General features: G+C 49.6%; 1 protein-coding gene across 1 annotated transcript; it reads right to left on the bottom strand.

Annotated features, from left to right (window-relative positions):
* Positions 1 to 21943: 21943 nt before the first annotated feature.
* Positions 21944 to 71417, bottom strand: LOC149336569 (neprilysin-1-like). Its single transcript, XM_089554176.1, has 11 exons — positions 71337 to 71417; positions 65057 to 65482; positions 61447 to 61584; positions 55158 to 55337; positions 52557 to 52728; positions 48387 to 48485; positions 43250 to 43534; positions 40541 to 40738; positions 37325 to 37560; positions 24687 to 24809; positions 21944 to 22561 (listed from the first exon to the last, which is right to left on the bottom strand). The coding sequence occupies exons 1-11, from the start codon at positions 71415 to 71417 to the stop codon at positions 22223 to 22225; spliced, it is 2277 nt and encodes a 758-aa protein (XP_089410302.1). The 3' UTR covers positions 21944 to 22222.
* Between the last annotated feature and the right edge of the window lie 672 nt (positions 71418 to 72089).

The raw sequence follows: 72089 nt of genomic DNA, 5'->3' as shown, positions 1-72089 counted from the left end.
TGCCACATTTCAAGGCGGAAGCCTTTAATTCCTCATCGTTATAAGCAGGAGTTGTCGACAGAAATGTCGCGCTTTTCAATTGGTCGAAACGGTCGTGACGTCACAGTGCGCGAATTTCAAGCGGGGCCAATTGTACTTGGGCTAGTAACCATGCAACCAATTTAAGGGATCATATAGTGATGCTCCAAGTAAGTGGGACTGAGTTTAGGTAATTGCTTAATTACCCAATTAGACTAATTAACCCTTCTAGTCTGGCCAGATAAATAAATAAAAGCGAGTAGGAAATTGGTCGAGTTCGGGAATCGAACCCCGGTCTCCGGAGTGCGAGACGAGCATGCCAGCCACTCCGCCATACCAGCTCTTTTTTTGTATTTATTGCCTGTTTCCGCCATGCCAGCACGATGGTTTAAAATGAACAAAGGCGCGTCTCGTAAATACCGCGCCTTCGTTCACTCCCATCTTCCTCCCTTCCCGTTACGGCGAGGTTTAGGTGTCCACTGAGATATGCGAGACAGATACATTTCCTTTCCTCAAAAACCAATTTACCGACGAGCAAGGGGTAGAACCGAACGGGCGATGGCGTTCTGTGGACTCCCTGGCAGCGTTGCAAGCGTTTCACTCAGAGGCGAAGCCTAACATCTTAACAACGCATCAGTGACACAAGCAGCAACACCGCGCTTAAGTCTTTCGCCTCACCGCACTTTAGGTCAACAAAGTGCCTCCCTGAATTTTTTCTTAGCCTAAATTCGCACTGATAAACAGTATGCCAACAACATTGAGTTCAGCAGTTGGTCCTGTCGGTTGAGACCTACCCCTGAAAGATGCGCTCATAAATAGTCCAGGTGAGCCCTTGTTCATCACCAGACCCTTGGACGACCTGGTTGATCCCTGGTCGGAACCTCGGGTATGGGAGGCAGCTGAACCTGAGGGAAGGGGAGGAGAACACCCGCGGTTCTCATGTGGCCCAGGTTGGCTGCCGTTGGGATGGGGGGCCATGCCCGGACTTAGCGCAATCTTCGCTGCAGAACGCGAGATGCGATCTCCTCAGGCATGGTACCTTCTCCTAATCCTTCATTTTAGCGGTGGTGCGGCTGCACGGTTCCTTTGCATAAGCCGTACGGAAGCTTTTCTATGGTACAAAGTGTGCCGCCACCTATCTCCCTGCGCCCTTGTACGTGTCTAAAAGCAGTACTTTCTTTATTTGTGATTCAGAAAGCAGAGCTAGACAAAACTCTATTTGTGGCTGGCTCCAGAGCCGGTAAAATAGGCGCGATGAGAAGACCACAGATATTTAAAACTTTATGTATTTTTCTATCGTCTGCAGCATATTTTTGAGCAGTTAACTTTTCATGCCCGCAGAAAATTTTAAATGAGGAATTTTTCGAACGTTTTGAGCTATGTAAAGTTAAATAGCCGCCGCTAAATGCACATTGTTACTTACTAATACACTTGCACACTTGCAACGTTGAATGCGAAGTTCAAGTTCCGGCCGTTCTCATCATGCCTCAGTGTTACCAGCAATTGGATACCACTCTACGCAATGCTTTTAACATGACATTCTGTAAGGCTTGCGGCTAGGCCCACTTACTGCTTCCTTCGTCATCTTCGTCAGTTTTCTTTGGAAGTGTTGTTTCTCTTTTAACTTAAATATTATGCAGGTAGAAATGACAAAATTAGTCATTAGATTACTACGTGAAACTGAACAATAAAGTGACATACTGGAAGCGTATGCTCCCACTCACACTGACGAATTTTTTTATATTTTGTTTTTGATGTTGTTGCGACTGAGGAAAAGAAAACATAATCTACAGCTGGTATGACGTCACAGCGGAGAACGCCGGAGACCGGCTGCTTGGCTTTAGGCCTAGCTAGGGCTCTCACTGGATGAAGACATAAATGGGCGTAAAAGGCCCAAAAATTGGCCCACCCGGTCGAGAGCGATGTCTTCGGGTGCCGGGTAATGTTAACCGTCGAGTACAAGCAAAATTTTCGTGGTCGTACGGAATTTTTCGGTAATCCGGACGAAAATTGCCGGAGCCGAAATGAGGCGCGTCCGCTCGAGACGCGGCCGGCGATCGCTCTTCAGGACTGAAGGGGCCTCTTGCGCAGGGTTGAGGGCCTGATCATCCGGGGTCCGGGAGGAGAGTTCTCGGGCCAGCGCATGAATGCGCTCATTAGCGGGGATCGAGGCATGCCCAGGGACCCACAACAGAGTAACCGTTCGGTCGAGAGAGGTGGCCGTGGCAAGAATACGATGGGTTGCAGGCGTCGCCACGCCCTTTAGGTAGTGGCGGTACGCGGCCTGGGAATCTGTGCAAATTTCGGTTACATTTTTGTCAATGGTCGAGTGGGCCAGAGCAAGTGCGATGGCGGCTCCTTCTGCCTCTGCAGGCGAATTACTTCGAATAGTGGCGGCGGCCCCCACTGTGCCGTCTTCATAGGCTGCGACTGCCGTGAAATATCATGGTTTGGAATTTTATGCCGCGTCGACATAAAGGATATCGGAGCGGTTGCTGTATGTTTTAGTGCCATAGCTCGCTCGTGCCTGCCGCCTACGCTGATGGAAACTAGCGCTCACATTCCGCGGTAGGGGCTTCTGATATATGTGATCCTGCGTGCGCAGAGAAATCATGTAAGGTGTAGGACTTGTTGGGGTGGGAATGAGTGGATTGAGACGTAGTTGTCGCAGTAGGCGTGTTCATGTTTCCGTGCAACTCAGGCGGACTAATTGGTTGGTGCGTTGAGCCTCTATTAATTCGATCGCTGTATTGTCGGTACCAGTGGCCAGGAGACGTTTCGTGCTAACCGTCTGTGGAAGACGTAGGGCGGAGGTGACAGCCGTGCGTCTGCCTGTTGTGTTTGCCGCTGAGTGAGTATGTGGTATGGGAGGTGGTATGTAATGCGGCTAATGATTATTGCATTTGTCATATTGAGGGTGTCGCGTTCAGACAGCCCATGATTGCGTGCTGCCACCCGTCTGATAAGTGCAGCGACCTGTTTGGTCTGTCTTTGCAAGAGCTGAAGGGTGGCGGTTGCATCGAGTGTGTTGTTCATACTCAAGGCTCTCATAGATCCAACAAAAACCAAGGCAGAAAACAACAAAGCCATCTACCGGTTAATCCACCAGTTCAAGGGACCAGATTCAGCACTCCTGGAAAAAGTACGCGTTAAGTGCTTCGGGGACACACACCCAGCAGCTTACGCAGAGCGCTATCGAGGAAGTGAAAACGACACCTTGGACAGACCCATCACGCGAGAAGAGGTCTACGCAGCGATTCGAAACACAACCAGAAATACGGCCTCGGGTGCAGATAAGATCAATAACGCACTCATCCGCAACCTCAGTGATGAGCTAGTCGCAGAATTAACGGACTTTCTCAACAAACACTGGGAAGCGGAGACCGTCCCCGAGGAGTGGAAACATGCGGAGGTTGTCATGATTCCTAAACCAGGCAAGAAACTACAAATTGAGAACCTCAGACCGATCTCGCTCACATCGTGCCTAGGAAAACTGTACGAACGAGTGGTGACGCTGAGATTACAACAGTACATGGAGGACAACGAACTGTATCCCCACAGCATGTTCGGTTTCAGAGCAAAACTATCGACCCAAGATGTACTACTTCAAATCAAAGAAGAAGTACTTGGGAACGTCCCCAAGAGCGGAGAAAACATAATACTGGCATTGGACATCAAGGGGGCTTTTGACAATGTCAGTCACGAGGCTATCCTTACGGGCATGAACGACCTGAACTGCGGAAGGAGAATCTACGGCTACGTCAAAGCCTTCCTCTCAAATAGAACGGCAACGATTGGCCTGGGGGAGCTCAGATCAGACAAATTTCTTACTCCAAATAAAGGAACACCTCAAGGATCGGTCATCTCCCCTACGCTCTTCAACATAGCCATGATTGGCTTGGCAAAACAGTTAAAAGCAATCGACGGCATACACCATGCCATGTATGCCGACGACATCACCATCTGGGTCAACACAGGCTCGCTCGGAGAGAAAGAAGAGAAATTACAAAAGGCAGCCACCTGCGTAGAGAACTACGTCAGAGAAAGAGGGCTAGCATGCTCCACCGAGAAATCAGAGCTCCTAAGAGTTTGGAGAGGAAAACAAAATCGCACAGTCCCCACTAGCGACGACTTAAAGTTGAACGTCTACCTCGACGGGAAGTCGATACCGGAAAAAACACTCATCAGAATCTTGGGGATGTGGATACAGTCAAACCAACGCTGCACTCACACTCTCGCCCTACTCAAAGCATCCACTCTACAAGTGGCCCGCATGATCACGCGCATCTCACACAGACGTCATGGCATGCGAGAGGAGGACACACTTAAGTTGGTCAGAAGCCTGGTAGTCAGCCGAGTGACATACAGCCTCCCCTACTATAATCCCATCAAGAGTGAGGTACAACAGGCGGACGTGATTCTACGCAAAGCCTACAAAACCGCACTCCACCTTCCTCACAGCACTTCAACTGAAAAGCTCCTAGCCCTAGGACTACACAACACTTTCGATGAATTGAGAGAGGCACAACTAGTCTCCCAACTGCGCAGACTACAACAGACCCCATCTGGCAGGGAGCTCCTAAAGAAACTGGGCCGCGCCGATCAAATTCAAGAAATACAGAGGACAGAAACAATTCCGGACGAATATCGCAACACACTAAAAGTAACGCCAATACCCCGGAACATGGATCCCAACCTACACAAAGCACGCAGAGAGGCAAGGGCTGAATACCTACAAAAGACATTAGCACCCCAAGAAACGACGGTATACGTGGACGCAGCCACATACACCAGAACAGCGGGGCAGCACAACAGCAATGCGGTAACAACGGTGATTGACTCAACCCTACGCGAGATCACCAGCGCATCACTACAAGACTGTACGATAGTCGAGGCTGAGGAAGCGGCCGTCGCTCTAGCGGCAGCGGAGGGCTATCGGTCTAAACGGTCTCTAAAAATCCTTACAGACTCACAAACAGCATGCCGCAACTACCTACGCGGCAGAATAGGGCACAGAGCGCTCCGCATACTCCGCTCTGGGGGCCACATAACACAACGACAAACAAACGAAGAACCAATCAGGCATACGATAGTATGGACGCCGGGACATACGGGAGTAACAGGGAACCAAGAGGCGGACAGGATAGCTCGAGGGTACACTTATTACCGAGCATCCAACGTAGGCGACCTCGAGGGGAACGAACCTGTACCCCAAGATTATTCGGCGATTCTAAATTATTACAAGGGCTGCAGAAAGCGGTATCCACCACCGGACAACTCCCTTAGCAGAGAGGACTCTGTCGCGTGGAGACAGCTACAGACGGGCTCCTACCCGAACCTACACGTACTCAACAAAATATATCCAACACAATACAATGACAAATGCCCTTGGTGCCAAGAACCCCCCACGCTGTACCACATAACGTGGGCATGCCAGAGGATAAGCGTGGTGCCAGTGATAACAAACCCGAGTGCGGAGCAATGGGAGGGAGTGCTCTCCAGCGATCGTCGGGTCGACCAAGAAGGTCTGATTCGGCGAGCAAAACTGGCAGCAGCATCCAGCGGAGCCCTGGACTAAGGGCAACCGACCTTTGAGCAAGATGGACGAAGCCATCTCAAAACCGCCGAACACAATCCGAATCTAGAGCTAATAAAGTTTTCACTCACTCACTCACTAATGAGAAGGCCGAGAATCTTCACCTGAGGCACAATGGGCACTGGATTGCCGTACATGTGCAGTTCAGTCTGGGGGTCACTGGGGAGGGTCTTCAGCTGCAGGAGTTCCAATTTATTTGGAGAGCAACGGAGGTCTGCGTTTGCTAAATGGGTGGTGGTGATGTCTATGGCAGATTGCAGGATATCCTGGGCTGTTCCAAGGGATCCTCCCGTTGTCCAGAAGGTTATATCATCTGTGTATATGGCTGTGTGGAGCCCTGGGATAGCAGAAAGGGCCTTTGCCAGTGGCGCCAGGCAATGTTAAAAATTAAAGGTGAGAAAACCGCCCTTTGTGGGGTACCCAGGTTAGGCAGGGGGAAAGGCTGGGAGGAAATATCCCATCCCCAAGGTGGAGTTCTGCCGTGCGTCCCTGAAGGAAGGCCCGAATATATTGCCATATGCGGGTGCCGCATCCCGTGGTGGCTAATTTCGTGAGGATATGGTCATGGCTTATTGTGTCGAAAGCCTTATGAATATTGAGGGCTAATATGGCTAGCGTAGCGGCTGTACGGCGCTTAGTGCAAAAGATGGACTCTTTAAGCGCGAGAAGTACGTCTTGCGCCGAGATGTTTGGGCGGAAGCTGAATTGAACGTTGGAGAGAAAGCCTGTTGTTTCTAGGAACGGTTGCAGGTGATTGAGTATGATATGCTCGAAGAGCTTGCCGACACAGCTCGTTAAAGAGATGGGGGGCAAATTTCGAAGGGGGAGAGGTTTGCCCGCTTTAGGTATAAATCGCATGCTGGCATGGGTCCAGGCTGATGGCAGCGTCCCAGCTTGCCAGTGGTTATTAAAGAGCTCCGTATGTTTTTGGAGGGAGACTTCGTCCAGATTGAGTAGTGCCTTGTACATTATGCCGTCCGGCCCTGGCGCCGTAGAGCGGCGAATACTGAAGAGTGATCGGTGGACTTCGTTTAAGGTGATGTCGGCATCAAGTTCTGGGTTAGGTGGAGGTGGATTAGGTGGATCTGCTGACTGAAGGGATGTGGGTATATAAGTTTCCCGTAGTTGGCCAATTACGTCGGTGCCCTTTTGGAGCTCTAGTTGTATTAGACGTTGTGTGTTTACTTGTGTCTGAGATTTAGTTGTTGGATCCAAGAGAGCGCGTAGGAGGTACCACGTGCGTTTAGTGCTTAATGTACCCTTGAGGTCGTTACAAAAGGTTGCCCAGTTTGCGCGGGCTAGCGTGTTCGCGTATTCTTCTGCCTCGCGAGTGAGAGAGTGAGTGAGTGAAGAAACTTTATTTCCGCCAGAAGAAGACCCGTGCCCCTCCGGGTCCGCACGCAGGCGTCCGGGGAGGGGCAGTGTCGCAGCTGGAAGACTAGCAACGGTATAGTCGCGCAGCTTCTGCTGCCAGGCGGGTAGCGTATCGTTGTATGCTAAGGTCGGCACTTCTGAGTATGGTCTCCCATTCCTCTGCATTATTGATTCTGCCATATCCTGGGGCACTGGGGCATCTCCATAGTATGAGTTCGAGTGTAGCGATATGCGGAGTCTCAATTTACGATTGTGTCGCTGGTGACGCCAGCGCTTGAGAAGTCCCTGTCGGGCCTCCCATAGATGAGCCAGATGGTGATCAACCTGCGGTGTCGTAGGGGTTTTTAATGCGTTTGCTGTTCGCCTGGATGGCCTTCACCAGACGGTCTGTCCAGTCTGTGACAGTACGGGGTTCGGTAGAATTAGCTGCCAAGTATGAGCGCAATTTATCCCAGTCAGTGAGAAGCTGCGAACGAGGGTTGAAAATCTTGGAATCGTAAGCAATAATAGTGGAGACTGGAACGTGGTCACTCCCAAGGCTGTCTTGGAGCACCGTGTGAGATTTAATGATTATGCTCGGTGTGGCCCATGTGAGATCGGGTGTGGTGTCGCGGGTGACACTTGTGCCAGTGCGAATGGGTACGGTGGGGTTTGTGATCAGGCAAAGGTTGTAATCAGCCATTGCGGTAGAAATGTTGTTTTCATGGGCGTTGGCGCCGACAACGTTTTACACTCCGATCATTTTAAGGAAAGGAAGTGCGCATAATGGCTCCCTGGGCCAGTGGACGCCTGAATCGTGCTTATAGGTACGTGGGGTGATGAGAGAGAGATGTGGGCAGCAGGCATTGACAAGGTTGTGCCAGAAACGCGGCGCTGAAGCCATAGGCCATCGGCGTTCATTCTGTTCATTGGCGTTGGCGTTGTCAACGTTTTGCACTCCGATCATTTCAAGGAAAGGAAGGCGAGCAAGCGCGGCGAGGCACGCCAGCTGTGTGCCGTGTGACGTCACTGCTCCTCGCGCATGCGGAGCATGATGATGATGAAAACTTTATTTGTAACAAGGGAGTTTTGGACACGTCGGTCCTTGGGCCCCCGCACGGCCCCACTGCACTCAAACGTTCATGTCCCGGAGGCTCATGACGCTGGCAGCCCGGCCGGTGGCGATGGCTTGCTTGGCCGGGTCCTCGGAGCGCAGTAGGGTCTCCCAAGCCTCCCATGAGGTAAGGTGCTCCAGGCCCCGCGGGGGAGGATCCGCCGGGCAGAGGAAAAGAATATGGTCGAGGGTGGCTTTGGGGTGGTGGCAGAGGGCACAGGAAGGGTTCGTGTGGACTGGGTGATATCGCGAGCGTATATAAGGGGAGAGCACGGCTCTCCAGGAGCCACGCGAAACTGCTCAACCTCGGCCAAGGTAGCTCACACTATAAAAAAAAATTCAGGGGGCACTTTGGCTCTCTAAAGTGCTGCAAGGCGAAAGCGTTTCCTGGCGCAGTTTTCTTTTTACTTTTTTTCATGTTTTGTTTTGATTTTTATTCTTGGCTCCTTTTCTTATTATTTTTGTTTTTTATTTTTATTTTCATATCTTATTTTTATTTTGTTTTTATTTTTGTTTATTTTCCCTTTTCTTGACTTTACTCCTTTTATTTTATTTATTAAACCCATGCATTCACTAGATGCGCCTTTATTCATGCTCGAACCTTGAGCCTTCGTGGCAGAGTGGTAGCGTCTCCGCTTCAAATGCCAAAGGCCCTGGTTCGATTCCCACCCTCGGCGCAGCTTCTTTTTAGGCAGTGACGCCGAAAGGCGGACAAATCTGCCGACACGGCTGTCGACGCGTCTGTTGACACCGCTGCAGACGCGTGTGCTTACGACAGTATGAGGCATTAAAGGCTTTCGCCTTAATAAATTAGCTGCGGTTCAACTACTGCTGAGCCTGGTTAGAGAGCGAAAGCTATGGCGTATCAGGTAAATATAAGCGGCTTAGCGTCTGTAATGCTGAGTGCGTTCCGGACACTTAATAGGCAGCGCACTCACCCTACCACCCTGGCAGGTGGCAGTTATGGTTGGTCGAGAGAGCTGGCTCACGTAATGAACGCAGCGACCTATTGCAGCAGTGCCACGTGTCTGCTACAACGTTGTCAGCGCTAACGCATGCAGCCCAAATCTCTCTCTCATCACCCCACGTACCTATAAGCGCGATTCAGCCATCCACTGACCCAGGCGTCCGCCGTTGGCGACGCCAGAAACACAATAGAAAGCTTAAAGCTCGAATTGCCGAGCTTACCCAGAAAGTGGCAGAGTACGCGGCCCAACTCGCCGACTCCAACTGGGTAGATAGATGCAACACGGCCGCGCGACAAATGTCCAGCCGAAACACGTGGCGTCTCTTTCGAGCCCTAATCGACCCAACACAAACACGAACCGAAACACAAAAACATTTGCACCGAGCCCTGCACGCTTTTTCTGGCAACACGACTCAACTGGCACAGAAACTTCGGGACCAGTATCTGTGTACAGCCCAAGACCCCCGTGGATCTGCGTACTCTTATGCAGGCAGAGAGAACACGGAGCTGGATCAACCTTTCCAGCTCCATGATCTGCAGGCGGCTCTCGCCAAAATGAAACGGGGCACTGCGCCAGGACGGGATAAGGTCACCGTCAAGCTTTTGACGAACCTGCCCGACTTCGCATACCAGTCCCTCCTGGAATACGTCAATGCGATTTGGCGCGGGGACACCCCCCTGCCAATCGAATGGAAAACGGCTTTGGTCACTTTTATTCCTAAAGCTGGCAAACCAATTGACACAGATAACCTCCGCCCCATCTCTCTCACCTCATGTGTGGGCAAACTAATGGAGACGATGGTGCGGGATCGGTTATCTACATATCTTGAAAACAAACAAGTCTTTGCGAGCACCATGTTCGGATTCCGCCCACACAGATCCGCACAGCATGTCCTCCTGCAACTCAATCGGGAAGTCCTTGACCCCCTCGAATGCCCCCATAATGACCGGGTAGTACTCGCCTTGGATCTTAAAGGGGCATTTGACAATGTAACACATGAGATCATACTCACTAACCTAAGTCACACCGACTGTGGCCTCAATACATTCCAATACATAAGCCAATTTTTAATAGATCGTCAATCCTACAATCGAATTCAAGATAGAGACCATGGTCCTTAACTACTCGGCACGCGGGGAACTCCTCAAGGCGCGGTACTTTCCCCGCTGCTCTTCAATCTGGCCATGATGCACCTGCCGGCCCAGCTGAGTGGTGTCGCCGGCGTGCAGCACGCCCTGTACGCCGATGACATCACTCTGTGGGCCACGCAGGGCAGCACAGGAGACATTGAAACCAGCCTGCAAACAGCGGTGACGATAGTAGTACCGCTACGCCCGCCGCTGCGGTCTTCAATGTTCCCCTCAAAAATCGGAATTTGTGCACCTCCGCCCCTCACAGAAGTGCACAACTAAAATATCTCTCTCTCTTGAGAGTGGTCCCATACGCGAAAGTGATGAGATACGGGTACTCGGACTCTACATCCACAAACACAGGCGGCCAGACACTACATTGGCCAAACTCCGTAAGGTGGGGGACCAGGTGGGCCGCATGGTCCGCCGGGTTTCCAACAAACGCGGAGGGTTACGAAGTAAGGATGCCTTGCGGCTGGCAAACGCCTTCGTAACTAGTCGAATTCTCTATTCGACTCCTTATCTCCACCTACGGAAACAAGAGGAGGACGCCCTTGAGGTCATCCTTCGCAAAATTGTTAAACGTGCTCTTGACCTCCCCATCACTACTTCAAACAGCCGGCTTATGGCTCTGGGTGTGGTGAATACTATCCGGGAACTCCGGGAGGCGCACCTTACAAACCAGTACACGTGCTTGTCGCTAACGGAGTCGGGTCGCCGCCTTCTTGCTCGACTCCATATCCAACACACCCCTCCAATGGAAGACAGGTTTCGCATCCCGGAACTGTGGAGACGTGCCCTCCACGTGCGGCCTCTTCCAGCAAGCATGTCACATGAAGACCATAATGGTCGGCGCCTGGCACGAGCGGAAGCGCTAGCCCGATATTATGGCAACAAAACAGGTGTATACTACGTGGACGCCTCCGGCCCTCACCACGGGGGATGGTACACGGCCGCGGTAGTTCACAACAGCAACACAGTTAACGGCCTAACTTTCAGAGCCCGCAGTGCAACACAAGCAGAAGAGGTCGCGATTGCTCTCGCGGCCTCACATTCCAATTCAAAATACATAATCACCGACTCGCGAGGGGCCTGTCAGAACGTCGAACAAGGCTGCACTCCCTTCCTAGCCTATCGAATATACCAAAACTGCATACGGGATACGGACCCCGCACACCGTTACCTCATATGGGCCCCTGCTCATCAGGGGTTGGCAGGAAACGAGGCAGCAGACGCAGCCGCCCGCGCGCTCTCTCACCGGGCTGTTTTCTCCTCCCCGTCCGATAAGGAACCCGATTTTAATCCGGTCTATACATTCAAAGATATTACAACATATTATCAAAATTGTCATCGCCTTTACCCTAGCCCATGTAAAGGCCTGAAGAAGGCGGATGAGCGGCTCCTTCTCCGCCTTCTCACCAATACATTGCTGTGCCCGGCAGCGCTAAAACATTTTGACCCCTCCTTTAGCGGCAGCTGCCCACACTGTAGTGCAGTGTCTTCTGACACCTATCACATGGTGTGGGCCTGCCCCTGCAACCCCGCTATTCCCCCCATCCCCAACCCAACCCGGGAGGACTGGGAGGCGTCCCTGCTCGGCTGCCACGACTTACAGGCCCAACAAGCCTTAGGCGGGCGCGCCCGGGCGGCGGCAACCGCCACTAGGGTCCCATACTAGGGACCTCCACCTAGTGTTTGTAAGGATCGGTCCCTTACGGGCTGATCCAAACATACCACCTGCTCATTCGTAATAAATGTTTTCACCACCACCACCACCCACCCAGGGAGAGAGAGAGAGAAAACTATTGTACAAGGAATTCGGGGCACGCCCCAGGGTCCCCGCACGACCCCACTACACTCAAGTGTTTATGTTCCTAAGGTCCATAATACTGGCAGCCCGGCCGGTGGCGGTGGTCTGCACGGCCGTGTCCTCCGAGCGCAGCAGAGTCTCCCAGTCCTCCCAGGTCTTGAGGTTCTCTAGGTCCCGCGGGGGAGGGTCCGTCGGGCAGAGGGAAAGGATGTGGAGGGAAGAGGCGATGGGTTCTGGGCATAGGGCGCATGCCGGAGTGGGGAAGGAGGGATGATAGTGGGCTAGGGTAAGGGGTGAGGGAAGAGAGTGTGTCTATAGTCTGCGCCAGAGCGTTGCTTGTTTGTTATCTAGGGAGGGGTGGGGCCGGGGGTAGAGCTGGCGTGAGGCTCTGTAGGCCTGCGTCAGCTCGCTGAATGAGTGCATGCGCTCCTTCGTGAATCCCCGATCCGAGGGCACCTGAGCCCGGTTTAAAGAACCTCGGCCTAAAAGGTTGGCGGCCTCGTTTCCGGGATTCCCGGAGTGCGCGGGCATCCATATCAGCTCCACTTGGCGGGGCGGGGGTGCATCGGGCGAGTCCAGTATGCCAGGCAGTTATGCTTTATGCGCGCTTCCTTTCCTTAAAATCATCCGAGTATAAAACGTTGTCAACGCCAACGCCAATGGTCTGGAGCGCGGCTTCGGCCGCTTATTTGTTTTTTCAGCCAGCGTCCGCTTCGGCGGACGCGGTTGTTGCTGCGATGAGCGTCTTTTCTTTCCTTTCTTCTCTTTCCTCTGACCTTTGAACTCTCCTCTATATGCACGTGGCAGCGGTGGCTGCTCAGCTCGAGCCAGTAGGCAGACCCGTGCAATTTCCTTTTCATCCGTCTCTCAGTCGCAACAACAACAAAAACGCCAATGAACACAATGAACGTCGACGGCCTAAGGCTTCAGTGCCGCGTTTATGCAACAACGTTAATACAAACGCATGCAGCGCGCACGTCACTACCGCCACGCTGCTTAAGACCCGACTGAGGTGTCCAGTGTTCTAAGAAGGCAGTTATGCGCTTTTTTTTTATTTGCAAGCTCTCGCTCCATTGGTTTCGTAGCCTAAAGCGCGACTAAGGTGCCCACTGCCCACGGGGCCAGCTTTGCGCTTTCGCTTTCGAAGCTCAAGGTCATTTGAAGGTGAAAACTAGGCACCCGGCGATCGGAGGACGAGGTGCCCTATTGAAGCTTTAGCTTCAAAAACGTGAGACTGTTACTGTGTCATTTATTTTCCCCAAAATATCAATTTTTGATTTGTCCAACGGTCAAGGCGTCAGTTCCGTGGACTCCCTGGCAACGCTACAAACGCTGTCAGGTTCGACACTCGAAGGCGGAGCTTAAGCGTCCTTCAAATTTTTTGAAGCAAGAAGCTTCACTACGAGGGTCGGAGCCGAGCTTCGCGTATGCCGTATGCCGCGGCGTGCAGTCACGCGCAGCGCAGGTGGCGACGCAGCCGCGCGCTACTGCGCATGTGCGCCGCCTTACCGCCGCTGCTACTGCACGCGTTCCTCTCCTCCCTGCCGTTTGACCTTTCGTTGCAGCCGCGTGTTGACCGCGTTGCAGCCGGCAACACTCCTCTCCGCATTCCTGCGAGCAGTTTTAACCGCGCCTATATTCCCTCTCCTCCCCCGCCTCCGTCAGCTCTGCGTGCCTTCCATGAAAGAGCCCTCCCTTTCCCTACTCGATCGGCCTTAGATGCCGCCCTCTTAGCATTAAGCCCACGACCGGTGACCCTTCGGTGGATCCCTGGTCACATGGGCATCCCCGGCAATGAGCTGGCTCACCAGCTTGCCTGCGAAACTATACACCGGGCGCCGGGGATCCCATGGACGAGCCCACCGACGGAGCAGGCGGTCAGGGCTTACAAACGTACTGTCGACGAATACTACGCGCAGCAAAAATTGGATTTAGCTGATTTACCACAACCGCACCCATCCTTATCGATCCGTGAAGCTCGCATTCTTCGCCGAATACAGTTTAATTTCCTACATACACCAGCCTAACTTTATCTGTACCGGTACACTTTCACACCTCAGTGCCCAAACCGTCCACACACATATGCAGACATAGAACACTGCCTTACACAGTGTCACGCAGCCTTCCAGTCCCCCGCCTATCCTTTCCCCCCACCCCCACCGTGGCCCATCTGGCTCGCCTCCCTGGAACTGAGACTGCAACGTGCCCTCGTCGCCTTGGCCCAGGATGTACTGAACGCCTAACAGAAAGGATGTTCGAATAAAAATGTCACACCACCACCACCACCCCCGCCTCCGTAGTGTGTGGACGGCCGAACACCTCCACCGTTATCGTGGCGCTCCCAGTGCATTGTGCTCGAACTGCGACAGCCATGGCGTCAAACCAAGCATAACTGAAGCTTTTCGCTTGCATTTCCAGGCTTAACCAGAGCTAAGCCACTGCGTAATTTTTTTTTACTACGGCGTCTCTCATAGCCTCAGTTGCTTTGGGACGTTAAACCCCATAAACCATAAACCATACAAGCGCCGGTAGCTTCGCGCCGAACGGGCGGTGGCGTTCCCCCCTTCCTGTACGGTGTTGTTCGGGTGTCCACCGAGATGACAGAGAATTACTGCGCTATTTACTTTCCTCAAAAAGCGTTGCGTTCAAAGGGCAAGGCATGGCGCCGAAGGGGTGGTGGCGTTGCTCCCTTCCTTTACGGTGCGGTTCGGGTGTCCACCGAGATGACAGAGAATTACTGCGCTATTTCCTTTCCTCAAAAAGCCTTGCGTTCAAAGGGCAAGGCATGGCGCCGAAGAGGTGGTGGCGTTCCTCCCTTCCTTTACAGTGCGGTTCGGGTGTCCACCGAGATGACAGAGAATTACTGCGCTATTTCCTTTCCTCAAAAAGCGTTGCGTTCAAAGGGCAAGGCATGGCGCCGAAGGGGTGGTGGCGTTCCTCCCTTCCTTTACGGTGCGGTTCGGGTGTCCACCGAGATGACAGAGAATTACTGCGCTATTTCCTTTCCTCAAAAAGCCTTGCGTTCAAAGGGCAAGGCATGGCGCCGAAGGGGTGGTGGCGTTCCTCCCTTCCTTTACAGTGCGGTTCGGGTGTCCACCGAGATGACAGAGAATTACTGCGCTATTTCCTTTCCTCAAAAAGCGTTGCGTTCAAAGGGCAAGGCATGGCGCCGAAGGGGTCGTGGCGTTCCTCCCTTCCTTTACGGTGCGGTTCGGGTGTCCACCGAGATGACAGAGAATTACTGCGCTATTTCCTTTCCTCAAAAAGCGTTGCGTTCAAAGGGCAAGGCATGGCGCCGAAGGGGTGGTGGCGTTCCTCCCTTCCTTTACGGTGCGGTTCGGGTGTCCACCGAGATGACAGAATTACTGCGCTATTTCCTTTCCTCAAAAAGCGTTGCGTTCAAAGGGCAAGGCATGGCGCCGAAGAGGTGGTGGCGTTCTCCCTTCCTTTACGGTGCGGTACAGAGAATTACGGTGCGGTTCGGGTGTCGACCGAGATGATAGTAGGATAGGATAGGAAAACTTTTATGCGAAGCATACTAAAACAGCCCAACCCAGCTCCTCGAGCGCGGCGGTGTCGTTACCATTGACCTTTCGTGACCTCCATGTCATACCACGTGATGCGTGACGTCACAGTAGATGAAAAACAGGGGCCCAACTCGCGCCGTCGCGCGAGGCGTCGTGACCAAGGATGACCACGTGGTGCGTGACGTCACAGCAGATGAGAAACGGGGGCCCAGCTCGCGCCGTCGCGCGAGGCATCGCGACCAAGAAGGACCACGTGATGCGTGACGTAACGACATAGGAGAAACGGGGCCCCAGCCAAGTCTTTCTAGGAGGTATTGCCCCAGCTCGCGCCATCGCGCGAGGCGCGAGGCGTCGCGACCAATGTGTTTCCTGCTTCTGCCGCTAGGTGCGCTGTAGTGAACACGTGATTAAAGCCACTCAATGAAACGTGATGCTGGAGCGGCGGTATACAAGGGGGTGCGCCTGCCTCTGCTAGGCGTACACGGGATAGAGATGCCTCCTGGAGACATGGCTGCTCGTTGGAATGAGAAGCAAAAGTTGCGACGTGCTACAGAGACTGATGAAGAGCGTGAAGAACGTCTAGCCAAGCGGCGTGCTCGATATGCAACTCGGCGACAATATGCTTCGCATCTGACTAGGCTTAACCTAAGCTAAGCCTCAGCCATTTTTTAATGTCCAACACACAGAGGGTAGCCAGAGGGCTACCCGCCTAGACGACGGCCGAAAGGTCTTGACTCTAGGCGGCGGCTTCGGCCAGTCGGACGAGTTGTAACTGAGTCGCCGGGTCGGAGCTCAGTAGTAAGGTCTCCCATTGACCTTTTGTGTTTATACCTCGTCCCTCCCGGGGAGCATGAGGTGAAGAGAATTACTGCGCCATTTCCTTTCCTCAAAAAGCCTTGCGTTCAAAGGGTAAGACATCGCGCCGAACGGGTGGTGGCGTTCCGTGGACTGCCTGGCAGCGCTACAACACGCTGTCTGTCGCGTTCCACTCCTAAAGGCGAAGCTTAAGCGTCATTAATTAGCAGATAATTAGTGTTTAGTCACTCATTAGATATTAATCACTAATTAGCAATTTGTCATTACTTCGTCATCAATTATGTGTGACGTAATCCAGTGGTGACGTCACCAGTGTCACAGGCAAAGTGGTACGAATAACCCAGGAATGAAAACAAGGATTACAAAGATGACAGGCAAACAGAAATCGGATACAGCTGACGAGGCAGGGCGGAACAGATTCGACACACACAGGAAACGATTGCGTCCACATGGACCAGTGCACAGTATGTGTGGTGTGGTGTGTTGAACACTAGACCATCTCAAGATTTTGACTAGTACCATCTACAACCAATGTGTTATGCCCGTAAACATTTCATGCTTACTCTACTCTATGTTACGGGATAGGGAGAGATTTTTTTTACTACAACTACTACATATCACCGTGCGCGTCTTTAGTCAGTACGGCACAATAATTTCAGTTTCAAATAGATATTTTCGTACCTCAAACCGACTTTGTACTTCAAGTAAAAACGAGATGCGACCAACGGAGCTGAAGGCATCCACCTGTGTTTATGCCATACATTTGATGCATACTATTAGAACATTCAAGCAGCTCGCCAAAAGATCAATCGTTCCACAGACCACCCCGCTTATTAAAGTAAAAGCCGCTTAGTGAGAGGCGTCTTTTCTTTCCTTTTTCTCTTTCCTCTGATATTTTAACTCTCCTCTATCTGCACGTGGCAGCGGTGGTGGCTTGGCTAGAGCCAGTAGCAGGCCCGTGCAATTTCCTCTTCATCCTTCTCTCAGTCACAACAACAACAACAACAACAGGCGTTTGGATTCCGGAGCGGTATTCGAGTTGTCTGCCGTGCATTTGCTGAGCTGCTATGTGACTATAAGCCGCACTGCGTTTCGTCACGTTCGTACGGATGTCTGGTCCTTTCGTTTCGCTCTTTATTAAGGCGAAAGAATTACCAGCCTGCAGGGTGTGTTAGTGTGTGCACTCGGATGGTGTATTCTGCGCCTGCACTGCCTCAGTGTTCAACTTGAGCTTTAGCTGCGGGAGCTGCGGGAGTTTTGTTCTGAAAGTCTTCTTGACTTGCTTATCACAAACAAAACAATGGAGTGCGCCAAATCAAGTGTCGTTGCTGCACAGCTAAGTGATCATTTGCCAATTGATCTGATCTGCAAACAAAATGGTGTTTTGAAAAACTGTGCCAATCCCCCAATGTCTTTTCTTGCACGAAATATTAACCTGAAAACTCTCAATCTTTTCCGAAGTCGGGTGGAATGCACGAACTGAACCTCTGTATATGAATGCACAGATGGAAATCTAGCATATGATACGTTTATGACTGTCCTTAAGAATGTTTACGATAGTTGTTTTTATGTGAAAAGAGTAAAGAGTTAAAAAAAAATTCTCAAGCCATGGCTCACACATGAGTGCCTCGAAATGATACGCGAAAAAGATTAAATGTGCTTTCATTTTGTGAAAACTAGAATTCCCGCAGACTTTTCTGCTTTAAAAAAATACAGAAATAAAGTAACGAAGTTCTTGCGGAAATCTAAGAAAGATTACTACGAACATGTTTTTAATGAGGCATCTGGTCGCAGTGACCTCATATGGCGTGAAATAAATCATTTATTGAGACCAGGTACAAAACAGAATGATAGTCTGCAAGTCACAATCAACGATCAGCAATTAACTGGTACGCAATTAGCATCTCATTTCAACGAATACTTCACCACACTTGCAAATAGCAACTATAATGAAAATGCAAAACGCTTTCTAGGTGCACCTAATGCAAACTCTGCTTTTTTTGAACCTATTACACCACAGGAAACTCACTCAGTTTTTATGTCCTGCAAAAACAGCAAAGCACGAGATATAAACGGGCTGGAAATCAGGCTTATTAAGTTTGTTGTCGACCTCCTGGAAGACGTTATTGCCCACATTTTCAATGTTTGTCTAGCCACTGGTGTCTTTCCCGTGAACATGCAGAGGGCTAAAGTGACGGTCCTGTACAAATATGGAAACAAATATGAGCTTTCGAACTACCGCCCAGTTTCGTTGCTGCCAGTTATCTCAAAGGGATTTGAAAAAGTCATCTGTAAAAGAATTATGCCATTTTGTAATGAGTATGTTTTGTCGGAGCGCCAGTTTGGTTTCCGCCAAAATATGTCTACGGAACTGGCTCTTCTAACCCAAAGAGATGTCATTATCAAAGGATTCGAAGAAAGAAAAATAACATTAGGTGTTTACGTTGACTTTTCAAAGGCTTTCGACAGAATTAATCATCAAACTCTTTTCGCTAATTTAGAGCACTATGGTTTTCGTGGCATTGTTCTAGCTCTCCTAAGATCTTATTTAGAAAACAGAAAACAATGTGCTTCTATCGGAGAAGAGTAGTCCACGTTACGAAGCATAACATGTGGAGTACCACAGGGCAGTGTCCTCGGACCGGTACTCTTCAATATATACATTAATGATATAACACAGCTATCCCCAGAAGCATCTTTGGCAATTTATGCAGATGACACGAGCTTTTTCATTCAATGTGACGATACGACGGAACTCGAGAAATTAGGAAATATTACCTTGAATAAATTGTCTGAATGGAGACAAAATTAATTCTTTAGCAACAAACAATAAGAAAACAAAGGCTGTCATTTTCTGGCCATCACAAAAATTTGTTGAACGTTATCTTAATCTCTATTTAGGATCTGAGAAGATAGAAATAACAAAAGAAGTGAAAACGCTGGGTGTCACCTTTCACGAGAACTTGATCTGGGATATCCATGTAGACTGCGTGATTAAATGCCTGGCCAGGGCTTGCGGGATACTTTGCCGATTTAGACAAGTTCTTCCACTCAAAATAAAGCTGCTACTTTATAATGGTATTTTAAATCCTCAAGTAAATTTCAGGTTCTTCTACTCTCCTTGCACCAGGGGTGCCCCGTCGGAGACGGTTGGTTCCAACTGGAAGACTGAAGCTATGATCTCTGCACCAGGGGTGCCGCGTCGGAGACGCTCTCGTGATGAGTCGAGATGCAGGGATAAAGGCAAATACTTCAAGTTTATGTACAGATATTTACAGCATATAGAAGTTTAGACACTCGAGACAAATTAAACGGCACAAGGACAAACAACAAAAAGGGCGGAACTGGCTAATACTAGGGGAGGCCCCTGCTCGGCGTTGCCGAAGATGCGTTGCATCTGACCTTAGCGCAGAACCCCGATTGTTGTTGTTGTGTTGTTGTTGTGACTGAGAGAAGGATGAATAGGAAATTGCACGGGCCTGCTACTGGCTCGAGCCAAGCCACCACCGCTGCCACGTGCAGATAGAGAAGAGTTAAAACATCAGAGGAAGGAGAGGAAAGGAAAGACGCGCGTCGCAGCAACAACTGCGTCCGCCGGAGCGGACGCTGCTCAAAAAAAACAGATAAGCGACCGAAGCCGCGCTCGCCGAAGCGAGAACAGATACCCCGATTCCGGCTCCGGGGTCCTGTTTTAAAGACCTAAAGGCCCAGCCCACATTTCGTAGCAACCAATCATATTGTGCTCTCAACATGATTGGTTCTTCAAGAGCCTGGCCAGCCCTCCAGCTGCCGTAAAGTAGAGCACTCTCTCCACCACAAAATAAAAACAAACACAAATAGACATCCGTGCCAGCACGTGTGCGAATCAGTACCGCGGGTGGGGGAACACCCGTATACCTGCCGGCGCGCTCGCGAGCGGCCGCGTTCCAAGAAAGGAGACGCTTCGCTGTGAGCACCCCCAGCCGCGTTCCGATGACCCCCGCGAACGCTACCGAACCCTTACACTCATCTAAACTATTGTAATCTTGTATGGGGAACTACATCACTAACGAACATCAACAAACTCCTTCTTTTACAAAAAAGAGCTCTCCGTCACATAGCAGATGTTCCATACAACGCTCACACAAGTGACCTGTTCCCCTTACTTGGTGTTGTTCCTGTGACACATATGTACGAGCTGAATGCCCTATTAAAATACAAATATTCCCTGAGATTTAATCGGACGCCTTTTCTACGATTATTACATTTAACAAAGCCACCCGAGGTACCGTACAATATAAGAACAAGAGAAGTATGGTTGGTGCCGTTTTCCCGCACGAATCATGGCCAGAACAGACTACAATATATTATGCCTACTTTACTTAACTCTATTATAATTCCAACACGGACATCCACACACTATCGAAACAACACCTAAAGCGTTTTTTCACTTGCAATTTAGGGAGGTAACGTCAATGTTTTGAAATCTTGTTTTATTATTGCAGCCTTTTGTGCACGTATTTTCAATGATGGCTGCATTACAGCCGTGTGTGGTAAAACTGTGGTCTGTGCTTCTATGCCTGCAAATGTAGTAGAAAATGTTTTTAGTCCTGTATAGCCATATGTCAACTTCGCCGTTAGATGTTCTTCAGTGAGCAAAATATTGGTGATTAAGTATTAGTATTCGTCTTATTGAATCCATGTCTATCAGTTACATTGAACCTGTATTATTACTTTTTACTAATATGCGGCATTTTGTGTTTGCAATTACTATGTACACTATATGTATTTTGTGTTTACTATATATTTTGTGTTTACAATTACTATGTATACTGCAGGCTCTTATCTTCGTACAATTTTAATCGCAGCTATGTTTTCTTTCTGCTGTTATCCGTTGTCAAGAGAAAAAAAGGGGTAAGAACCGTTGTCAAGCTGCTCGAGAAGCAGCTTTTTGTTCAGAAAAAAATGCTAAATAAATTGATTTGATTTGATTTGATCCTGTGCTCAAAATACAATGGGCGGAACTTCTGGCAGGTGCACTCGAGATTTTGTTCCCATCACTGCCCAGATTAAGGAGACAGACATAGGTCCCAATAGGGTCCATGCATTTTGACCCTGTCCATTGGCCGGGCAGCGAGTTTCCATATAAACTAGGCTTAAACAAATTGAACACGTTTGGTCCCCAGAAACACTGTACATAATTCGAGTCGATCCTATTAACGGGGGTCGTTTTAACGCGGCACGGCTGTATACATTTAAATTTTGTCGGGTGACAAGAAGGGCCCTAAACGGCAATGTCTATCGTTGCAAACGGCATACTTTTTATATGCGACGCCTGTTTTAAAGCAGAAACCTGGGCTAGTTGGTGTTTGGATTGAGAGGACATAGTGGAGCGCTAAAAAACAGGGACGAAGGTAGACAAAGACAACACAGGCGCTAGTGTTGTCTTTTTTTTTAGCGCTTCCACTATGTCCTTTCAATCCAAACACCAACTAGCCCAGCTTTCTGCTAGCGCCTGTGTTGTCTTAGTCTACCCTCGTCCCTGTATTTTAGCCCTCCAATATGTCCTCTCAAGCCTGTTTTACACCTATGCAGTAAATCGCCACAACGGTGCTTTTTTATTTTAGCTAGCCTTTCCCGAAACGCGGCTCCCGAGGTTTGGCGCACTCAACCCTTGAACGCCGCGTTAAGAAACCCCGAGAGCTGCCGCCGCTGACTTAAGGCGGTCGCTAATAACAATTCTCAGACAGTGCAACGCATTGTGCGGCTTTCAAAACACTGGGTTCTCATCGCCCTGAAAAAAAGGCTTCAGCTGACAACACACGTACACTTCACGGATGTGGAGCCGACATGCAGGCGGCTGACCCTACTGCCATTGCTGGCAAGTAGGTTGCGGCGTCCTCTACGACGGTTAGCTCCAGAAGGAGCACTTGCGGGCGGGATTCATGCGCGCTCCGCGCCTGCACTGGAAGGCCACCGAGAATGCGTGCAAGTTCATGGCAGGCACATTGCAGCGCGCTCGCGCGCTCGCAAAGTTCCCCGTGGGTGTGCGGCTGTCCAGCCTGCAGGTCGTCATGCAGTGACCCACAAAGAAGAGCCGCAATGCGCTTAGGTTGAGGTCCGGCAAGGTCTGGGTCTGCTCGGCGCTGGGCAGCCTCTTGAAAGCTTCCAACGCCGTCGCTGTGCCCACCAGATCTCCCACGTTTTCAGCCAGGTCCTTGGGTTTGCCCTTGAAGTTTGTCAGCCACGTCTGTAGGCAAGGAATCGGGTTAGAAAACGTGGGCTTCAGTAAAACATTCTCCGGGGCATGTTGGTTCATAGAAAAGCGCAACAAGACGACACAAAGGACAGGACAGCGCCTGTCCTGCCGTTTTTCCTTCTTCTTTGTGTCGTCTTGTTGCGCTTTTATTCTTGCCAAAACGTGGGCTATACGGCGTCTACTTCTTCATTTTGTTGGCTGTCCATACAGCATGTGTACACCCTTATGAAATGCTATACAGACTGTCTATAGTTTTCTGGTAGACTCTATTGCCTGCATATAGATATTTCCTTTGGGGTTTTCGTAGTCTCTAGGCTGCCCATAGAGAAAAGTGTCCTAAAATGGTTGGGTTGTGTTTGGTTTAATGGCGCATAAGAGGAGATGGCTATCATGCGCCCAGATCAAGGTATAGAAATTTTTTTTATATAGGATGTTGTACAAAAGTGAAAATCAACGGTAGAGTAATGAGACTAGAAATTTATTTCGTTTTAACTAGTAAAGACAAAAGGCAACAATTTAGAAATGGCTTATGGTAAAAGTTTAAACAAGGTTAGGTAGCCTCAGCAGCCATGCTTGAAAGGGCAAGGATCTCGAGGTTCCTATGCATGGCCATAAATAAATTATCTATAGACTGTCCTATAGGATTTTTCTATAGAAAGTCCACAGATTTAGATCGGACCATTACCCATTTCCATGACAGGATCTTACAATTCTCCAATTTTCACAATTTCTCTCCGAGAATCTTGGACATGATTTTCAGCACTGTTTGCCTGCTTGCATGGGTGGTAATGAATAGTAACTCCAGTATTTCTATCCCGCGGACTTAATTTTTAATGCCCGTAGAGTCTACCGGAACATAGCTGACATGCATGGCTGCTAGAATATACGTATCAGCGCTCATCGTCTGCACTAAATGCGCTTCCAGGTGAAGCAAGCAGCATCATCATCCTCATCATCAGCCTGAATACATCAACACAGGAGATCGGCTTCTCCGATATCCCTCCTATTAATCCTGTCCTACGTCAGCCGCTACCCCTTCTTCTTGCGAACTTTCTAATCTTGTCCACTTGGCCCTTTGCCTCCACCTGTTACGCTTGCATTCTTCTGGAACCCAGAGGTACACCCTTAAGGTGGTCCCGGGTTCGAACCCCGGAGCAGGCAGAATTTTTCTTTAACTACGAAGTTTCTGAGAAAGCCGTATAGCTTTCCTTTGTAGCCGTATGGCTGCGCTCCGGTGGACGTCAATGAGTAATTACTCCCTTACTATACTTAAGGACTAACGGTTATCTTGCGTTCCAACTACACGGCCTGCCAACGTGCCCTTCTTTACTTTAGCTATCACTAAATGTCTCCTTTCTTCGATGTCCCGCTTTGGTCTCTTCCTTTTCCGTATTTTACACCCACTCAATGCCATCTGCATAGCTTGTTGCGCTGTACTCAACCTAATTTCAAACCTTGTCGTGAGCCTACAAGTTTCTGGCCCGCTTAGGCCCACTCAACTGTCAGAGTGGTCTTGTCTTTCCGGAGCTCAACTTCAACCCGCCGCATGCAGGGGGGTTGATGTAAAAGGTAGCGAGCTAAGTTGCGGAGGACTACGGAATTAAGGCATCCGCTATACGGGACGAATGTGGCCCACAAGCTGGTTATCGAAACCGTGGCACCCACCACCTGACCAGACCCCTGCGCCACGTCTTGCCTCATAGCTTCATTTGTCGTGATTCTGTCGTGATTAGGCAAGATAACCGCTGGTCTTTAAGGGTAACGGAGTGGATTCCAAGAGAAGGCAAACGTAGCAGGGGGCGGCAGAAAGTTAGGTGGGCGGATGAGATTAAAAAGTTTGTGGGGATACAGTGGCCGCAACTGGCAAATGACAGGGTCAATTGGAGATACATGGGAGAGGCCTTTGCCCTGCAGTGGGTGTAGTCAGGCTGATGATGATGATGATGTCCTGAATCGCGGGCTTCGAGGTTTTCGCGAAAGCTTAATTTTATACACACAACGCCTTTCTTCAACAAGCGTCGGTGAATACAGTTGTCGTACAGAATGTTTTTCCAGCGTGAAATCCGGACAGATTTCTTGCTAGACTCTGAGCAATAACCTGGCGCGCCAGCTATACCTGTGCGTGCGAGGTGCGTAGACACTGCACCCTCTGGTTGAAGGCGGTCTTTGTAGTCTCGTGGAAACAGTAAATGGTTGGGCCATAGATGTCGTACCCGGTCATAATCTGGTGGGCCAAGGCCTGCAGTAAGACACACGCAGGCATTACGAGGACGGGTCAGTGCGGACTAGGTTTAAGTACAGACTGTTCGTCTTCGCACACCTTCTTTGTGTCTCGCAATGCAAGTCGGGATAAGGTTACTACCAGTCCCCCGTTAACCAGCATAAACGAGCGTATAAACGGCCTACCCTGAAATGGATGCTGCTTGTTCGCTTACTCATTTTTTTTTTCAAAAGCAGTTCGCTGGACACGACTGCAGCCTAGAGTCCGCTGACGCACTTCGAATAATTTTTCACAATACATTTCACACGCTAGCAGATCATTTTAGCACAGAGTTAGAGAAGTGCATTGAGGAAAGCACACGACAACAGTGCCGCAAAGTTTACTCGAAGACAATTTAATTTTCACTTTCTGCACCATAGTTACGGCCCAGTCGTTTCAGCATTTGCCAGGTATGTGGAACATGCGGAGTTCGATCCTCTATGCCGCCGGCGACCTGTCGGCTGTCTAATAGGTACAAGCTTTCCCCTGCCTCGGGCCTCGCCTTTCGTTTGTTTCGTTTACCATTCGTGTATCTTCTTTTTCATTATTTGAACAAGCCGACCACCTCGAATCGCTTCTACTTACAGTGGAAGTGTATCAGACCATCACACTGTCTGTAGAGGGCTAGCATGCGCCATGTGTGTTTATTCCCCCCTCCCCCTCCTTTCTTGACGGCTAAGGAAGCGGGGCTTCGTCGTTGAGCGGGCCCCAAGAATAGATGTGGGTGCGCGCGGTCTCATTAGGAGCGCCCATCTTTCTGTCGCCTTTCGTGTCGCCGCTGCAGAACCCGGAGTGCCCCCGGCGGGGGGGGCTGCGAGGAGAGCGCAAAGCGGGCAGCAGCCAGCAGCAAAGCGGGCTCACCCAAGCCTCCCATTGTCCCCTTTTGGGGAAGGACGCGTGTTTCTCGCCGGGGCCGCTTTGTGCCAGTGCACAAAGAGCCAAGAGCATAAAAAGGTCAAGCCGCCGTTTCATCTTACGCCGACAGCTCACCGCGGCTTCACAAACACCACTTGCGGCCCAGTTAAGCTTCGAACGAAGCGGGGTCCGGTGCGTCCGGATGAATGGGAGTTGCGGTCGACGGTGCAGCTGACTGGCGTCCGGTATGGCCCCGGGGCTCGACAACGCGGGCTCAAGAAACGGGTGCGCGCAGAAGACGCCGCCGCACAGAACGAGCACTGCCACCTGCTTAATTGGGGACAGTGGCGGCCGCTTGACTTATGTCGCCGCCCGGACCCCGGAGGACAACTGGCGGGGTCAGCAGTCCATTGTGATCCGACTCTTATCGGAAAGTGGATCTGCGCTCTCGGGTGTTGTTTGCGACAGTCGCAGCTGGGTTGGGGCCGACGATTGCCCTTGTGCCGGGAAGCGTCAAGGTCACGGGTACTGGGGAGACAGGCGTACCCGTGGAAGTGTCTTGCTATGTTGTTTTGTGTGCTTTGCTTCTTCCTCCTTGGGGGAGAGAGTTGGTCTGATATAGTGGGAGTGTTTTGCTATGTGGTTTGTAAGTATTTTGCTGTTCTTTCCAAAGGGGAGAGAGTTTGTTTAATACGGTGGAAGTGTGGGGCGGGGCACGTAACCCGGGGGGCCAATCCGTATGTGTGTGAATTCTCGGAATGTACTATGTTTTAAGTGAAAACGATGCCCTTTTTACAATATGTACATTTGGGAGAGAGTTATGTGCCTTAGGAAGTTGGAGGGCGGGCCACACGGCTAAACCAATCGTGTTAAGAGTTTGACACGATTGGATGCTGATGAATGTGGGTCGGGCCCATGTGTCTTGTGGGTTTCTACGTGGACACAGGCCACCACCCACCGCGGGTTCGAGCTTCGCGCGAGCCAAGGGCCCCGATCAGCCGTCACCACACACACACTGGGACACCGATGCGGTGCACTCAACCTCCGCTGGGAGGAGAGCGATTCGCCGCAAAGAAATAGGCCTCCAAGTTCACAAAGGAGACGTTTATTCACGTCGTCCTTCAGCAGGTATACACGCACTCAATCGTCACCCCGTCCCGGGGGCGCGCGAGGAGCAAGGCTCCGCTGCGCGCACGAAGCGACTCGAGTAATGCGCACCGCTAGCACGCCGCTGCAGGAGAATGTCCCCGCGGCAGTGCTGTGATCTCTCTCTCGTGTCGACCGTTGGGCCGGTTGCGAGAGAGAGTGGGCATTCAACGCAAGGTACGCCTGTCAGAGGTCGCTGGACCCCGCTGGACAGGCTCGAGCCGCTGCAGGTCAGAGGACACGTGCGGGCGAGCTCGAGTAAGCACTGGTCCGAACGGCAAGGCCGGCACGGACAAACAGTAACGTACGCACCTTACGCTGTCTCGGAGGGATCTCTCTCTCTGGGCCCCGCTCGGACGGTCGCGGGGTGCGCGGCCGGCCAGAGCGGGTCCCGGATTCCCGCCAAAAGGCGCCAATGGCAAAGGCCCTTGGGGAGCCGGGGCGGAGCTGTGGCTAAATGACAGTGATTAGTCACCCAGCCGCCTCTCCACCGCCTGAGGCGGGAGCAAGGGAAAGAGGAGAAACAACGCGGGAGGCCGGCACCGCCGCGCAACGGCAACGGCGGAAAGCCAGGATTCCCAGTCTTTAAAACTGGGTCCCGGAGCCCGGAAAGAGGGTTCTGGGCTACGGAGATAGATGTAACGCATCTTCGGCTATGCCGAGTAGGGGCCTCCCCTAAATGTTAGCCAGTTCCATGTCGTTGTGGTGCTCACTGCTCAACTTGTATATATGTAAACTATTGTATATAAAGCTTCAAGTTATATCTCCTGCAAGTTCTCTGTTGTTTGCAAGTATCATCTCCTATAGACCTTCAGCCTTCAAGTAATAACAAGCCGTCTCCGACGGGGCACCCCTGGTGCAGAAGAAAGAAGAGAAAAAGAACCTATTCGCTTTTGGTAGAAGAAGAAGAAGAAGCTTTACTGGCGCAGTCGACAGGATCCTGTTGCTATCAGAAGGAAGCACAGGAAGAAGGGAAGGCAAAGAAGGGTAGACGTCCAGGCATCAACAAGTCGAACATTGGCGGTTCGGGAGGACAAGGTGCAGGCGGAGAGAAGCGGCAGCCGTCAAGGAAGCCAGGCCTGGTCATCGGAAGTCAACTGACGTCGGCGCCAGTGGAGCGGCGACAGTCGAGGCCACCGGGCGGCAAGGGACAGCTGATCGCAGGCGGCCAACTTCAGGAGGGACAGCGACTATCTACGAGGGACAGCAGTGCTCCGGTTCAAAGGGGTGAGTCCTCTTCGTTCTTCGCATTGGTGCGAACGGCGCTGTCCGAATAAGGCTTCCAGCGTGCATGGAAACACGCTTCGGTCACTTAAACCCCGACAGACAAAACCCCAGGAAATGAGTGACGAGGAGTACGGTGAGGGGGCCGGGACGAGTGATGTTCCGGTGGAGCCGGTTGCGTCGAGGGACCAGATGTTAGATAAACAGATACTGCTCGTAGAGCGACAAATTGAGCTTGCAAAACTGCAGTCTATGCTGCGGAGAGGCGGAGGAGAGAGCTCGGGCTCGCCAGAGGCATGGGACGCGCACGGGGAGTTGAGGCGCTTCTCGAAGCTACTCGCAGGAGCCCTCCCAAAATTTCCGGCGGACGCCGAGGTTCCAGTGTGGTTTGAGTCCGCGGAGAACACGCTCCAGGCGTACGACGTCCCAAGAGACCGATGGGGGCAGATCATCTTCCCGCTAATAGCGGAAAAAGTGCAGTTTCTCTCGACTAGGCTGACGCCATCTCAGCATAAAGATTATGACGCGCTCAAAAGGGCGGTGCTAGAAGAGCTGAGGCTTTCCGCTGGAGAGTACCTCAGCCGCTTCCGAGGCTCGCACAAGAGAGCGAACGAAGGGTGGCGGACGTTTGTAACGCGCATCCAGAGTTACCTCCACTTGTATCTTGAGTCGAGAGGAGTCAAAACCCTAGAGGGACTAATCGCGTTACTGGTGGCGGATCAGGTAAAGAGCTACCTGTCGGAGGAAGCGCTGAAATTCATTATCCTTCAAGAAGGGAAGGAGTGGGTGAAGGCGCCCGAGATGGCCGCGCTCCTTCAAACGTTTGAGGAGGCGGAGGGTAAGAATAGCGCCGGCAAAAAGTCCGAGCAGAAAAATTTCGAGGGTCCCAGCGCACGAGGTATCGCGCCAGTCAAGGAGAGGGGTAAACCGTTGAAGCTAAAGGCTCAGGTGACGAACGCCAACTCGCGCTCCATCAGCTGCTTCAGGTGCGGCTCAACAGGACATTTGAAATCGAACTGTCCGCATAGCTCAAGCCAGACCATCCCGAAGGCACTCAATGAGAACGCAAATAGCCTGTCCGCTCGGGTAGCTATGGGGTGTATAGGAGGCGGGCGTAGTGAGCTGACGGCCGTGGCACTCCGTTGAAAGGGTAAGGAAATAAACGCTATCCTTGACACAGGCGCGGAAATTACGGTTGTGAGGGAAAATCTCGTACCACCCGGGCTGACGAAGCCTCACGGGAAAATAAATTTGATATCCGCATTCGGTGAAAAGGTGGAAGCCAAGCGGGCGGTATTGCCGATGACTATGCACAAGGACACAGGAGTTATCGCTGACGTAATGGAAGCTGTACCTGTGCTCTGCGACCTCACCGAAAAGTTGGTTACGCAAACCGATTGTCTTCTGTCGCAGGAGGCCTGGGAGTCCCTCGAGGTGGGAGGGAAATCCCAAGGGATTAAAGCTTCTGATGAAAGGGGAACCGCAGACTTCATACAGTCATGTGATAAAGAGCAAGCCGCGGGAGAGACAGGTGGTACGCTAATCGCCCAGACTTCTCTACGCGACGGAGTAGGCTCTGAGGAGAGTGACGTTGCCGGACCCACAGTAACGCCAGTGAATGCGAAAAGCATGGCGGAGGTGTTTAGGGAGGAGCAAAGGCAAGATGAGGCTTTACAGATGGCCTGGAAAGATGCGCAGGCAGGCAAGGGAGGTATGTCGGTAGTCGATGGGTTTCTCTACCACACGGATAGGATAGAGGGGCAGCCGGTAATGCAGCTGCAAGAGCACTTACGGCAAGCGGCGGAAGCGGCGGAGCTGATCAGAGAACAGCAGCAGAACGTGTACGCTCGCCAGTATAATCAGCGTGCTTCCGTCAAAAGCTTCGAGGCTGGGGAAGCGGTGCTCGTGTTTGACAATCAGCGCGGAGGGAAAATGCTTCCAAGATGGAAGGGGCCAGGTACGGTCGCCGGCAAGTACCGCGACCATGCATACTTTGTACAGGTGCCTGAAGGGGGTAAAAAGCTCGTTCATGCCGGGAAACTCCACTCATATCAGAGTAGGGTAATGGCGCTCAGCGTCATGTTTGAGGAGGACGACGCGTTCGGGGAAGTTGAATGTGCACCTAGCCCAAAGAGTTCCCAGCCAGGAACAGAGATACTCTCTGTGGAAATGACCGCACACATGCCGGAGAGGAACCGAAGTGCGACTCGGAACATATTTAAGAGGTACCGAGACCTGTTCGACGAGAAACCCGGGGTGGCTAAAGTAAAAGAGCACGACATAATCCTGGCAGAAGGTTTTGCGCCTAGAGCGTCGCATGCCTACCGGGTGCCAACCAGCTTGAGAGGGGAGGTGAGCAAGCAGGTAGATGAGCTGCTGGATCTCGGCTTAATTGTCCCCTGCGAGAGCCCGCACGCCCATCCCGTCTTCTGCGAATCAAAACGGGATGGCAGCATAAGGTTATGCGTAGACTTCCGCATGCTGAATGCGGGAACGGTCGCAGACGCCCATCCTATGAAACCACCGGGAGAACTAATAACGAGAGTAGGTAGGGGAGAGTATATGCGCAACTACGCTGAGGTGGCGAGGCCGTTGACAGAACTGACAGGAAAAAGGGTCGCGAACAAAATTCCGTGGTCTAGCGAGGCCGACAGCGCGTTCCAACGCCTCAAGGCTGCGCTTTGTGAGGCCACTGCTCTTGGGACGCCGGACCCGGACAAGCCATTTTGGCTTTACACAGACGCCTCCGCGTTCGCCGCCGGGGTCTGCCTTTCTCAGCGGGATGAGGACGGTGCGGAGGTCCCGATCGCCTTCGCGAGCCACAAGTTCTCTCCGACGCAAACCCGATGGTCCACTATTGAGAGGGAGGCCTTTTCAGTAGTCTGGGGCCTAAATAAGTTCGACATCTGGCTTTTCGGCGCACAGGTCACAGTCGTATCGGATCACAACCCCCTTGCATTTCTAACGCTCAGCACTCCACACGGGGCTAAGCTAACACGTTGGGCGCTAGCGCTGCAAAGGTACAATGCAGTGGTGCAGCACCGCAAAGGGAGCTCGCACAGCAATGCTGACGCATTATCTCGGCTACATAACTGTTGCTGGCATTCGGACGGCGGCGTACGGGCCGTGGCGGAGGACGGGGAGGAACCCCTGGTGTCATCCGCAGCAGTGATGTGAACGTGTGGTGAAAAGTGCGAACTCTGCCAGCGGCACAGTTCAGACATGAGAACACTGTGCCGCGGGCTGTGAAGGACACTGCATGCAGTCCGTGAAGCCGTAGCTTTCATTGTTTGTACGCGCGTTGGTAAGCACGGCTTGAACGGCAATTCCTCGCTGGCATGGACAGCAAGTGCAGAGTGCCGTCTCTATTTGTCACGCGCCATGTGTGTACGCGACGTCGTTTGTTGGCCACGCGGGAGGGAAACGACCGACTGCAGCCGCAGGGGTAGCGCGTAACGCGGAAGCTGTAACCGAGTTGCGGGACTGCTGGCGTTGTAGTTAAGCCACTAGCCCTTTTGCTTGTGTGTTTTTATTCATCTAAGCGTGCTGCAACCCTTAGATGAATTTTGAGGGGGGCGTGTAGAGGGCTAGCATGCGCCATGTGTGTTTATTCCCCCCTCCCCCCTCCTTTCTTGACGGCTAAGGAAGGGGGGCTTCGTCGTTGAGCGGGCCCCAAGAAGAGATGTGGATGCGCGCGGTCTCATTAGGAGCGCCCATCTTTCTGTCGCCTTTGGTGTCGCCGCTGCAGAACCCGGAGAGCCCTCGGCGGGGGGGCTGCGAGGAGAGCGCAAAGCGGGCAGCAGCCAGCAGCAAAGCGGGCTCACCCAAGCCTCCCATTGTCCCCTTTTGGGGAAGGACGCGTGTTTCTCGCCGGGGCCGCTTTGTGCTAGTGCACAAAGAGCCAAGAGCATAAAAAGGTCAAGCCGCCGTTTCATCTTACGCCGACAGCTCACCGCGGCTTCACAAACACCACTTGCGGCCCAATCAAGCTTCGAACGAAGCGGGGTCCGGTGCGTCCGGATGAATGGGAGTTGCGGTCGACGGTGCAGCTGACTGGCGTCCGGTATGGCCCCGGGGCTCGACAACGCGGGCTCAAGAAACGGGCGCGCGCAGAAGACGCCGCCGCACAGAACGAGCACTGCCACCTGCTTAATTGGGGACAGTGGCGGCCGCTTGACTTATGTCGCCGCCCGGACCCCGGAGGACAACTGGCGGGGTCAGCAGTCCATTGTGATCCGACTCTTATCGGAAAGTGGATCTGCGCTCTCGGGTGTTGTTTGCGACAGTCGCAGCTGGGTTGGGGCCGACAATTGCCCTTGTGCCGGGAAGCATCAAGGTCACGGGTACTGGGGAGACAGGCGTACCCGTGGAAGTGTCTTGCTATGTTGTTTTGTGTGTTTTGCTTCTTCCTCCTTAGGGGAGAGAGTTGGTCTGATATAGTGGGAGTGTTTTGCTATGTGGTTTGTAAGTATTTTGCTGTTCTTTCCATAGGGGAGAGAGTTTGCTTAATACGGTGGAAGTGTGGGGCGGGGCACGTAACCCGGGGGGCCAATCCGTATGTGTGTGAATTCTCGGAATGTACTATGTTTTAAGTGAAAACGATGCCCTTTTTACAATATCTACATTTGGGAGAGAGTTATGTGCCTTAAGGAAGTTGGAGGGCGGGCCACATGGCTAATAACCAATCGTGTTAAGAGTTTGACACGATTGGATGCTGATGAATGTGGGTCGGGCCCATGTGTCTTTAAAACTGGGTCCCGGAGCCCGGAAAGAGGGTTCTGGGCTACGGAGATAGATGTAACGCATCTTCGGCTATGCCGAGTAGGGGCCTCCCCTAAATGTTAGCCAGTTCCATGTCGTTGTGGTGCTCACTGCTCAACTTGTATATATATGGAAACTATTGTACATAAACCTTCAAGTTATATCCCCTGCAAGTTCTCTGTTGTTTGCAAGTATCATCTCCTATAGACCTTCAGCCTTCAAGTAATAACAAGCCGTCTCCGACGGGGCACCCCTGGTGCAGAAGAAAGAGAAAAAGAACCTATTCGCTTTTGGTAGAAGAAGAAGGCGAAACTTTACTCTGTCCTAACTGGGCCACCTCTTCGATATTTAAGCAATGTATACTTCGTCCGCTGTGATACAGTTGCATGCGTGTTCAGTGTATTCCCTTTTCTGACTTAGACCGCCAGGTTTTGTGCTTTGGCGAGTTTTTTTTTTTAAATTACGGAAACTCAAGAAGCAGATACATGTGTAGAAAAAAAATATGTAGGCAACGTATAGTGTGAAAAAACAATTTCGTCACTGCTTTGCCTTAAAGGCTGAAAATGATATCAACGGCCTCGAGCCTCTAAGCACCGGGACGAAAAATGTTTTTTTTCGGCTTTTCTTATCCAAACCCCGAAGGAAATTTCTGAGGTACATCACATCGCAGATAAGTTATGGAGGGCACTTAAGGTCCTTACCTGCTGTTAATGCGAATACATCTTTTGATCTAAATGCCTTTACATAAATGCCTTAACCATAATGGCCTCTGATCTAAAGGCATTTGACCTAGAGGACTTTACCTTGAAGGCATTTAACATGAACGCCTTCACCTAAACGCTGTTGACCTGAATGCTTTTAACCTAAAGGCCTTCAACCTAAAGGCTTTATCATTGTCATTATTGGCCCTCATCATTATTTACTAATGCCACTTATCATTCCAAAACTACGAGTACCACTAACCACCCCCATCAATAACTACTGCTCTCTCGTCTAATGTTTTTTTTTTTCTCCATTGCCTATGATTGTCCATTACTATCTTGTGGTCTACCGCTGACGGCTTGCGAGACCATGGTGACGTCAGAGGTTTTGGTACCACTTTTCTTGATGAACGTCGCCGGGTTTCGTTGCTGATGAGCCACATATTATTGCTTTCGCATTAATATTTTCACGGTGCCAGCTGTTAAAGGCATGTGCGCATATAGAATCGTTCGCATGAAATGACGTCGTTATAACCTGATGAGCGCCACCCGGGGCGATTGTCGTGGTCGTGGCACCACCCAGGCGCGCGCACAGTCGTTCTTGACGAGACCAAACGGCCGCGGCAACGGCAAGGGAAGAAAGCCCCCCCCCCCCTCCCGTTTGTACAGCTGCAACAGATCTATTCGTCTCGAACAAAACAATACACGCAGGACTCCGGCGACACCCGACCGGCTCTTGCCAATAGTGGCATAACATTTGCATGAAGCGCCGCCGCGGTGGCTCAGTGGCTATGGTGCTCGGCTGCTGGCCCGAAAGACGCGGGTTCGATCCCGGTCGCGGCGGCTGAATTTCTTTGGAGGAGAAATTCGAGGCCCGTGTACTGTGCGATGTCAGTGCACGTTAAAGAACCCCAGGTGGTCGAAATTTCCGGAGCCCTCCACTACGGCGTCTCTCATAGCCTTAGTCGCTTTGGGACGTTAAACCCCATAAACCAAACCAAACCATCTGCATGAAGCACAGCTCCCAGCGCAGTGTTCACATCAGTTAGTCACTCAACCACATGATGTGTTGACTTCGCACAACCCATCATGTGATCGCGTGACGCAAGTACAAAGATTGCATAATGTGGCGCCAGGGAAAGCGCGCATCCCTCTTCACGTAATGCCTCTCTATAACTCTCTACTGAGAAGATAGCGACATTGCCCCTGTCGAGGGGCTTTTAGGCGCGAACCTCCTTGCCCATCCTTGCTTTCCAGCGTCCTCATTAGGCTTAAATCTGGAGGCCCGCTATAAATAACGCGAAACTCATTTCTCCTGCCTCGATTATCACCACTTTTATGCGAAGCATACTAAAATAGCCCAACCCAGCTCCTCGAGCGCGGCAGTGTCGTTACCATTGACCTTTCGTCACCTCCATGTCATACCACGTGATGCGTGACGTCACAGCAGATGAAAAACGGGGGCCCAACTCGCGCCGTCGCGCGAGGCGTCGTGACCAAGGATGACCACGTGGTGCGTGACGTCACAGCAGATGAAAAACGGGGGCCCAACTCGCGCCGTCGCGCGAGGCGTCGTGACCAAGGATGACCACGTGGTGCGTGACGTCACAGCAGATGAGAAACGGGGGCCCAGCTCGCGCCGTCGCGCGAGGCGTCGTGACCAAGGAGGACCACGTGATGCGTGACGTAACGACATAGGAGAAACGGGGCCCCAGCTAGCGCCGTCGCGCGAGGCGTCGCGACCAAGGAGGACGCCTCCTTGGTCGCTTCGCATCTGACTAGCTTCGCATCTGACTAGGCTTAACCTAAGCTAAGCCTCAGCCATTTTTTTGACGCAGAATACTATTCGTCCCATTGGATAATTATTTACGCTCTAGATCGGGCCGTAGTCTACGATGCGGTAATCTGTTTCGCATGTGGTGAAACTCTGAGCATTTCGCGAAGCGAAATAATCACCACCACCAGCTACGAGGTGCGCCAGGGGGACGAACTTCCGCTATCGCAGACACCGGAAATAAAGACGGAGAGGAAGTGTAAAAGTGAGGAAGAACGCGGCAAGAACAAAGAGTGGCGCTACAATATACATGAAGCCTATCACCAGGCTTCAACTTTTTAAAACAACGGAGTTACAGTTGCTAAGCTAGGGGCAGACCAAAAGGCAGATGAATGCCTGCCGAACAGTATTCCCCTTCTTGCTCCAATTCAGGAGCACAAGATATTCAGCGTAGAAAGCACAAACGAAATAGAAATGCACACTGCGTGGCTTCATTGCCAAGCGTTGTTTTATATTGAACACCTATATGCCGTTTAACGATTTCACAAAAACGAGAGACAAAAATGGAAGGAATGGTTACACCTGGTGTGAAAACAGTTAAACTTTCAATGACTTGGTATCTTTAATAAGTTTCTCAGCAGAATGACGATCATTTAAAAAGCTGGAAAGTTTATAAGTTAGCGTTTGGGTGACGCAGTTTTCGCGTATGTTCGGTTTATATAATTTGTGTGCCGTGTGTTGTAGTTGTGTACTTTCTCAAGACACCTGTGGCAAAATGCGACAGGATCAGAATGCATTTGTAAGTAAATCGCTAACTCTATCTTTTTGCTTATAACATTCCATTCAGTAATCGGATCCTGTTTTCAAAGCAATCTAAACAATACGATTTCTAAACTGATCGCGCAGGCCGAGGCGCCTAGAGAGGATGAGTCGTCTAATATCCCCCTAAAGCGCGGTAAAATAAAGTTCAAAATAAAGTGCACTTACGAAGAGGGTCACTTTTTAAAACTGCACTCTTGCACAGCTAAACGGCGCAACGTAATTGCACTCAAAGTGCACTCCCATAATTGCACTCACAGGAGTGCGTTCACAGAACACAACTTGAGGGTTGAGTGCGGAGCCTCGCCACCAGCGACTTCAAAGGCACAATATGTATAGTGCATAAAAAAGTACTTACAAGTTCATTTTACATGCTGTAACACTGTTTTTAGAAAAATTCGTTATAGCTACAAGCGAAGCAACAAAACAAAGGAACGAGACAGATGCAACATCGCTGCCCGCCGCCATCTTGTTTGTTGCCGCAAAAATGGACAGCCTTGGCTGGTCTTGCCTTTTCTTCTATTTCTATTTTTTATGGTTAAAAACTGTTTAACCTGGATTTATCTGCGCTATCACGTTAAGCAATCAATTAATAAAGTCCCTTTTGTTTTCCATCGACCTCTTCAGAAATTCCGCTCATTTCGTGCTGCCATTTCTTCTTACTACGAGTACACTTTGCTTTCCCGTTTAGCCCCGCGTAGCCCAAATTGTCACTCGGTATGCCGAAGCGCACTCCCCGTAAGTGCACTTAACTTGTGCGCTTGACAGGGATATAAAACTTGACGCGCTCGGCGGACTTGTCCGAATGGTTGTATCGCACTTGCGATGCGTTTTATGCGAAGCATATTGATGTAGGTTTCGGGCCTTCGCGCGACGCCCGGTGGTGGCCACCATTGACCCTGAAGTGGGGTCACGTGACATGACGTCACGTGATGACGTCACACCGGCTGCAGATGGGGCCTCATATCGCGCCGTCGGACGTCGCCCGGCGGAGGCCTCAACGCTTCGGTTCGCGCCGTCGCGCGCGACGCGGCGGTGGCGCCACCATCGCTGCATCACGTGATATGTGACGTCACGCCAGGGATGAAGCAGCGCGCGCCCGCCGTCGCGTCAGTCTCTGTGCTTCGCATCCACTGGGCTTAACCTTGATAAGCCTCCAATTTTTTTTTTTTTTGTTACTTCAGTTCAATATTCGCTTTTGCGTATAGACTCACGCTGCCTAGGCTCCCGTAGTTCAGAGCAGGGTTGCCTACAGGGTGGAAGAAAGCGGGCAGCATTGCGCCCGTCGGCGCGATCACGGCGTGGCTGCCTTCTACGTAGTAGGGGCTCGCTCGGCTCAGGTTGACGTGTATGCGCCTCTGGTCACCCCATTTCTCCTGTGCCCTCGCCGATCGGGCTTTGAGCCATTCGACGAGGAACACGCCGGTCGGTGCCATGTCCGGGTAAAAATCTGCGTGCGATGAGAGTGGCGGCCAGGCTGTGATTTAGCGGATGTTCCAAGTGACACAGGAAATGTGCTAATGAATAATCGGCGAAACATTCAATAAAACGGAGAGTTGAGCTAGTTGGTACATACTGCTGGAAAAAAACAGCGCTGAGACGAGGGACAAAAAGAGGAGGACAACAGGACCTGTTGTCCTCCTCTGTCCTCTGTCCTGTTGTCCTCCTCTTTCTTTGTCCCTCGTCTCAGCGCTGTTTTTTCCCAGAAACATATTCAGGAACCCAGTAGAAGCCGATGAAGGGCAGGTAGCAAAGGCTCAAATCGTTTCGTGCAATCACTCTTCGTCGCATGTTCACCACCGCCACCTGGTGTCGGATGGTTGTGGTGTCGCATGGTGGTGTCGCATTAGGGAGTGACTCCAATCAACACCTATGAGGGAGGACACTTGAAAAATTTTGCCCATTTAGGTGCAGCGGCTTTTTCTGTGCAACCTATCGACGCCATCCGTTATGTGCGCGAAACTCTGCAAACTCTCTTATGCAGCTACGTACTGGAAGATGACGTTTCATTGGCTTCCTTTCAAGTTCTGCCAAGATCTAAATGAGCGATTTGCAAAGGCAGGCAATTTTGTTTTCAGTCGCCAACTTTTTGACCAAGTTAGGGATCTCGAATCGTGCGTTACATGTCTGGAAGCTGGATGTAACCTGGGACTTCCAAGACTACCCGTTATGAAAGATAATCTTCGGGTTACGAACAAAATCAGCGATCCCCACTGTATGAAACTAGGCTTCTCCTCTAAAGCCCGAACGGTTAAGCTTCCGAACAGAATTCCCAGTGCTTTTGCGACGTCACCTTCCGTCGAAAATATAGATGCACGAGGGTGAATGCTGTGCCTCAGCAAGCCACTTTTTCAGTCAGCCCATATTTTACCTTTACATCCTACTCATAAGTTAAGAACAGCACAGGAAATTCATGAAATACTGCAATGCAATGACCCGTTTCACCATAGTATCGGTATAACTCTTATAAGGTACAACGCTAGAGCTGCAAGTGCGAACCATTTTAACTTGCCACTATGCCGCAATACTTACGGTACAAGGCTGATTGAGTTGAACGGTGCACTAATATGGAATGGAATTCCTAATTATGTTAAAATAAAAATTAACTTTTTAAAACCCTGAAAATGTTCTTGCTGAGTCTGTGAATTTCAGGACGGATGATTGCGTAAACTTCGCGCCCAAAGGATTTTGTAAAAATATTATCACCTTTTGGTTATTATCTACAAAGAATGTCAGTATGTTCAACAAATGTATATACTGACATATTAATTAAAAGGGTGCGTAAACATTATGTTGTGATTTTATTATTTCGAACTTATTTATGTGAGAATTACATTTTCAACGCATGTTTGTGATGGACTCTACGCTAGCCTTGGCTCTGGGCCCAGTACCATTTTACATAGTTTCATTCTACTTATTCCAGTTTTGAAATAACAATAAAAAATGAAAGCCCCAAGTATCGGCTGGCAGCGTGAAAGGCCGCCTCAGCTGCCCCAGGGTTCTTTGAGAGTAGCAGCGCCCCTTGGAAGTATTAAGCGCCTCTTGTTTTTCAATCCCATATGCGTGCGACTTGTAGAGAATCGCGTTTCGGCTGTTGAGCATTTGAGCAGTTAGAGCGCACTCCACGCGGCAAAAGGTTTCGAGGTGCCGAACAGTCACGCTAGTGTCACAGTCCAGTTGCGTGGCTTTGACTGTGTCTGCACTCTCCGCCGAGCGTACAAGCATTTGAGCTGCCCATTTTCTGGTTCCCATTATCAAAGGCGATGCGTGCACGCTTATTGTAACTTTATAGTGCAGTATGCTTTACGCCCTGCAATAACCACAGTGACAGCGCCATTCTGAAATCAGATTATGCTCTTTACTGCAGGAACTGATGTGACCAGTAAGTGTACACCGTGACCTCTGTTCTTCCCTGCAGGGCCTTCCGTTGATGATAGACGAAAGCAAACTGTCATTTACGGCCCCATAAAACAGCTACACGCTTGCTCGAGAGAACTCTATAGTCAGGAGGTGCCTGTGCTCCGTTAGGAGAGACAACATCAAAACACCCCGTGCGGCTAGAGTTATTGTATAGGTGCCTTTGCAGCAATCCTATAGGGGGCAGCTGCTTATGGCGAAATTCGTTCCGACCAGAAGACGGAGCACGGCCAAGTGTGAGGCACCCGCGCACAGCAGGTGGTTGTCGCGAATCTTCCGCTGCAATTGTATCTTGTGAAGTAGCAATGTTGCCGGCGATTTCATGAACGCGCGTTTGGATGCCAGCAATTACGGCGCGTGTCCCGTTGGAAAGCGCCAGTTTACTTAAGTTCAGCTACTCGACGAAGCTGAGCTGGCATGTTGAATTTTCTCTACCGGCCCAAACCCCTCTGAAGCAGCGGCAGTCGGTAAATTAAGGCTGATCGGCATCTGTGGTTGGTGTGGCAAAGACTCTCCAATAGCCCCCTCCCCCCCACCTCCACCTTCCCACCCAAATGCTCGGAAGTTTTGGAACCCACCTTTTATGACTAGGTTGACTAGGTTTTATGACTTTTTTCGTAGGTTTTGCGGTGTGGACCGGACACAAATGCTCAGGCAAACTGCGTTCTTATAGGCCTAATAAAACTACAGAACTTGTACTTTATAACGGAGCGCGCCTCTAACGCTAGAATGCAAGGCGCATGGACTTGCTCATTAGAGGGCAAACTGCCTAGCACTGTGCATGTTTGGCGGAACACTGCAAAGGGCTTCTTTCGTGCTCCTCAATAGCCATTTAGATATTTCATTAATAGGTTCAACACCCAGAGATCTTCAAACACTAAGGTTGCCAAAAGGCATTGGTAGTGAGTAAACGGAAAGCTTCATTCCTCTAAATATAGAATCCAACTTGGCTAAAGTGGCACAGAGCAGTACTCTTCACGCTTAGTGTAAAGAATTTCCGGTGAACCACTGACCATAATGCCGGTTCACGGCGGCTTCTTCGATAGTCTCGTCGAGACTACCAAAGTGGCTCTTCATCCTGTCCAAGGTTCTGTGGGCAAATTCGAGCACGGTGCCCTTCAGCCAGCTGGAGCTCTCCAAGGTTGCTTTGAAGGCTTTGTGGATATCGTAAAACATCCCGTCCGCTACCGCCACCGCAAACCAGCTCACGCCTGCAGGGTATGAAATTAGAATTACACCATGAATTACAAAACACAGTGGATGAAACATATTCGCGTCGCGTCGCGTCAAAACAAAGGAATTTTAGATGAAAGAGAGTTTTTGTTGCTGCAGTGCAGGTAGCAGTATTTTGTGAGGGTCTGGAACAATTTGGTTACAGGATTTCCTGCTAATAAATCTTACACTGTACTAGTAGTAGTAGTAAAATACCTTTATTCGACCATAATTTATAGGCTGAGCCATGCCTGAGCATGTCGACCGCCTGGGTGACCAGAAGTCGCTGTTCATCCTCCCCTTCAGCGCCAAGCCAGTCGAGCCAGGTGGTGATGGATAGAGAGGGTGGGGGGAAGGAACCCGACTGCTGAGCAGCCGGGCAATAGAAGAGGCAATGGGCCAGGTCCGCATAGATACAGGGGCAGTTGGGACAGGAAGGATCCGATCGATAGCGATAGAGAAAGAGGCGGGACGGGGTGATGACTAAAATCATATCCTTCAAAACATGTTTATAGCTTTTGGCGCTCCACGCTGAATGTTTGAAATGTAACACACCACGCAAAGGTATGCGTGCAAGAACACTACCCCCCCCCCCCCCCCCACACACACACACGACGCAGGCAGACAGAAAGACAGGCAATTCTACATACCGACTGATGTAGGACAGACAAACTGACGGACACGATAAGACATGTTAGCAAGCCTACAGACCGGCACAAGCACGGGGAGGCAGACAGTTACAAAAGCAAGATGACAAAGGTGACCGAAGGATGAACAGACAGATGGGCGGTCGGACGAACAGGGAATACACACATATAGATAAATAGTTGTATAGATAGACTAGCATTTATCGCTAAAGATTAGGGTTGAGCTATTGTCACGTTGAAATAAAGTATTTCATACATTTTCTTTAAAAACTATATTGATGAAATTGTTCGATCCATGACAGATGCATCATCACGTTTACCTCTGGCAAATTGGTATCCCATTTAATCCTTACTTTAACTCTTGACCTATAAGCAGTGACTGCATGGGGAAGGTTCAGCTCTACGTCCACCTATACTCGGCCATTCCGAGAATTATCTTGGAATCGCAGCGGTGTCGAGAGTCATGCAATAATGCATTCGACAAAAATATCACTTAGCGATGTTATATATGACACGAAGTATTACGATTTCATACACGACTACCAGTTCTGTCTCTAATTCGGCACAACGCCGGTGTTGCTGTGAAGCTCACACTTCTCAAACGGTCTCCCAAAGCGTCCTCCTTGATAAAAGCGCCGCTCATTTGAAAACATACGTCACATCAAATTTTCCCTGTCTCCTTCCGTTTTCTAACGCCAGCGTCGTTTGTACAGCGTGTTTGCACTATGAGAATCAAAGGTTTAAGTTACCCCCAAACAAGTCCGTGTCTTCAAATACGTAGTGGAAAAAAAAAAACAAATGTATGTCTCTCACCCTAGCCCGAAGATATTGCTCACGCCGTGGCCCACTAAGTATATTTCACCTGGGCGGACACTGATAGGGCGCATTGCCGACAGTGTTCAACAGCAAGCTCACCTTCCACCGAATTTCAGCTGGCTAGCGAGGGCACACAGTTGTTTCAGCCGCGAAATACCACGCCGATGGAGACGAGCGCTTTTTACGCGTTAGGAATATGACTCGGAAAGCTATTGGGCTTCCACACGTTTGATGAGCACGCCATAAGAGCTGAACGATGACTGCGAATAGCCGACTGGAGAAAGGGATGGTCGCTTTATTGTTACTAGTTTATACGGTTAAAATTAACCGGTGAACTTTTGCACCTGCTAAAAACTTCTTGAGCCCTGAATTGAAAGACTCTGTAAAGTATTCATATACTCTAGCACCCCTGTATCCTTCGCCACGAGCATGCTCGCCTAACGCGTGCTAATTCGATTTTCTCCGTGCTGTTGAGTGCTCTTTCTGCAATAGAAAAACCGGTCACAATAAAGCTCTTGAAAAGAAACTCAGCCCTGAATAAATTCTCTTCGCAGCGTTAACATTTCCCGCAGAAGCATATGAGGTATCTAGCAGTTCGAAAATTAGTACGTCATAAGTAATAATGCATTATATTCATATGAAGCCAAATATTCTCGTGTATCATATCTTTGCCAAAAGTAAGAGGTCAGCATTATTTGCTTCTCGGTTGCATAGCGGACCGCTTATATCACCCATCTCTAGATCTCCGTAACTTAAGAGAAACCCTAAGCCTCATATTTCAAGCGCTTTTGGCCTCTATATACAAGCCGCTGTGGTCCACTGCACGAGGGAGAAGAAAACCATGCTGCCTGGTTGCTTTTGGCAAAGACTGTACGCACTGGCCGACCAAGAAACTTTTTTTACACTCATTTCAGCACCACCCACTATGCTTTTAAGCTCTTCACTCAATAGTGTCGCCACCTCGTGCAGCGGAGACGACGTACTTCGCTGCCTATTCTATTAAAAAGTGCGGCAATAGAGCTTCCAGGAAACACCGCGGTGACTCACGAGCTCTCAGGTAGCGGCTGGCCATAGCGAACTGCATCAACTCTTGGACGTGGTTGAAGCACACCTCTTTCTTGTCCTTCCCGCCGACCAGCTTCGCAGGCTGCACGTAATCGCTGAGGACATCGAAGAGGCGCCAAGCTGTTACGGCAGTGAATGCCCGCTCCCCCCAGTCGGCGGAATCCAGCAGTTCCTTGAGCGCATCGAGCAGCTCCTTCTGGTAGTGGATCATGGCGCCGCCTCCGTAGATGTCCCGGGTGTATTTGGCAACCGTGCGAGCCCATTTCTCTGCAAGCAGAAACGGGGGCGGTGGTTTATTTTTTTACACACAATGCAGGCCCTGTTTGAGCTAGTGCAGGAGCGACGCTAAAAATACATACAAAAACGGCAGGGTACAAGAAACAAACGCACAAAAAAAGTTGGCAGTGGCTTAGCTCTGCTGTGCCAGAATATACGTAGCGTGAGCAGTGACGTCACGTGGCTCTGCGCCGGCGGCAGCAGCGGCAGCGGCGAGGCGACGGCGAACGCGCGCGCCGAAGCGCGCCATCTGTGCGCAGTGACGTCACTCGCTCCTCGCGCATGCGCAGTATGGTCGACGGAGGGAGCACGCGAAACGGCGAGACTGTGGCCAATGTAGCTCACGCTACAAAACTTAACCAAGATGTTTGCCTAATAGCGCGAACAAGGTGATAGAGACGCTGTAACTAATAAATTGAAGCAATACACAATGAACAAAACAAAAACATAATGCGGCGTCGATAACTGTTAAGAATCAGGTTATTGGAAGAGACCACGTTATGTCAGAAATTAAGTTCCAATGTTGAATTGTCCTAGGAAAAAAAAACGTGTTTGAAATTATTACAACGAGCAAAGTATGCTTAACACTAGGGCTATGATGACTCCTGGTTAATAGAGGAGTATCGGGGGTAAGATAGACATTAGGTGTGACGTGATAAAGTGAATTGTAGGTACAGTGCAGAAATTTCAGTTCCAGCACCTCCGTGTCACGGCCACCAGAAGCTTTCAGACGGTAGGTGAGACGGAAGAACACCTTAGCGCTCTGCTCCCGCACAGTACTAAACTAATGCGCTCGTCGTCTTTTGGAACTATGCGCTGTTCTTGACAGGGACGAAAAAGGTATGCTGAATGGATCCAGTGCTGGCCTCTATTAGCAGCCTGAGATATTAAACTATAAAATTCAGAATGTATCAGGGGTTCATGAGCTGACTTTGTGCCGGTGGAGAAGTCTACTGGAAGCAAAATTAGAGGATGTAGAATCGAGCAAGCTGAATGTGTGGATCTTTCTCAGCGTGCAAGATATGAAGCTCCCGCGGTGGAATCCCGCATATGCCGGAGTCGCATAAAGGACAACACAAACTAGCAATAAATGCGAGGAGTCCGTACAGCAGTGATATTGAGGGTGACATTTTATATACCCTATCTTCCCTATCGAAAAATCTCATATATATGTGTCATATGTGCCTGGTTCATACGAGATTATGGGATATGTGTCATATGTGTCGACGTATGCCGTATGTGCCCACGTATGTCATACGTGTCATATGTGTCTCGTTTACAATTAATGAGAAAGGAAAGAGAAGGGCTGGGCTGGAATTAAAAGGCCGTTAGCAATAAAATAGCTTCCAAAGAAGTTAGTGGACTAAAGGAAGCGAAAAAAAAATGTGAGGACCGGATTCGCACCACTGTGCTACAGATATACAGCTCGCTACACTAACCACTACACCACTGCTGAGACGGAAAATGTTTGCATTATTTTGGCATGACAAGACTTACGCTATCCTTCCCACTACTTTGGAAGTTGCCGGTTAGGTGTGAGGTGAAATGTTTATTTGCCTGGTTTAAGGAGCTGAACTATAGCTGACTGCACTTCCACTGATATTATGAATCTTGATGTGCTCTGTGGTAAGCACTAAAAGATCTGATATTTGCACATATTTTAATTTTCACAGCGCCTGCACCTTTCATGTTGGTACTCTCATTGCGCACCTATCGTTAACTACAGTCGAAGCTCAGCAACGAGAATACCTGGCGTTATTCGCTATGTAGCTTTACGACAACTCAACTAAGCACAGAAGGCAATATTTGCCTTCTAGCTCAACTTTTGTTCAAGCACATTGGAAACGCCGAACATCAGACTGTTTGGGTAGCCGCTGTTTACAAGAAATAGGGCACAAGCAGAGAATCAAGGAGAAAATTATGTCAAATAGGCCAAGGGTTTTTTTTATGCGTTGGTTGTGCACTTCCCCATCCATAACAACAGCGCAAACGACAGGACAGAGATGAAGAAGGGACACCACACAGCGCTGACTCACAACTAAAGTTTATTGGATGCCAGAAGGTATAAATACCTCCCTGGCGGCCAGAAAGAATGCAGTCGACACTTACATGCGTGACTGACATAATAGTGTACCAGTCATATGCCGCCAAGCAAATCACATGCGCGAGAATACAATATAAGCAGTGACAGAATACAATATAATCAGTGAGCAAGCACTTGTCAATATTCGCAATCAAGGTATCTTCTTTCTTTTTCTGACAACGCGACAGATGAAGCACTGATGCATTCTTCCGAGAGCCTACCTATTAAGTGAGCTTCAATGATCTCCCTTGCTAACGAGTCACGGTTCTTTTCTAACACTGCACTTTCCTGATAGTTTGGCGCACAGACGTAGGAGTCATCGTCATCTTCATTGCCTTTGCAGTGCCTGCAATGTTTCGCCACGTGGCCAGAGGTAGCGACACGGGAGACATTATACTCATGCTCTCTGAGTCTTTCGTTTAAACATCGGCCGGTTTGGCCGATGTATCGCTTACCACAAGACAGTGGCAGCGAATATATCACCCCTTCCTGGCAAGGCACGAACTGTTTTGCGTGCTTTATCGGGCACTTGCGCGATTCTTTAATCTCTGAATTGACATTCTTAATCAGGCTGGACAGTCGTTTGGGCGCCGAAAAGACGACATCAACGCCTGCATGTTTTCCGATTCTTTTCAGATTGTGCGACACAATCTGAAAAGAATCGGAAAACATGCAGGCGTTGATGTCGTCTTTTCGGCGCCCAAACGACTGTCCAGCCTGATTAAGAATGTCAATTCAGAGATTAAAGAATCGCGCAAGTGCCCGATAAAGCACGCAAAACAGTTCGTGCCTTGCCAGGAAGGGGTGATATATTCGCTGCCACTGTCTTGTGGTAAGTGATACATCGGCCAAACCGGCCGATGTTTAAACGAAAGACTCAGAGAGCATGAGTATAATGTCTCCCGTGTCGCTATCTCTGGCCACGTGGCGAAACATTGCAGGCACTGCAAAGGCAATGAAGATGACGATGACTCCTACGTCTGTGCGCCAAACTATCAGGAAAGTGCAGTGTTAGAAAAGAACCGTGACTCGTTAGCAAGGGAGATCATTGAAGCTCACTTAATAGGTAGGCTCTCGGAAGAATGCATCAGTGCTTCATCTGTCGCGTTGTCAGAAAAAGAAAGAAGATACCTTGATTGCGAATATTGACAAGTGCTTGCTCACTGATTATATTGTATTCTGTCACTGCTTATATTGTATTCTCGCGCATGTGATTTGCTTGGCGGCATATGACTGGTACACTATTATGTCAGTCACGCATGTAAGTGTCGACTGCATTCTTTCTGGCCGCCAGGGAGGTATTTATACCTTCTGGCATCCAATAAACTTTAGTTGTGAGTCAGCGCTGTGTGGTGTCCCTTCTTCATCTCTGTCCTGTCGTTTGCGCTGTTGTTATGGATCGTCAAAAACACCAACTCGCCCAACAAATGCTTTTGTTGTGCACTTGTTAATCGCTTGTTCATCCCTTCTTTTCCGCGTGTTTCAAACAGCAAGGCCCGCTCTATAAGAGGCCCTCATGAGCGGCTATCTTATTCGCACGAGATTGATGTAAGCTGATACGACGCATATCGGAGCTCTTGTGTACGCACGAGTGTCGCGCGTCAGTTGACGTATGCTACGTATGTAATAAGTCCATACAACGCACATTTTCTTAGCGCGATATATGCAGCACACGTGTTCATCCGAGACATTTATGACGCGTATGACCTCGTATGCAGCCCATATGCGTTCATACGAGACACATTTGTGATACGTATGAACTCGTATGAAGCATAAGTGCTGATACGAGGCGCATTTGTCGACACATATGGCTCACATGCTGCCCATATGAATCCATACGTGACACATTTGCGACACATATGGTTGGTTTGTGGTTTGTGGGGTTTAACGTCCCAAAGCAACTAAGGCTATGAGAGACGCCGTAGTGAAGGGCTCCGGAAATTTCGACCACCTGGGGTTCTTTAACATGCACTGACAGCGCACAGTACACGGGCCTCTAGAATTTCTCCTCCAAAGAAATTCAGCCGCCACGGCCGGGATCGAACCCGCGTCTTTCGGGTCAGTAGCCGAGCACCATAACCACTGAGCCACCGCGGCGACGCGACACATATGAACTCGCATGAAGCATATATGTGTTCATATGAGGCACATATATTGACACATATTACTCATATGGGCTGCACACAAGTTCATACGAGACATTTCTGACACATATAGCTCGTATGTAACACATGAAATGATACGAGGCACATGTGAACTCATATGAGATTTTTCGATAGGGTTGCATAAAAGTAAAGTGCTGCAGAGCACTCAAATTAACTTAATCCAATCCTACTTTATACAAGTTGACTTAGAAAGCTTCCTTAGATACCCAAGGTCCTGCTTTTATGCAAACAAGCAACAATTTTCGGGCTGCACCAAGTGTAAGCCCTCTCGCATTCAGCGCTGACTTACGTGACCGATGAAGGGGCTTCACATTCGGGTAGCGCTCATGGCTATAAATGCGCGGTGCAACTAAGCATTGGTTTCAAAAAACCCTTGCCGCAAAAGTGTATACTTAAGCACATGCATGAGCAGTTGCATTCACACCTCCCCTGCCGCGAAAATCGACCTAGCAAATGCCGAAACATATTTATAGTTCTACGCATAGGGAAATTTCGTGCTCCTTAAACGGCATAGATAAACGCATTCTTTGCAACGAGGAAGACAGCGGCGGCTTCAGTTGCATATCCTATCTACGTCAGGTGATCGTATACTCACCTGGCGTGACTTTTGGCGCCGTCTGTTTTCCCATATCTTCGATAATTCGAATGACGAACACAGAATTCGGCTTCACGTGCTTGTTTATAACGCTGACCACTGCACAAACCCAAGAGGCAAAATCAATTATGCATTTACCCATACACTGAAATCTTTGGTTTGGTTTGGTTTATGGGGTTTAACGTCCCAAAGCGACTAAGGCTATGAGAGACGCCGTAGTGGAGGGCTCCGGAAATTTCGACCACCTGGGGTTCTTTAACGTGCACTGACATCGCACAGTACACGAGCCTCTAGAATTTCTCCTCCAAAGAAATTCCAGCCGCCTCGGCCGGGATCGAACCCGCGTCTTTCGGGTCAGCAGCCGAGCACCATAACCGCTGAGCCACCGCGGCGGCTGAAATCTTTAAAAATGCCTGCCTGGATACTATAGTAAGTCCTACCTTCTCAAAATGCTGCGGTTTTGTTTCAGCTACGATATCGTTGTCTTCCAGGAGGCCTCCCATATTATTAACATAGATGGAAGAAATTGTAGTGAATTTATTACGACGCACGAGTTTGCTTGTTCTGGCAGCGCGTACCGTTAGAAAACTGAGAACTACCGCAAGCCTTTCGCACCGGTGGTGAAATGTGTCCTGGAGTTGTTGGAAGGCTACGCAAGGCATATGCAGTTGCGTACTTGAGCACTTTTAATAACCCTGTCACCCGGGCGCAGCAAAGGATTTCGGGAATCAGGGCCTTATGCTCAAAGGAGCATGGTGCGCAGATGCGTGGCACAAAGATAGCGCCTTTGCTGGTAACGGCCTTGGAGGCCAAGGAGTCCGTGCGATACCTTTGAAGCCCAGAGGAGCGGCTATGCGAGAACCTGTGATCGCGGCGTCATCCGAAGAAGAAAACTAAAAGAAATGAAGTGAAAACACAAGCAGCTAACAGTGCTTGAAAATACATTATGATACAAAAACTACGCCTAGTTTTACTTTTTTGACGAGTATCTATTTCTTAGTAGTAGTAGTAGTACAAGACCTTTATTCGGCCATAATTTACAGTCCGAGCATGTCGACCGCCTGGGCAACCAGAAGTCGCTGTTCTTCCTCCCCTTCAGCGCCAAGCCAGTCGAGCCAGGTGGTGATGGATAAAGAAGGTGGGGGGTAGGAACCCGACTGCTGAGCAGCCGGGCAATAGAAGAGGCAATGGGCCAGGTCCGCGTAGATACAGGGGCAGTTGGGACAGGAAGGGTCCGACCGATAGCGATAGAGAAAGAGGCGAGACGGGGTGATAACTGCATTCATCTGAATGTGCCGAAGAAGGCGAGACTCCGGCACCGTGAGTGATGGATGAGGGGGAGGGTAAAGGCGTTTGTCGAGGCGGAGCTCGAGGTAGACCTCTTTTATGGTGCGGCGAAGGGTGAGTCTCCCACCGTCCTCCGAGGGCTTGGGCCAGGGGATCAACGGTGCCCGGAAAAGTATTTCTTATAACCCTCGTAAAATTCTTCATATTCTTTTTTTTTTGAAATGGTGGGCGACTGACGCTTCTCCCTTGCGCTAATCCCTTCTGTAGGTAGGGCTTTGTCAATAGACCTCTCCCGGTCTTCATCATTAGTGCACGTAAGTGTTTCTGGCCCGATCGGCAAAGCATGGCATGTACCTAGGGGGCTATAAGTGGGAGAAGAAAGGCTGCTAGGCGTCTCTAATAGGGAGAATAAAGACGACGAGGGAGCGCTGGTCACAATATAGCATAGCGGGTTCAAAAGCTACAGTGGACGACACGTAGTTTACACCAGGCACAAGTCTAAGGAGAGGTATGCTTCGCCTGAAAAGGAGTCAACGTGGACGCGTTTATTGCAGGTGCAGTTCTATCCGACGTGCAATAATGCCGTCCTGCACCGAGTGTATCTGCGGCCTCGAAGATTCGCAGGTTGGGCTGAGAATCTTGGAAGGCCACACGAGCGTTACTGAAAACGTCGAATTTCTTACTACCTCACGCCGTTCATACTTGACGTCGATTACAGGAAGCTACACCCACGGCGCGTTTCCACGGTCTGAGACCTGAACGCATAAGTTATGTGAATGAAAATATTTTAAAAGGAAGACAGCACGTACATTTGATTATATGCTCTACAAATTGCTTAATCGATTGACAGATAAACTGCCTACCGGCAATTTGCGTGGTGGGCGTATTGTCGACTGGGGTCCGGCAACCCCGTCGTTCTGCCCAGCTGTGTGGTTGAAAAGGTTAGAAAAACTTTTCCGCCCCTGCAGTACGCGGGTTTCAAGTGGTTCCAGATAAATAGAGTAATGAACGTAGCGCATAAGCCTTTGTTCATTTGTAACCGGTACATATTTTGCATCTCGCACTCGCTTGCCCGACCGAGGCGCGCAAAGATGAACCAGCCTATCATCAGCCCCGCATTAATGACGCGGTCCACGAAGAGCAAAATATAGCGGGTGTTTCAGCGAACACTTTCAAAAACTTTCAAAAATAGGCTTTTTAGAATAGAGTTATGGCTTTTGCGGCATGGCATTGCCAGGCCTGGCGGGCCCCAGAACACAGGTGGATCATCTTAGGTAGTAAGCTGGTTAACTAATTTCTACTAATTAACTTTTTAACAATTAGAGTTAGGCGCCTGGTTGCAATTAGAGATCTGTAGTTGGTCGTTAGTAATAGCCGTATCAGTTTTTAGAATTTCAAAAAGGGGATTACCCTTGGCGCTGTGGCTCGACAAAGTTTGGGGTTTTCGACTAGTTACGAGCACTGGAGGAGTTGCTTTCCTGCATGGAGCCAAACCTTGTCGAGTCACAGCAGTGAGGGTAATTGCGTCTTCGACATTCTAAAAAGTGATATGGCTATTACTAACGACCGGCTACAAATCTCTAATTACAGATAGGCGCCTAACTGTACTAGTTAAAAAGTTATTAAAATTAGTTAACCAGCTTACTACTTCAGACGATTCGCCGGTTTTCTGGTGTCCGCCTGTAATACTATGCCGCAAAAGCCACATTTTTAGGCCAAAAAGCTTATTTCTGAAAATTTTTGGAAGAGTTCGCTGAAACGCACTGCATATTTATTTTGTAACTCAAATATTCTTTCATATTCGTTCCCTTTACACAGCGCTTAATTCTCTAAGCTCCCTTTTTTGACATCAGGCTGTTTTTATTGATGTACTTCGTGTTCACGGCACCTGTTCCAAATTCCTATGCGCAGCTAGGAATACCTTTCCACGGGGGAGAAAAATGATAAGGGGAAAGAGAAGGCACGCCATTTTTTTTTTTTTTCAAGACAACAACCATATTGCACGCTCAGCAGCGTGCACATGCGCTGTTGGCACGCCCGTACCCGCTCAAAAAAGGCGACTTGATAATACAAGTACTTTTCCTACTTGGCCTCCATTTGAATATGCCTCCTTCCTTCGAGATGGCCAACCTTGGACAAGCTGTAATAGAATACTGCCAGGCAAACTACGCTCACTGGTATCGTGGCGCGATCATCTTCGCTGATGTTGAGCGGGGAGTATTCTACTAAATAAAACACAGCTATAACTTTTTGTGGGACGTTCCGTCCGTTTTAAGATGTGTGTTATGGGGTTTAACATGTTTTTTTTTCACATAAATCCAGTATTTATTGAGCAAAGTGCTTTACGCGGAATTCGTACCTGCGCTTTGCACGAGCCGTAACGAGCAGACGCTCCGAACCTGTCCGGACTGCTGTCTCAAACATGCGTCACTTCCGGCGGGTGGTTACAGAACCGCTTTTTTCAGTATCAGTATTGAAAACTGATTTTTGCGTGCCGTTGGCACCTTAACTGCTTCAAAAGTGGAAAGTAATCTTTAGTGGGTAAAATAATCGGGGGGTGTACTATAGAAAAACAACGTTTTTACGTTTTGCGACATTTCGGACAAGAACGTCTTTAAGCTCCTGGCTGTTTCGGCCATAGTTTCCCGTGGTACCATCTGAATACATACATTGTGTGGATTTATCCAATAAAAAATTATTTGTTATTTCAAGGCTGTATTCTGTTTTGGGTTTAGTTTGTTCTAGCGACTTACAGTGCAACTTAACGTAAAGCTGGGACCTGCTAACGTCCTTTCACGAAACTCGGATGATGTCACAGCTAGCACTATGACATATCGGAAGCTGGGACGTTCAGTGCAAAGGTAAATGGGAATGTACGCTTACAAGCGTCTTCGGAAGTGCGTAAATCCGTAGCAAAGTGGTCAGGTGTCGACACTTTGTAGCCAGGATACAGGCGCAGTTGATCGGTGTAGTATTCAGTTAGTTTGTCGGGTGACTGCTTCTTCAATTCTTCCCGTTTCTTGTGCCACGCTTCCTGGAAGTCGCTGATCTTGAACTACACACAGAATCAGAAACAGATTAGAAAAAAAATTTGTGCGATGCACTCAGGTCTCTTTACGTGCGGAAATGCGAAAACTGTGCACTGTCCGCCACCTGCGCAATCTGCTGGGCCAGTGCTGTACATTACGAGGGAGGTTTTCAGTGGGTGCCGCATGATGGCGCTACAGCTGCACGCCTATCACGGAGAAAATTTAGCGGAAACGGAGGAAATTTGGTACTCGCTTGATTGCGGCTTCTGTAATTGACGTGCTCTTAATTACTCATGTAGGCCTCAGTACATATCTCGGATACCTTTTTAAGAACTGTGCATTTACTATACGCCCCTTTAATCAGCTCGAAGTGTCGTGGTGGAGTGGCAGCGTCCTTGTCTCGCACGCAGGTGGCCCGGGTTCGATCCCTACCGAGACACCAATTTTCTTTCCTTATTAAGTTCTTTTCATATGATTGACAGTTCGTGCGGACACTTTTGCGGACATCCTCTGTCTACAACTTCCGTCCAAGACTCTCATGAGCCAAGAAAGGCTTTCGCTTTAAAAAACGCAGTCTACTTGTTTCTTCGCATTCATCATCATCAGCAGCAGCCTGACTACGCCCAGTGCATGGTAAAGACCTCTCCCATGTCCCTCCAATTAACCCTGTCTTTTTCCAGCTGCGCCCACATAAATTTCATCTCATTTTATCCGCCCACCTACCTTTCTGCCGCCCCCTGCCACGCTTGCCTTCTCTTGGAATCCACTCCGTTACCCTTAGGACCAGCGGTTATCATGCCTTCGCAATTAGATGCCTTGCCGAAGCCCATTTCTTCCTCTTGATTTCGGCTAGGATGCCATTAACCCGCGTTTATTCCCTCACCCACTCCGCCCGCTTCCGGTCCCTTAACGTTACAGTTACAATTTTCCTTTCCATAGCTCGCTGCTTTGGCCTTAACTTAAGCTGAACCCTTTCCGTTAGCCTCCATGTTTCTGCCCCTTAGATGAGTACCGGTAAGATACAAGTGTTGTATACTTTTCTCATGAGGGATATTGGTAAATATTCATTCATGATCTGTGGAAACCTGTCCCATGCGGTCCCCTCCATTCTTATTCTTCTAGTTATTTCTCTCTCATGATCCGGACCTGCGGTCACTACCTGCCTTAAGTAGACGTATTCCCTTACCATCGTTCTTTCGTTTCCAGAAAAAGGTCCTCATGATCCTTAAATTATTTCTCTCTGTGAACTTTGCGAATTGCCGATTACATGTCTACATAGAAGCTTTCAATGATTTGTTCATCATGGCTGGATGCAGGCGCGTAGGCCTGCACTACCTTAAGCTTGTACCTCATATTAAGCCTAATTACGATAGCTGCCACCATTTCGTTAATACTGTAGGAATGCTCTACGTGCATAAATATAAAGTACGTTGATCGTACCACCCATTAAAAAGAGGTCTCGAGTACAAGTTCCTTCGGCGTAGAGCCTGGGCCTCTTTCTCAACGCAAAGCGACCCATATCATCAGCGATCTAAGCTTTACTGCGGTTAGCACGCTTTAGCGAGGCTTGAATAATACCATACGGCATCACTGCGAGGAAGCACACGAAGAAAACCAAGATGGCTACAAAGGAACGCATGTCGCGCCTTGGCAATGCGGAAAAAAATATGTGATGTAGTAGAAGTTCCTGATCTGAAAAATTTGCGAAGATTCTGCTGAGGACTTCGCTAAAATCATTTCTCCAAAGTATTGGCATTGCTCAGGCAGCGAAGACTTTAAATGTCTCGAGCTTTCGCAAGACTTCTGCAGCGTACTGCACCGCTTTGGGCCTTTCCACACAGTAGATCAAGACAAGCACCTCTCCGAAGGGTTACAGGAATCTTTTTCTACCCTTACCACTTCATGAGGCAGTCTGACAGTCCGAAGAGTCATGTTTGCTCTCTGCCTGAAACACTGCTCAAAGAGCATGCTTTGGGGAAGAAGTTCAATTTTTTTTTCCGTACATTCTTACGCCTAGCCGCCTCATCTGACCCGAGCACTTGACTCCTCGGGCCACTGCCTTGCCAGGGGAAATCATCCACAGCATCAGCGGCAGTTCCTTCTCCCTTAGGCAGCGTAAGAGCTGAAGAACCTTTTCTCCGAAGTGAAGTACTAGCGCTTTGTTCGACTGCGTCATTAATATACAATTAGCATCATAATAAGATCATGGAGTTCGATGAAAAGTTTACTCTATACGAGTTCAAATATTCGACGTTAATTCGACTGCGTGCATCTGCTCTCCTTGATGCGCGTAACTTTGGTTAAGAACCTATCGCAGTGGGAAGGGAGCAATCTAAGCAGAGTGGACCCCACAGACCCTCGAGTAGGTTACTCTCCCTTGTCTGTATGGCCACTTGGCGAGGTGCTCCACAAACCGGTGCATAGCACTGAATGAAAACCATGGCCACACACCCACCTTCACTGCCCGTTTTCCTTCGTGGAATGTGTCGTCAAAGAACCAGAAGTCAAAGACGGGGGCAACGCCGATCTCGATCGCCAGGCGCACCGTCATGTCCACAGGGTCGACCAACGGAGTGGTGTGCAAATTCAGGAGGTTGAGGTTCAGCGACATCATCCATGACTTCAAATCTTCAAGCTGCGAAGATTACGCTTGTGTGATGGTTTGTAAAGCAGAAAGTTGGGCTAGTTGGTTAGGATCCATCAAAGAACGGCGCACAGAAAAACACGGAGAACACAGGCAGAACGGACAGGTCAGGAGCGCACTAGCAACTGATGCATGGTCGAAGGAACACCTCTCACTCTGTGAGCATGCGCCAGGAAATTCAGCACGTGTAAACAAGATAAAAACCCAAATAAAAACGTGACGTAGCTGCACGATAGACATAAAGACTAAACCCAGAGGAAAAAAAACACATATATATACATAAGACAAGAATTAGAACAAAGAAACCTATACCCCTGGGGTGACCGAAGCACACAATCAGCACATACGAAAGGCGAAAACTTCATGAAGGCGCTACCACTTCTGCCATCAGATACCGGGGAACTTAGGTTGTTTTTCCAGCAAAAACACCGAAGTGGAACTGACACACAAGTCGTTAGCTCCGGCGATTACGTGCGAGGCCTCCAACATCTCTCTATCCACGCTTTTTCTTCCGCGCCCGATGGTGCTTGTCGCATCCAAGTTGGGCAGACAGCCTCCCTCGCAGTCCTTACATTTTTTGCAGTTCTGGGGCAGGTTCGAACCATGACCTGTCCATAGCGACGAAGCGTCTTCGCGCAACCTTTCGTTCACACAATTCCCCATCTGGCCCACATAAATCCGGCCGCAGCTAAGGGGAATGCGATACACGACACCTATCGCACAAGGAACAAACTTAGTCTGGTGGTTGATCCCACATGAAACTTAGTTCTCTGCGGGTGCCCTTCGGTAACAAGCCTGCACAATTTGGAAAGCTTACGCGGAGTGGTAAACACGAGACGAACACCAGCCTTCTGGGCTAACTTCTTAAAGGGGCACCGCGATGATTTCCTCAGTACCAGTTAATATCATTAAATAGATTCGCCATGCTTTCCAGAGACCAGAGCAAAAAGAATTATTGAAATCGGAGCACGCAAACGAAAGTTATTCCGCTCTGAAAATTCAGAATGAAAAGCTCAGGCGAAAACGCATTTCACTTGCCCATTTCACTCACCCAGTGCCGAGATTGGGCGCTACCAATCAGAACCGCGCCTAGAGCACATGCAGCGGAAGCGTGCATGCAGTTGTTGCTTTGTCGGGGCAAAGGAAGCTCCCCGAAGTTTCTTTCTTAGTCGGACTGGAAGTCTGTCGGCAGTAGCCCCCTCCTCCCCAAACTCGACTCCCGTCTCCTGTCCGGCCTTTCTCTTCACAATTTTGGGCAAGGTGTGTCGACTGGCTTTTTTTTTCGCTGCCGTCTTGGTATGGTCACGGCCGGTCTCGACGCGCGCGCTTTCTGGTTTGAGCCAACGTTTTTTTAACAGCGCTGGCCGCCACGAAGGTTTGAAGCGGAATGGAAAGTGTCGCCCCTAGCTGTATTCTTGTTAGTTTTCGTTCGCTTTCCCTGCTTCTTTCCAGTTTTTGTGGCATGCGAAAAGCTTTCAGTACTCAGAGACATAATATTTTGGATCTATTTCGCAAGTATAAAGGAACAATATGCAAACTGGACGCCCAACCAATGAGAAAGGCAGCGCCCTATCTGGATGCCACCGCATTTCCGCTGCCGCAAATGGCCGCCGCGTTGCGCCACCATCGGCTCGAAACAAGCATTTCTGGCGAAGATTAAAATATAAAATATTATGATTTCGGTGATCTCATTGCGCGTTCAAGATTCACAATGTCCCTTACTCTGCATACAAAGAATAAAGACCCCATGCTTTATCTACGTCGCAGGGTACCTTTAAGATTGTGTGACACCCTGTGCAAACAGGCCCAAACAGGTCGGCATGCGGCGCCACCTGGCACCATCAGGGCGATCTATGCATGAGTACTGACGGTGCTCTGTACGCAGTAAGCGATAGCGGAGGTGGTACACGCTATGCTAAATGTTTGATTAGATCAGCCCTGATCCTCTAGTTATCCGATACCTGCGGACGTGTCTTAAAGGAGCAGCAATGGCAACAACGGCAGCAAGCACGTCGACAGAGGGAAAAAAATTCGTGGCTTCGTTTGCCCACTAAGTTTCATGCCCTGTTTACAAATAAGCAGCTAATTGAAACATACACAGGGCACTTAAACAAATTACGTACGACTAATGCGAAAACATTGAAATCACGTTTATATTATATTCTATTACGCTATTCAAATTCCATTATAACTATAAATTCAGTTCTGTTAAAAAACCCCTTCAGGCGCCAATTAAATCTGCTGAGAGGAAACAATTTTTTGCATAAGTCACAATCATTGCATTAAGCAAAAGTGAAGTTTAAAAAAATACGCAAGAATTTTGATATTTCAGGACATTTTATCAGCGTTAACATTTGTAGACGCTGCTACATGAACGTAAGTACTGCATATATTCTTGCCTTCTGTAACTGAACGTTAGACATGAATAACTGTATAGCTGTGAGAATATACGCTTCATAGAATTATTCTGTAGTTTTTGACTTAAGAAACTTAAAAACAGTCGCCAGAAGAAAATTCCGAATCACCAGCACCGAACGCGGCTCTTCGATGTGCAGCCTTCGCGTCTGCACTGTTGTGCATCCGGCAGGTGCAGAACTTGGGACCAATGGTTGCTTCCAGCAAAGCCAGTGCTTAAAGTCAGACTCCATCGAAGTGGCTCTGTAGTCATTCGAGCACAGGTGCAGTGGTAGAGAGAAAGCGGCTTGCGGTCGGTTTTACACATGTTTTTTTACAAAGAGAAGAAATAATTATTAGGTCGTTGCTAGCTTAATTTATGGCACAGACCTGAAACAAATGATCCCTATGTCTACCCGTGTTGTTGTGTAGCCTTGGATCTGAGCGGTCTGTTCTGGACCGACTCATGTTATGAGGATACGGGTTTCCCGTTTCTGTCGAACCCTTGAGTTGTGATGCCAACTTTGTATTTTTCTACATATCGGGTTTTAGAAAACATGTTAACGATTCTTGCTAAAAACTTCAGCGAAATTTTCATAATGACAAAGAAGAAATGTGCCGACGACCACAGACAAGAATAAAAAATGGTTGGTTGCATCGGATTCATGCAGAAGCTACTATCTGAGCAAGGGGGGTCTTGATCTCGTGTGAATATTGGCGGGGGGGGGTCATGACCAAACGAGATCCCTGCGACTTGAAGCACTGGTCACAGCGCTCTGTATTTGACGGCAATGGCTCTACGTTGCGAGGCTTCTTTGCGACCATCATTGGGCCTTCATTGCTAGGTCGGCAGCCCTTCTTTGAAGGTACGTCTACACAACGTTCTTAGATCCCTTTCAGTTCGAAAGCTGCGGTGCGCGGATTGTCGCCTTCCCGTTTCCTGCCGCGCGGTGGCGCTCGCCACGCTGTTTGCCCGACCAGCGTGGCCCTTCGCGCCTACGCCATCGTCGCCGCCGCCTGATTTGGAGCAGCCAGTAGGTATCAGCATGGAAGATATCAGCTCTCCTGTGCCAGTTGTTGGCAGTGACGCTTATCTTACAGTATACAAAAGCTTCAAGCAAGGGTGCTTAAAGCATCCCACCAAAAAGATGTTAGAGTTTACCAACATTGTAAACTAAGCAATCTCGAATTCTTTGAAAGAAGGTCCCGTTTTTGGGGACATTTTTTGGGAGGTGCTAGACGAGCTGCAATTGGAAAACCTTGCTCGGCTTGGATGTGCAGAGCATATGGCCACTTTTACATGCCAACTGCTGCATTTTGTCATAGTGAAACGCATGCACTTCTATGCGAGAGACAACCGTCGGCTGGAGAACAGAGAAAAGGTTATTGCAAATAAAAAAGCTCGCCTTCTGTAGCCATTCCCTCCGTGCTTCCGATTTAGTGTGTCTGCATTTAATGCTTGTCTGTGTTCAATGAAATCAACATTCTAAAAATGAAAGTGCAGGACGCTGCTCCCGTCTGTGCGATCATTGCAAATAAAAAGCTCTTCTATAGTTATTCCCTCCCTGCATCCAGCTAAGTGTGTCTGCATTTATAGTTGTGTTCACTGAAATTGGCATTCTAAAGAACGTGCAAAATGCTGCTGGTATGTGCGGTGCTTCGTTGATAATATAGCGCGGAATTTCGTGACTGATCTAGAAGTGGAACATCGCTAGTTTTAACCTTTCATTGATGTTTCGTGCATTCTACCGAAAAAATATTGATAGCTTTACTCCAACATACGCATAGCGCTAAACGTCGCGAACGCGATGCGATAAAGCGCAATGCAAACGATTGGTATTTTGCGAACTGGCATCACCCTGCGCTTTATCGCACCCTTACTAGCCAGGCGAAACATTTATTTAACCATGAGACTGAAGTTTCAACGTGACAGCTACAAAAGTGCAGCAAATTTGAGTTCGACGTGTTCGCTCCCAATGTTATCGCGGATGAGAACAGGCTGTCACAGCAACTGCCAAGCGCGAGCGCTCCGGCGGCTCCGGGCCGACAGCGACAGCAGCGCCGCGTGGTGAGTGGAAGCGGACGGGGGCCGCTTTCTCGGGCTCGGCCTGGGGGAGCTTGCAAACTTAAAGGGATCTAAAAACGTTGCGTCTACATCGGCTATTTTCATGAATAACGCTTCAGCGCTGTAGTGGTCCAACTTTTTCCTTGTAGAAGCATGGTTTACAGCAATAAGTCCATTTCATACCACACTTGCCCCCAAAAAACGGCAAAGGAAGGCCTGAAAACGCCACTTCGATATTTTCGGCATTAAGATGCTATGTCCACGATTGTAGACGCGCCACTGTGGACGTCCACAATTTTCACATCTTTTCGCTTCGCATTCCATCTTCCTCATCTGCGTTAGACATACACGTCCAACTGAAACTCGTATCAGATGGCGTCACGTCTATTCAGTTTTTACCACCCCAAATGCTTATGGATACGGCTTCGGGCCACAGCACTGCGCAGTAGTCAGTAACCACACTGCTGCATTTCTATAAAGGGAGTGTCATATCAAACCTGCAGGTGTGTAATCAAGGATGCCATGACAGGGGGCCTCGGAGAAGTTTTCTAGTAGTTACAGAGTTCGGGGTGCTGAGCGCAAGACCGGCGGTGTTTATCCCGGCCGCGGCAGCCGTACAGGTGCACCAACTTTTCCAGCTCAACTGCGTTGCGATACGTAGTGGTGCGGAGGGCCGGGGAGGGGGGGATGAGCTCTTTTCCTTTTGCTTCATCCTCCTACCTGCCCTGCCATGTGCTAGCTGCAGGCACTTTAGCCTCGAAAACTTTTTAACCCCCTACGTGCACCTGACTCCCTGTAGCCCCCTGTTGCATCTCCCTCGCTTTGGAACATTAGTAACAGTCCACTGTCTGTCCTCCGTGTTACATCAGCATTTTCCTGCTCGTAGCTCGCTGCGGCGTCCTTAGTGTTAAATTAGGTGCCCCGTGTAGAAGAAAAAGCCGGCGTCGTCATCGACGTCTTTGGCAGTAAGCGACAAACCTACGAAAAATAAAAAAATGCCACCTGTCAGCTGCCACCTGCCAGGTTGGCAGGCGAGAACTTGGGGACTGTGGCAGGTTGCCACCATTTAATTCGACTGAAAGCGAGCCTTACGAGAGCGTGGCCAGAGCAACATGGGTCGCAAAAAGCCCAGTGGTGGCTTTGTTTGACACAGCCACCTCCCGGGGCTTTGGAACATCTCCTCACCGCTGTACCACTGCGCCAGGAGTTTTTTATGAGTAGCCGATGCGAACGGGACCCAATAACGCTGCTGCTTTCTGCTCGTAAAGGCGAATACAGCATCCCCCCAGTTTTCAAAGTTCCCGCCTCATAGTCGAGTACTACATCTCCGCATTTTGTGGCATTTAATGCAACTTTAGTGGCAGCGAAACGCAAAGCTTCCCTCGTCTTGCTGATGCCTGTGCGCGTTGAAAACCCCAGGTGGTCGAATGGATGGCTGCGAAACGTAGAACTAGTGAGGGGTCGGAAGTTGCAAGCAGGCTGTTCTGGGAAAGAAGACCTCTGAGGGAAAACCAGATTGTTAATGTACTCTTTTCTATCAAGAAGCGCTTCGCCTATATACCCCTGCTCATTGCCGTCAATCGCGGGACGCCGAATATATCCGTCAAGGTCGACGGCCTTCTTATATTTGTCGCCACCTACCTTGTCGCTGGATGAATCAGCCATCAAAAGGCAGGCCTTGAAGAGTCCCGCGGCTTTCTGCCAGGCAGTTTGGCGGTAGGCCGGCACATTTTCAGCGGCGAGGGCAGAAAGTGTGTCGCTTCGTAGGTCATTTTCGGCCTGCGTGGATGGGTAATGCACAGGCTTGCAACGTAAGTAGCAAGATGGCTAAAGAATGAAGCGGTCTGTAATGTATCACTTTTTAAAGCTGCTTTTTTTTTTTAAATGAGGCCTTAGTTAAGTACATGATTTAGTGTTGTCTATGAAGTACAGGGTTGGTCAAATGTTCCCAGGCTACAGGGTCTGCCTTTCTTCGGTACATCCTATATGCCGATAAAGCTATTCAGGTAGTAAGAGGTTAGAACGATGCTTTTTTTACCTTCTACAGATATTATGAGCACCGCGGGTGTCGTAACTGCCTGATTATACTGCTCAAAAGGAGACCCTGTGGCCTGAGGACTTTTGGCCAACCCTGCAAGCATACGCGTTTAACCGGCGAATATGTCGGAAGCTGTTTTATACAGGAAGCATGCATGCACCACATATCGTAGGAGTCTGTAAGGCCGTTGTGAGGCACAAAACATGCATGGCGGAAAAGGCTCAGCACATTCCAGGAGAGCTCACACTTTGTGGCAGCCACACTCGCGTAAGCCAGAACAACAAGAGCTTTCACCTACTGATCAGTGCCTGCTTCTGTTATTGGAGTTTGGCAGTGTGAATTGTCTCTCTCGTTTCTTTCGCGGCTTGTAGAGCCTCCGCCATCAGCCTCCTCTGTAAGGTGGGGAGTGTACTCGGCTTCTTTTGCAACTTTTGGTGCTTTAGATGCCGCCTCGTTCAGCAGTGTCGGCGTTTTGTGATGGACAGCGCAATCTGTGTCCCTCGCTGCTTTCGCGGTTTTACGCGCCTCAGCAGTCACCTGGCCTTCATTGTCCTTATCGGCATGTTTGGCCGCCTTCGCACCTTAATGTGTGGCTACGTACAGCGGTCATTGGCGACATAGTGGAACCTATACGTTGGCTAAACCGACTCAATTACACGGCCATGGTGGGAAAAAATTATGGCCTTGCGTATTTGAAAGCGCGGAAAGAACGAATAAAATATGACGAGGACGACAGTTTACAACAAAGAGCGCGAGAGACTTCCGGTTAGATGCAGAGCGCTGAATGACAAAGCGGTCTAAGGCATCGCTAATATGAAGCTGCAATGTTGGTGACGGGATGGTTCGAGCGCCGCTTTGAATTCGAATATGGTAAATTCTATGGTAAGCTCGGAAGTGCTTGGATAATGACAGCTTTATGTTTGGTTTCTTATTCACCAAGGTTTTCTGACCACTTTTGCTTGAGTTTCTGGAACATAGATGCTAAAAGCACTTAATGATTGAAAGTAAACTAAAGTGAAAAGTAAAGAAGATTTTAAGTGTAGGACTTCTGAATGGCGAAAGGTCCACAAGGAGTGACTCGGTCACCCATGCAAGCAACGTCGTTCACTTGGCGCCTGGCGAACGTGTCCTACATATACCCTTAATTTTACCAACCCGGCTAGACAGCATATTTCCCTTTCAAAGATACAATGCCAGTCTAAGTATGTATCAAGCAATTCAGCCAATTAAAGCGGGCCATGCTCGGAAATATATCGACGAAATTATTTTTACAAAAAACGAACCCTGTGGGGCTTCTCTCCGTTGGTCTTCGACCCATAGTTGAGGAACTCTAAGGCCGCCTGTGGGCTAAGCACTGTGAACGCGGAAATGATGTACGCCAGAATAAGTGCTTTTAGTGAACTGCATAAACTCCTTTCGGTTTACGTGTAGCTTTTGCCTGCAGGTGAAGAACTCTTAGCAATCATCTAGTAATTCTCCTGTAACTGACCTTCTTAGAAGTGCACTGAGTTGACTGTTACACCGGACTTCAATTTAAGTAGTGCGGACTAATTACTCACATGTGTTGACGAGCAGTCTGCTTCGTGGGGCCCGGCCGTGATAGAAAATAGCGGCCTCGCGTTGAAAAATATAGAAGTGACAGATGTTTCCCCTATCCGTCCCACACATAGAGTTTCTTACTATTACCTAGAGGGAAAGCTGACAACCCGTCTATGGGAGTTTGCATGAAGACCCCTCGAGACCACTTCAGCCACCATGGGCGCTCAAAGCATCATGGGGCGGTGAGCTACCTACTGCAGAACTACAACTTTTGACCAAAAAATAATGCAAAAAATAAAGCTGTTCGATAACTACAAATGTCCTAACATTCAGTATCCTGTTTGAAAATTGCAACAAACGATCAGAAAAGCATGTAAATGCAAAGTTTGCTCAAAATGAGAGATGTCTAGCTTTCCTATTGGCCAAGTATCAAACACTGCAAAAGTTAATATTTTGTGCCTAACAAGCGCACTTTCAAAAGAAAATTTTTGTTTGAAAAACATGTTTTGCCTAGACACTCTAAGAAGTTTTTTAATGGCATTTCAGAAAAGTGAAACCTTTTATTGGCGTCATGTGCTGTTGCATTTTCACTACTATGGCTTTTGCACACTGCGTTCGCGCGAAAGTCGTCTGCGCATACACGAGCAGCGTTTTCGGAATGAAACATCTTAGTAATGCCACTCCGTGGTCCCTAAAAATTACGACTGTGCCGCAACAAGTAGCTCACCGCCCCATGATGCTTTGAGCGTCCATGGTGGCTGAAGTGCAGCGCCGCCAGCTTTCCCTCTGGGTAATAGTAAGAAACTCTATGGTCCCACATCCAACCTTCCGGTGCTGAATATGAGACCACCGTTAGCCAGTGACACCGCATTCAGGACGTCGAACGTGTGCTGGACGCCTTTCGCATACATGCATTTTGTATCCAGGAGCCTGCATTGCTGGCCGGAGTGTAGCCGTACGAGATTATAAGGACCGCACTCGCTGAGTTTTACCTTGTTTTGAAGGACGTGCATGTCTGTGGATATGCTGTTTTTTTACCTGGAACAATTTTGAGGCCGTACAGAGCCGCGTCTCTCCTGGTTTTCCACCGGAATTTTTTCCGACGCGGTGGATTTCGATCGCTCTTGAATCCAAATGCCCATGTGTGGACGCGCCACTAGCCTGCTTTTTCAACCGAACGTCAGCCGCGGCGAGGCTTTCGCTTGTTCTTTATGCCGCAATGGTGCGTTATCAATAGGAACAACTGGGCGGGGAATAGAGAATTAGAGGAACCGGCATTCTCACTTTATATAGCGTAGCACCTGATCCACAAAATGTGCGTCCAACTGGTGAAGCGATAGCTTTTTAGGTGAAGCAGTGAGTGAACGTGAATTGACTGCGAACGGTGTACATGAATTGCGACCTGCGTCTAGGCGGCTGTCGCTTTCGAAATGAACGGCTAAGTTTCATAGCGTAAGACATCTGATTTGGGTGCTGTAATGACCAAAGTAAGAACACTAAGTAGGACGATGAACAGATATCAGATGAAAAAGTGACTAACACAGGTTAATACAACGCCATCGGAAACAAGAGTAGACATTGGGAAGGAACAAAATAGCAGTGAGAAACAGGTAGCATGCCCTGTTCCCCTGGATGCACCCATGACATGCTCCAAAATAGGTAACTATAAATCACCTGAGCGTAAGGCCCATCCGGGTGACCCTGGTATTTGCCACACACGTAGTCGTAGAAGTCATGGCACGGGTTAGCGGAGAGGTTCAGCAGACTCTTCAAATAATCACTCTGGTTCCGACAGCTGTCTGTCGTACATGGTTGGACGTTCATAGAGGAGGCTGCCCCGACTCTTGAGCGCTTCAACCGCCTGGCCCTCGGAGGCATCCTCCTCGCTGTCTGGAGTGTTGTTGGTGGACCTATTAGCGACGAAGCATTCTTCGGGGACGCATTGGTCAGCTCTTGATTGCTAGTCGGTGCAGCCGCTTCCAGTGGAAGAGGGACCTTCAAGCCGCCGACACCGGGGGCACCCGCGAAGAACCCAAGCTCGCCAAAGTCACCGAAACCGCCTTTATTCCGAAGGCCGAGGTCTATTTTTGTGGACATGGTCTGCAAAGAAAAACATTCACAAAGAAAATAAGCGTAGGGAAATATTTACGCCGTATATATCGTGATCCTCGCAATCAGCAAGCCTGTGTTTTAATGGGTTTGAAAGAAGCCAGAGCGAAAACTGAACCGGAGACAGAAGAAAAGGCACACAACACTTCGCGCTGTGTTATTCACATGCAGGACCAACTATCCCCGCACCATGCTCTCTTAAAGAGTATAGACGTATTAGCTGCATGTTTCCTTCTTTGTAATGATGCGTGAGGCGTTATCAAGTATGGATTACCATGTGGTATATTTCTACGACGACGACTCTGACGTCAAAGTGTGGTTATAGGTCACGTGTGGCATGAAAAAACTGCAATACAATCGCTCGTTAAAGAACCCTAGATGGTCGAAATTTCTGGAGCCCTCCACTACGGCGCCCCTCATAGCCTGAGTCGGTTTGGGACGTTAAACCCCATAAACCATAGAATTATAATCGCTGCTTCTGCATTCATTACCATTCCGGCTCTTGAAGAAGGTTGGCTTCAACACTGTATTGAATTAAAACGATGAAGCAGCGATTATATCACAGTTTCTTCATGCCTCGCGTGACACATGACCACTATTTGGCGTCACAGCCATCTTTCGGCTGTAGAAACCGAAACAACGGGACATAAAAATTCGACTATAAATTATTTAGCAGCCGTAGGCGAATACCAATGGCCATTCATGCACAATAGTGTCTTCCGCATCATTATAGAGAAGAAAACATGCCACCAAAATTAGGTGTCTGTATAGTCCTTTAAACTGTATTATAATAAATTCCCAAAGACTGTCAGACTCAACAATTGTTGTGAGCTCTTCTCCTGCGCAAGCTGAAAAAAAAGCGTTGTTACTGCGGCAGCATAGAATCCTTCTCGACTTAAAACAAAAAACTTGCACTTCTTTCTTCTCTTGTAAAGAGAGGAACATACAACACGAGCTGAATCTCAGTGCATGGAATGAGCCACTGTTTATTTACATGCTACACTGTTTCCCTTGTACAAGACAAAAGGTGTTGCTTAGCAACATGCGTATCACAGTGAGCCCCACCGATGGCAGCACCTGCTATAGCTGAGCAGTGGCGCATCGCTTAACCGCTGCACCATACCTCCTAAATGGTACCAGGATTCGAAGTGATACATGAAATATAAAGTAGAGAATGACCAATTTCACACATATGGGAATTATTAGCCCGTTATCGATATCTGAACAACCTCCATTCGTGAACAACGGATCAGAGCACCGAAACCGAAGTGAAAACCGAAGTGCTAGCGCACGTAATTCGCATTAGACTTAACTATACAACTCGACTAACAATTTTTTTTCTTTGATCTTACAAGGACCGCTTCTTATTCGCTGAAGAACACGCGACGGTCACCGTAAGCAAGTGCCATCATCTCCTCAAAACTGAGATCACAGATACCAGGGCAAAAAATTCAGGGGGGGGGGGGCACTTTGTTGACCTAAAGTGCGGTGAGGCGGAAGCCTTAAGCGCAGTGTTGCTGCTTGTGTCACTGGTGCGTTGTTAAGATGGAGTGAAACGCGAAAGCGTCTTGCAACGCTGCCAGGGAGTCCATAGAACGCCATCGCGCATTCGGTTCTATAGGGGACCGCAGCTTCGCAGGGGGGCGCTGCGGACGCCACTGAAAAGCGCCCTCTCCGGCCGACTCCGCACTATTGTCCGGGCAAACCGGTCTCCCTCCCATTGAGTAGCTGCGCGAGCAGCGCGCTTTCTCCTGAAAAAAAAAAAGCCAGTTCTGCACGTACTTTGCACGTGTTGGCCAGCCTGCAAATCTCTTTGTGCAGTCGCGAGCTTTTTCCCTCGTGCTTGAACGCTGACGAGCTTCAGAGGATTAGCAAAATGTACAATCTTACATTCGAGTCCAGGATAAAGAACATGGCCCTTTTCATTTAGGAACCAGGGGTACACCCCAGGGCGCGGTGCTGTCTCCCCTGTTGTTCAATTTGGCTATGATGCGCCTACCGGCCCAGCTGGGCGCTGTCGCCGGTGTGCAGCATGCGCTGTACGCCGATGACATCACCCTGTGGGCTACACAGGGTTCCCTTGGAGACATTGAGGCCAACCTGCAGGAGGCGGCGACCATAGTGGACCGTTATGCTCGCCGCTGCGGCCTCCAATGCTCCACCCAAAAGTCTGAATTTGTGCACATACGCCCCTCACCAAAGTGCACAGCCAAAATTTCATTGTCTCTTGAGACAGGTCCAATTCCTGAAAATATCGAAGTCCGGGTACTGGGGCTCTTCATACATCAAAACAGACGGTCAGAAACAACATTGGCCAAACTCCGTCAGGTGGGGGACCAGGTGGGCCGCTTGGTCCGCCGGGTTTCTAACAAGCGCGGGGGGTTACGATGTAAGGACGCCTTGCGGCTGGCGCATGCATTTGTAACCAGTCGAATTCTATATTCGACTCCATACCTCCACCTACGGAAGCAAGACGAGGATTCACTCGAAGTCATCCTCCGCAAAATTATTAAGCGAGCTCTGGGCCTCCCCGTGAACACCTCCAACAAGCGCCTCCTGGGGCTGGGCATGGGGAACACATTTCGGGAGCTCCGGGAAGCCCACTTGACCAACCAATACACACGTCTCTCAAAGACATCGTCGGGTCGCCGCCTGCTTGCCCGACTGCACATCCAACACACCACTCTTATGGAAGAGCGCGTACGTATTCCATCCCAGTGGAGATGCGCCCTCCACGTGCGCCCTCTTCCCGCGAACATGAACCGTGAAGACCATAATGGCCGGCGCCTGGCGCGGGCGGAAGCCCTGGCCCGCCACTATGGATCGAAACCCGGCGTATTCTACGTGGATGCCTCCGGCCCCCACCACGGGGGATGGTACACGGCCGCAGTCGTCCACCAATCCAAAACAGTGAACGGCCTTACTTTCCGAGCCCGTGACATAACACACGCGGAGGAGGTCGCCATTGCGTTGGCTGCATCTGATTCCAATTCAAAAACAATTATTTCCGACTCGCGAGGGGCATGTCGGAACGTCGAGCAGGGCTGGGTACCATATCTAGCCTACTGCATTCTCCAAAACAGCGTCTACACCGGGGACCCCGCGCACCGGCGTATCGTTTGGGCTCCTGCTCACATGGGCCTTGAGGGAAATGAGGCAGCTGACGCCGCCGCCCGCGCGCTCTCTCACCGGACATTCCCCTCCGACCCCGACGATCAGGAACTCGAATTCACTCCCGCTTACTCCTTTAAAGACATTGTTTTACATTATCAATCTGGCCATGGTCTTTATCCCCGCCCGTGTAAAGGTCTCTCAAAGGCGGAGGAGCGGCTTTTGCTTCGCCTGTATACCAATACTTTGCTGTGCCCGGCAGCTCTCAAACACTTCGACCCTTCTTTCTCGGGCAACTGTCCGCACTGTGCGGAGAAGTCTTCGGACATTTACCACATGGTGTGGGCCTGCCCCTCCAACCCTGCTATCCCCCCTAACCCCAACCCAACCCGGGAGGACTGGGAGGCGACCCTGCTCGGCTGCTCTGACCTGCAGGCCCAACGGGCCTTGGTCGCGCGAGCCCGGGCGGCGGCCGACGCCACTGGGGTCCCGAACTAGGGACCTCCACCTAGTACTTGTAAGGGCTGGCCCCCCTCTGGGTCAGCTCATGCAATAGCTCCAGTAGTGCATGTGTAAATAAATGTTTTCCACCACCACCATCCCTAGTCCGGGACACCGCATGACAATTCCCCGTCTCTCGCCCGTTTCACTAGAGCCCTTTGGGACTTAAGCGAGGAGCAGTTGAGGAGGGCAGTCTCCCATGCCTCTCTGGAAGGGGTAGGGGAAGGGGGGAGGTGGGGATTTTGAGTACATGCCCACACCATGTGGAAGATATCACAGGTCTCCCCACAGTGCGGGCATCGCCCATCCGTGTTAGGATCGTAATGCTTTAAGATTGCAGGACAGAGTAGAGTACCTGTCTGCAGGCGCCTTAAAGTTCGCTCCTCCATCTTACTCAGCCCCTTTGCAGGGGCCGGGAAAAGGCGGTGGTTGTCGGTATAATGCGTTATTATTTCCTTGAATCGCAGCAGCGGCTGGTTAGTCTCCGAGCCACAAGAGCTGGGATGAGGAGCCCGGTGAATAAGCGCTGGGGCAGCCGCGTCAGCGGCCTCATTAGCTCGTAAGCCCTGATGGCCAGGAGCCCAAATGATTCTTTTCGGTGTTGGATCAGTGGCAGTCCGTCTTAGAATGCAAGCAGCTAAGGGGGAGATCTCCCCCGCCAAGTAATGATCACATGCTTTTCGGGAGTCCGTCTGGGTGGACACCTAAACTTCGCTGTAACCTGAAGGGAGGAAGATGCGAGTGAACGAAGACACCGTATTCTCTAGACGCGCCTTGGTTCATTCCAAACCATCGAGCTGGCATGGCGTAGTGGTTAGCATGCTCTTCTCGCACTCCTGAGACCCGCGTTCGATTCCCGAACTCGACCAATTTCCTACTCGGTTTTATTTATTTATCTGGCCTGACTGGAATGGTAATTAGGCTAATTGGGTAATTAAGCAATTAACTAAACTCAGTCCCACTTACTCGTAGCAATACTATACGATCCCTTTAATTGGTTGCATGATTACTAGCCAAAGTACAATTGACCCCGTTTGAACATTCGCGCACTGTGACGTCACGACGGTTTCGACTAATTGAAAAGCGCGACATTTCTGTTGACAACTTCTGCTTACAACGATGAGGCATTAAAGGCTTCCGCCTTAATAAATTTCACCCTTTGTTGGAGGCGAAGTGGGATTGCGAAAGGAAAATCCTTGAAAATCCAGTTTCACAGACTGCGATAGAAAAAAATTCAGGGGGGCACTTTGGTGACCTAAAGTGCGGTGAGGCGGAAGTATAGCGGAAGCCTTAAGCGCAGTGTTGCTGCTTGTGTCACTGGTGCGTTGTTAAGATGTTAGGCTTCGCATCTCTAAGAGTGAAACGCGAGAGCGTCTTGCAACGCTGCCAGGGAGTCCATAGAACGCCATAGCCCGTTCGGTTCTACGCCTTGCTCGTCGCTAAACTGGTTTTTGGGGATCGAACCCCGGTCCCTGGAGTGCGAGACGAGCATGCTACCACTCCGCCATGCCTGCTCGATGGTTTGGAATGAACAAAGGCGCGTCTTGTGAATACGGTGTCTTCGTTCACTCCCATTTTCTTCCCTTCCCGTTACTTTGAGGTTCACGTGTCCAGCGAGATATGCGAGACAGATACATATCCTTTCCTCAAAAACCAATTTACCGACGAGCAAGGCAGAGAACCGAATGGGCGATGGCGTTCTGTGCACTCCCTGGCAGCGTTGCAAGACGCTGTCGCGTTCCACTCTTGCAGGCGAAGCTTAAGGCTTTCGCCTCACCGCACTTTACGTCAATAAAGTGCCCCCCTGAATTTCTTTTCCGTAGTAACCTGGACCTTCCGCCAATAAGGGCTGCCTGTGGGTCACTTTTGTTTCGTGATACTGCTGCGTTCGAAGACCAGTAGGATTAAGTAAACCTTAACGCCTACATAATAGGTTTAAATTCGGAACAGCAGCTGTCTGCATTCCGGGGCCTTTGTATCTGTCCGTCTTTCCGGTCCTTGACATAGCTGCGTCACAACCATTGCTGAAGACAGAACTAGGGGCGTGGTGTCGTTTACGAGCCAGTCATAAAGAGGAACGAACAAAAAACGTCATATATTTAAAATTGCATCGCCATATTCGCTTGAAAAGTCAATAACAACTTGCACCTTTTTTTCTACCTGATATTCGCGCAAGCGTGCAATCCTCCCACCCACTCCCTGGCTGACGCCGTATTGGAACGGACAAACTTACCTTTCTAACAGACCATGTGAAGAGGACGACCAAAGAGCCTATGAGGATAATGGCGACTACTCCGAAGAGTAGGATGGACATGGTGAAACGACCGAAGAAATTATTCTGGTTGTATGGTTGACTTTTGTCCCTGGACCATTCGTTGGTTCGTCGGCTTGGCGGATACTCCTTGCGAAAAAAATCATGAAATATGCCGACTTTAAAATTCCCCGTGGGAAGTTTTTTGGGGCACGCTACTCTTCGCAGAGCGGTAATCATATGCATCTGTTGAGACGACTGTTAATACTAACATAACGCGTCAAGCACAAATAATTGAGAGGGCAGGCTGAGAAAGTGCACATTTGCTACTAGCTGCGTGGTCACCTGCACTGTTAAAAGCCTACTAGTCGTCATACGCATTGTTATTGACTCTATATATCCGTATAACTCGTTCCTGGGCTCGATGTTTATAGTGGTGAAGTAGAGGTATACTCTGTACATTCAGACAATATTTTTGTTTTTGGAGAATCGCGCAATCATTCAACCAGCCCAACGCGCGCATACCGCCAGATTACCAACGAACAACTGACTCTGGGATCTCCATTAAAAACAAAGGACACTGAATGCGACGCTATACGTGGATTATTCTTAACGTTGTGGCTATGGTCTCCTTCCATGCACCCTAATGCAGCGTGTCCTCGTCGGACATAAGCAGCAGTTCATGAATTCGTACAGTGTACACAACCAAAAAGAAGCCGTGTGGAATTGTTCTCA

This window comes from Amblyomma mixtum, chromosome 7 (genome assembly GCF_055824585.1).
Source record: "Amblyomma mixtum isolate Tamu chromosome 7, ASM5582458v1, whole genome shotgun sequence".
Classification (NCBI taxonomy): domain Eukaryota; kingdom Metazoa; phylum Arthropoda; class Arachnida; order Ixodida; family Ixodidae; genus Amblyomma; species Amblyomma mixtum.
The sequence above is the reverse complement of the archived record's forward strand: the minus strand, read 5'-3'. Positions and strand labels throughout refer to the sequence as shown.

Excerpts from the sequence above, each read along its gene's own strand:
- LOC149336569 (XM_089554176.1), bottom strand. The coding sequence starts at position 71,417 with ATGTCCATCCTACTCTTCGGAGTAGTCGCCATTATCCTCATAGGCTCT. Across the intron at positions 61,585-65,056 it reads CGGATGGGCCTTACGCTCAG|GCCGAAAATGACCTACGAAG; the intron begins GTGATTTATAGT and ends CCATCCACGCAG. Across the intron at positions 37,561-40,540 it reads CGCCGTGAACCGGCATTATG|ATTTTTACCCGGACATGGCA; the intron begins GTCAGTGGTTCA and ends CATCGCACGCAG.